This window comes from Lagenorhynchus albirostris, chromosome 4, assembly GCF_949774975.1.
Source record: "Lagenorhynchus albirostris chromosome 4, mLagAlb1.1, whole genome shotgun sequence".
In the NCBI taxonomy this organism is placed as follows: Eukaryota; Metazoa; Chordata; class Mammalia; order Artiodactyla; family Delphinidae; genus Lagenorhynchus; species Lagenorhynchus albirostris.
In genome coordinates, this window is record NC_083098.1 from 102,405,465 (window position 1) to 102,477,553 (window position 72,089).

The window sequence follows — 72,089 nt, forward strand, 5'->3', positions numbered from 1 at the left end:
CCTCAAGTCCAAAAAAAATGTCATGAGGAACCTAGGGGTAAGACAGGAATAAAGACACAGACCTACCAGAGTTTATGTTCTTAAATGCGTGTCTCCCAAAAGCCATATAGAATTCTCAACAGCCCAGTCCTTGCTGGTGAGAAGGGAAGTTACATGCTCTGAGTTATGAAGACTTTGATTAAATTTGAAACTTAACTTTGTCCTGCCAGTGTGTACTAATGTATCCTCTGTGTACTTTGGAAAACTAGAGAACTGAGGAACTGACATTACTTTACTCTCAGGTTTTCTAAAACTTCTGGAGACACAGAAGCAGGAGATTGTGAGAAAAGGACTACCTATGAAATTGAAGAAAAGCTATTGATTTGGATAGGGGCAGTGCTATTAACAATACACCAGTGTGTGTGTATGTGTGTATGTATGATTTTGGCTTTGATGACTGCTCAGTATACTCAGTATATGCAGTGCTCTGTATCTCATTTACCTACATGAGCTCGAGGCCATTGAAGTTCTATATCTACCAACTCATTTGATAGGTGTCAACAGTTCACAGGCCAAGATAAGCAAAAAATAAGAAAAGAAATTTTAAAAAACTGAGGGAGTATATTTTAATATTCTATGATGATGTGCCTTAAGAAGTGGACATGGGATTAAAGAGAGTCTTTCATGGTCCCTGAATTGTTTGGATATTTTATAAAGGTTTATCAAGGGGGAAAATATACTTATTTTGAAATTAAAAAAAGGAAAAATTATTACAATGCACAAATACTTTGTAGCTAGAGTGATAGTAAATTAAATATGCTAAACATTAATTGAGATCTGTGTTATTAATAAAGAAGCAGCAAGATAATAAAATAACTATAAACCAAAACAAAAACTGAGGGAGCAATGCAAGAGACATTTAAACATGTAGAGTGTTTAAAAGAGGTGAAGAAGCATATAGTTAAGAGAACAGACTTTGGGATTAAACCTGGGCTTGAATCCTCCTGAAACTCACAAATTGCACACTGAGTGACCTTGTATAAATAGTTTAGTTTTTCTGCTCTTTAATTTCATTATCTATGGATTATTAGGAGATTGAAGCATGAGCTACTTCTAAATTGGCAAGCATGTAATAAAAGGCAAAAAGACTAAAGGTCATTATTATATCCTAGAGCAGACTTTGTTAGGTCAGGAATTGACTTTTTCCACCTCTGTATCCCCAGTGCCTAATGCAGTGCCTGACACATGATATATGATAAATAAGTACTGAATGAATTAAAAAGCAACTGATCTTCCCTTTCTCTTCTAAGTAGAAGCTTATCGCTCTCTCTTGCCTACCTCCCCCACCCTCCAATGCAGTGTAAAATAGTCATTATTGTGTGGTTGATAAAGCTCTGTTCTTGAAATATGACTACTTGATGTCTTACTTTACAAGCTCAGCTTCCAATCTGTTAAATGGAATTAATACTGTGTGTTTTCTTATATCTCAGAATAATTGTAGGAATTCAATTAACTGTGTAGAATGACTTTAGGGAGAAGATATTATATAAACACTAAAAATGTAGCATTATTCTTTGTTAGTACATATAAGTGTTTCTGATTTTACTTCCCTATGTTTCATCCTTTATCCAGTAGAGAGATACACAATGGAGAAAAGACAGTCTCTTCAATTAGTGCTGCTGGGAAAACTGAACAGCTACATGGCAGAAGAATGAAAGTAGAGAATAATTATTTTCAAGAACGAAAGCCACAACGTGCCACAGACTGAATTCAAACTATCAAATGGTTTTCCAACAGATTCAAATAAATCTGAAATTATCTCCATGACCTCCAGAGCTCCCTCTCCAATCTAGTCTCCTCCCTACTCCTCACCCCTGACTCATTGCATTCTAGACCCTCTACCCTTTTGGCTGCTCTTAAGTGTGCCCAAAACACACCTAACTGAGGACATTTGCATCAGTTATTCATTATGCCTTAAATATTCTCCCCACAACTCATTCTCTTATCCCATTCAAGTTTCTCCTCAAATACTTCTGCTTCTGAAATGCCTTCCTTTGCAACCTTATCAAAAAGTTACATGCCTTGTTACCTTTTCCATTTTTCTTACTGTGTTATAAAGCATCAACATTATATTGCATAATGATGTATTTATTGCTTGTTTCTTTTACTAAAATGTAAACTGTATGAAGGTAAGAATTTTCTATTGAAAATTTTCATATCCTTGGCCCCTAGAATAGTGTCTAATACATAAAAGATGCATATTAAATTTTGGGTTGAATAAATAAAAGAAATTGTGACAGCATAAAAGTTTCCTGACCTGTTCTACTGAAAATACTAATAGATTAGAAGTTAGGAGATCTGATTTCCAGTTCTAGTTCTGCTAGTTAAAGTACATATCAGGCAACTCAACATTCTCTAGTCACAAATTTCTCACTTATGGAATTCGGAGTTTTAAAATTCTGCATGATATAGAGACCATGGAAGAACTTGGTTGGACACAGGGCATGTTTGTGAGTTGGGCTTAGAACATAGTCCTTACTACAGCTAAAGTTTTTCTGTTTTTACCTATTTTACGTATTGGGCTTCCATAGACACTAGTGTTAATGCTTGAAGAGCAGATTTCATGACTAAGGGAAAAAGAATAAAAACATAATATAGTTCTAATTTGTTTATGTGTTTTCTTCCTTGCTTGGAATGGCTGTCTCTGTTTGGTAAATAAATGTATCATGATTCATTACGATAAAATAAAACCTAACTGTAAATATGATTGTTGACATAGTCTTAGCATTGACAAGGATTAATCTGGGGCCACTCTTTGTGCCTTTGACTTTATTAGCTTTGTTTATGTGATGTGTGGTTGCTTGGAAATTGAGGTACAAAACTAACATTTTATGCAATAATTAAAGACATGATATCAGTTTTGCTTTGGGGTTCTTAAGACCCACATGCAAGTGATCAATTAGAAGGATAGAAGGAGCGTTATTTCAAGCACAGGTATTAACCATTTTAATTTCCATAAATCATTCAAGATATTCTAAATATGTGAGAATTTAATTGAGGATCTAAGAAATAGACCAATGATTGCTCCATTTTAATAGCGCTTGTGTAAATAATACTTTGCTGAACTGAGATGAAATTTCAGTGTCAGTTCCTTTGGGTTTTCTTCAAACATTCTATAAAATGTAAATTAAAATAACTATCCATTCCTAAATATACGGTCTGGGTATATCCCATCTTTATCCTAGATAGCTTTAAATAAAGGTACTAGACTTGCTGGAAGAAGATTGGATAACTCCACTGTTCTAAAATAGTCCAGTGAAGTGGAGAGAGTGGCTTAGCATTATATAGTATTGTGAAACTTGGAGGAAATGTTTGCTTGCAAGCCATCCTTTTTGATCTTTACATAAACCTGTCTTTGAACACCTATGGGATGACTCAGCCCTCCAAATCCCCTTTAGTCCCAAATCCTTAGCATTCAGGTCCAAGAGTTTCAAATAAGAATTCTTGGATACTTGTCCACTTTTCTCAGTCAAAGCCTGTGGGGAGTGGGGAAAGTGAATAACATTAAATTTTTTTTAAAAAAGACAGAAATGATTGAGTTTAAGTCTCAGCTGCCCACATCCTAGAGAAATTATAACTCTGGTCGCTCTGTTCTAGGAGATTAGGTAAAACTGACAAGAATGTCACTTTGTCTCCCACACACTATTCTGACCTAATTTTCTTTCACCCGTCTTCATTTTCTGTCAACAAATTCTTAGCGACAACATGCACACACAGATGAAGGCTGCTCTGCGTGAGACAGGCCAGAACAATGTGTAGGTGCCTTAGCAGCAGCATGTTAATGACTCCTGACAGGGGTACCCCTCCGTTCGTCCTCAAACTATGGGCCTTGGGGAGGTAAATTCACTGACAGCCTGTTAAAATAGGTGGTGGGTGGAAGTGAAAATAAATAAATAACCAATGGATCATCTAAGTGGGTTGAAACCCTTCTCCAAGGCAGAGGAGAGACCTGCATCCATCACACAGTGACATTATAAATCTGTATGCTTTGCAAGGCAATGACATGAAAAATTAGACTGAACAAGCCACAGATGCACAATTTGTCAGCCTCAAAGGAAAGGTTAATGCAAGTTAAATATTGACATGTCAGCAATAAGGATTACGCCAATTATAAATTTACACCAACACTGCCTGCACTTTAATGACTGTGTGACACTGACAGGTCAACATAGGAGGGAAGAATGACAACTGAAGGGAACATCATAGAAATTAGCACACTTGGACTTTTTTAAAACCTCAGCATTTTTTCCCCCTCTATTTTACCCTTTAAGAGATTTATTCTGAGAAATGTGCTCACATGATTATGGAGGCTGAAAAGTACCAAGATTGACAGAGTAAGTCTGCAAGATGGAGACCCAGGAGAGCTGATGGTGCAGATTCAGTCTGAGTCCAAAGGGCTGCAACCAGGAGAGTGGATGGTATAGTTCTTGTCCAAAAGCAGACAGGCTAGAGACCCAGGAAAGGCTGATGTTTCAGTTAGGGTTCAAATGCAGGATGTACCAAGTAGGAAGAATTTTATTTTACTTGGGGGGAGGGTCAAGCATTTTGTCTTACTCAGGCTCTCAACTGACTGGATGAGGCCCAGTCACATTGGGGAGGGCAACCTATTTTACTACCTATTTAAATGTTAGTCTCATCCAAAATCAGAGATACTTAGAAAAATATTTGACTAAATATCTGAGCACCTGGCGGCCCAGTAAAATTGACATATAAAATTAATCATCGGGCTTTCCTGGTGGCGCAGTGGTTGAGAGTCCGTCTGCCGATGCAGGGGACACGGGTTCGTGCCCTGGTCCGGGAAGATCCCACATGCCGCGGAGCGACTAGGCCCGTGAGCCATGGCCGCTGAGCCTGCGTGTCCGGAGCCTGTGCTCCGCAACGGGAGAGACCACAACAGTGAGAGGCCCGCGTACCGCAAAAAAAAAAAAAATTAATTAATCATCATACCTCATCTGAACTGAACATTTTCTATGTACTGGCACTGTGGTAAATGTTTTTCATTTAAGCTCCTATAAAGGATAACACAATCCTATGAAACTACTTGCATTTGCATTGGTTCCATTTGCTAGATGAGAGGTTAAGTAACTTGCACAAAGTCACAAAGCTGGTAAGTGAAGGGGACTGGATTGGGAATCTGAATTGGAATCTGAACTCATGGTACTAACCACCGTTTGTATTCAAACAACTTAGTGAGAAACTTCTTTATAATTTTGGAAGAGATGAAATCTTCATTTCATCACCTTATGTTTTCTGCTTCTGTACATTCTTCCTATGGGCCACTACAGGCACTATGTAAAATATATCTATTGAAATGTAACCAGAGTTCATCATTGTGGTTACCCGAGAGGAGGAGGAAAATACCAAAGACCCAGCAAATAAAAGTAAATTATCTCTTTTAAAATTGAGTTATGACTATTATTTGAAATGTCTAATTTATTAAATAAGGAACTAGATTATATCATTGAATTTTGAATATCTTGACCTAATTTCAGCAATGGCACTTAACTGAAGTATGCCCTTCTGTGAGACAACCACTGTACATGTCATATGTGTATGGTCACCTTTCTTTTCACTAAAGTTGACTGATTTAGGCAAAATCAATATACCTCTTTTTAGAAAAGAAAAGAAAAAAATTTGGAACAAAATGATGGCTAATAAATATATTCAAGGGGAAAGTCTTAAGTGACTTTGAAAAATTTTGTTACTGCAGCTTCTTAAACTATAGAGAATTCCAGGTAAATAATCTTATGGTAAAGGATAGGATGCATTAATTTTTTCATTATGTGAACCAAAAAGACAACTGAGAGCTGCCCTGTTCTGATAGCCATCCACAAAAACATTAGCTGTGTCCTTTAATACTTCATGAAACTTCTCAAAGGGCATGCTGGTAATAATTTAATCCTTGAATGAATTTTAAGTTTCCATTGGGCATCATCACTCTTATTGGATGTATTTAATTTTTTAAATCTACTGACTATAATTCATATGAAGTTATAACAGAAGAAAAGTAAACGAAAAATTTTAAGAGCATTATCAACTAACCTATTATTTTGATTTGCTGCTTCAAATTTTGTTTCAACCTTTAGAAAACACTATTATTCAGAGAACTTCCCATGCCTAGAGAAACAACTAGTGCATAGATCTATAATTCCTATAAATTGGGTCAAAGCTATCAGTAAGGACTTTCTTAATGGTTGTGTTTGCAGAATAACTTTATCTGTGTATCTTTTCCAAAATCCTCTACCTGTAGCCAGGCCCCATAATGATGACATTACTGCTTGTTACTGTACAGAAGGGCTCTAACTTGAAGCTGTTGGAACTCAGTCATAATTTGGACTTATAGAGAAGACAAATGAACTGAGGAAAAAAATGGATGAAACTCAGGAAGATATAGTCAAGAATGGGGAAGCCAGCCTAGTTTTGTTGGTACGGCTCAGCATAGGCAGTGGTGTAGGGCAAGAAATAGGGCACTGACATTATATCCAGTTCAGGTTTTGGCTATAGTAGTGCCATTAAATCACATACAAAGAACAAAGCACAAATACAGTCCTAGGCAGGAGTGAAAAATGTAATAAGTGGAAAGAAGTTTGATGTGGTATCGACATGGCTGGCTATCCAACTCAGGAAACAAAACATGAGACAAAATCAGAGTACCTTGATCTTGGTTTCTTATATAATTCTCCAGAAAAGGAGCCAGAGCTCTTTGGAGAAATGACTGGTCCAAGGGCTAGGTCAGGAATTACACAGTATTAATCTGGAGCATCTTCCATTGCCAGAAAGTGAGAAAATAATCAAAGAAACAGAAGGATGAGGCCATATCAGTGGGACATGGAAACCAACCTGAAAGGGCTTCAGATTCCAAACCTGGAATAATTTGAGCAAAAAATAATAATAATAAATAATGTACTCTTAGATTATACTTCAAAATATAAAATAAATATCCATAAGTCCATACTGAAGTAAATAAATTACTGAAAAAATAAATAAGGGAGAACAGACAAATTCTACATACAGAAGAATTCCAAATAGTTTAAGTAGTTATTCTTCCTCAAGGAAGTGGACTTAAAACTCCCAACCCTTTTAGTGTGGGCTGTATTTAATGACTTTGTTCCAATTATTAAAATATGGGAAGTAGATAAAAGTGACTTACAGTGGAGAAACTCTACAAACACTGCCTCAGCCAGTGCAACATCGCTATTAGAGAAGAACAAATCAAAACCACAATGAGGTATCACCTCACGCCAGTCAGAATGTCTATCATTAAAAAGTCGACAAAAACAAATGCTGGAGAGGATGCGGAGAAAACAGAACCCTCCTACACTTTTGTTGGGAATGTAAATCGGTGCAGACACTATGGAAAACAGTAAGAAGGTTCCTTAAAACATTAAAAATAGAGCTACCATAAGATCTCACCCCTGGACACATATCCAGAAAAGACGAAACCTCTAATTTGAAAAGATACATGCACCCCAATGTTCATAACAGCACTATTTGCAATAGCTAAGACATAGAAACAACTCAAGTACCCATCAACAGATGATTGGCTTAAGAAATGTGGTATACACACACACACACACACACACACACACACACACACACACAAGATGGGATATTACTCAGCCATAAAAAAATGAAATATTGTCATTTGCAGCAACATAAATGGACCTAGAGAATATTATACTTAGTGAAGTAAATCAGAGAAAGACAAATGTCATATGATATCACTCATATGTGGAATCTAAAAAATAATACAGATTAATCAATATACAAAACAGAAATGGACTCACAGACATAGAAAACAATTTTATGGTTACCAAAGGGGGAAGGAAGAAAGGAAGGGATAAGTTAGGAGTATGGGATTTGAGATACAAACTACTATACATAAATTAGACAAGAAACAAGAATTTACTGTATAGCACAGGGAACTATATTCAATATCTTATAATAACCTTAATAAAAGATAATCTGAAAATTATATATATATATATAAAACAGAATCATTTTGCTGTACACATGAAACTAACACAATATTATAAATCAACTACCCTCAATAAAAAGAAAAAAAGAATAGGATTTAGGAAAATAGCTTCAGTCACTTGCAAAGGAAGAGTGTTGAAGCATGATGAGCTCCATCACTAATCAAGTAAATGAAAATAATAATTTGATACAACAAACATTGATGTAACAAAACAACATATATTTTAAATAATTATATTGATAACCAGTACTGGTAAATGGAAGGGAAATGGTATGCTTATCACAACTATTATGAGAATAAATTAGTATGGTAGTGTGAATTTTAAAACTTAGAAGTAGTCTATCCAAGTAATTTTATTTCTAGGAATATTCTATCCAAAGGAAATTATTAAGAAACAATGTAAAATGCTATATATGAAAAAGATGGTTCATTGCAGTATTAGTTATCATTTTAAAAAATTAAGAGAAAGAGAATTGGACATAGCCCAAGTATATAAAATGTGATTTCTCAGGCCAATTATGGTATACGTATAATTAACTATTAAAACTTACATTAAAGAATCTGTATGGACTGCATTATGTCTCCCACAAAATTCATATGCTGAAACCCTAACCCCCAATGTGACTAAATTGAAGGTAAGACCTTTAGAGAAGACCCTATGGTGGGTTCCAAATCTGATAGATTTGTAGTGCTCCTACAGGAAGCAAAAGAAACACGAGATCTCTCTCTCTCTCTCTCTCTCTCTGCACAGAAGAAAGGCCATATGAGAACACAGCTAGACAGTGACCATGCACATGCCAAGAAGAGAAGACTCACTAGAAACCAACCCTGATGTCACCTTCATTTTGGACTTCTAGTCTCCAGAATTGTGAAAAAAATAAATTTCTATTGTTTTTAAATGAATCGGTCTGTGGTATTTTGTTATGGTAGTACAAGATAATAGAGAGGTCATTCATTAATTCAAGAAGACATTCATGATATATTGTTAAAAGCACAAAAGCAGTTAACTAAAAAAAAATAGGTGCAATATAAACTGAATTTAAAAAATAGTTATTCTTCTGTAGCATAAAATTTTTTAAAAGAGATAATATATTCAAAATGTTAAGCAGTGCTTCTCTCCTATGTTGAAATTATTAGTGATTTTAATTATTTTATTTTTCCGTCCTTCATAGTTTATTTTTATTAACCATGACCACAAATTACTTTTTATTTATTAAAAATAACTTTAAAATAATAATAGAGAGTTGGAGATGAATGGGCAGAAGCTATTTTGAAATGTAAACAAGGAAATATCAAAGTTCTAGTCCTGTAAGATGGGGCACTGGGGTGGAAGCAATACATATCCTGAAGTCAATTGTGGGGTCATATACCTTCAACAGAAGTGAAAATAAAGGAAATGAGGAGGAAATTTAGGGGACATCATTATCTCCTAGGTATAGTAGGATGATCCCCTATAACATCCCCTTGAATCTGGAGAAGGTCAAGCCCATAGTGAAGCAGTTTCTGTCATTCTTGCCTTGGTCAAGATTGGCTCAGGAATCAAAGCCCCACTCAGCATGCAGATGGGAATATCAGAGGGTCAGGTCATGAGACCCTTCTGCATAGGAGGGAAATGGTTGGAGCACTGAGGGACATTGTAAAAGCCAATGAAGCATGCCTTGCCAGGCAGCCTTTGAGTTCACATGACCGAAGCAAAATAAACATAAAAATGATAAATGTAAGAATCATACCTGAACAAGAAAAGGATTGAAAAAAGTGAAAACAAATGTGAGTAAACAAAAGAAAAAAATGAAATTGTCAGTTAAAATTGATTAGGAAATTCAGGGTTGAGAAATGAAAATGCCAACGAATAATAAGCCTTCCAGGATCAATCTATCTCTTCTATCTATCTATCATCTGTCTATCTATCTATCTATCCTGTGGTGTGTATGTGTTTGTATACATATACAGTACAAAGAATCAACGCAGACAATCAACATATATTTACTTTTTTCCTAGTGGCTTGTGGGAAACAAAAAATAGGAAAAAGACTCAAATATAAAGAGTCCTGTTGCACTCAATGGCATCCAGATCCACCAAATCTACATACATGATTTTGGTTGTCGTATTCAGTCCCATTTAATTTCCATTTTAATTGGAAAGGTGAACTGAAGAACAAAAAAGATGATAAGTCATCACAGAAGTTATTAATTCCAGGAGTAAGGAAGATAATGTTTGTATTTGCCTGAGAAGAGGCAATTAAAGTGAGATTATGATTGAAGGGGATAAGAGGCAAAGCATACAAAGCAGAGGCACTAAAATGTTCAATGAAATAATAGCAGCAAGAGAGGCCTGTGGCATCGTGATTGGTTATGATAAAACTTTCCAGAAATACAATGGTTTCTCAAAAAATTTGTCCTATATGATGATAATATTCACATTAATAAATGATGTTACAATAAAAATATTGTGACGTCAGACACACTGAGCAATACGTCATAAGCTCTAATAGGAAGAAGCATGAAGAATAATAAACTTGTGACATTACAATAGAAGTGATATTAATAAAAATTATAACTACAATGAGTAATAATAATAATTATTATTATTATAATTATATTATTATTATTATAATTATATTATTATTATTCTTTACAGTTTACCAAATGCTTATACTACATCACTTTATCACCTTGGCTTTGATTTATATTTGTGTTTGAAAAGTTTTTAGAATTATAAACTAACATTTGAGAACATACTACTGAGAGCCAATTTGATCCCTTTAAAATTTTTCTGTTTACAAGTATGGAATCTAAGTATCATGTTAAATATTCTGTTTAATGGCATAAATGGCTCATCCATGGGGATGGATAGAAAGTGTATTCTTCTGGCTTTATCCATTCTAAATGTCAGAAAATGAACTGTATATTTAAGTAAAAAGGAAACATTGCTTCTTATGTCAGGGAAAAGCAGAAGTGGATTCTGGGCTCAACTGTATTATCAAACTGAGTTTCTTTATATGGCTTTCTTCTCTGAAAGGCTCTTGCCAGTTGGTAAGCATATTGACTACCAAGAGCTTTTTATTCTCACATTTCTGAAAACCTGTTAGAAGGGGACCTTTCTCCTAATTTTAGCACACCAGCAAGATTGGTCTTGTTGGGTTATGTACCCATTCCTAAACCTGATGTATAGGAACACTGCTTTATCAGCCAGCCAGAATCATTCCCCTGTCCTATCCCAAAGGTCATGACAGAATTTTGTCATCAATAGCCCACTTGGGACCACATAGAGTCAGGAAAAATGTCTTCAAATTTCTTGAAGAAACATAAACATGGGAGACAGGACTCCCTGCAGAGCACACACACACAAAATGCCAATTATATTCTGCTACTGGAGAAAAGAGGTAACTTGAAAGAAATATATTTTCTTTTCACGACACTTAGAAGCTCTGCTAGCTTGTGTTATTTACATCTAACAGCTCTATAAGTTTCTGCCTTAGTCTACTCGGATTTACAATGTCACAGTTTTTCAGTGATATTACACCTTCAATTTACCTGCACACACACACACGCCATATAAAAAGTTTCCAGAATAAAAATGATGTCAGATTTCTCAACAGCAGCACTGAAAAAGAAAAATTAAGCAAAGTTTTTAAAATTCTGACAGATAATAATTTCTAACCTATAAATCTATAACTAGCCAAACTAACAATCAAACATGTATATAAAATAATGATACATTCATACAAGAATTCATTTTAGAGAAGCTACTAGAGGATGTACTTCTGTAAAATGAATGTGAAAGATATGAAAGAGCAAGAAACAGAGTCTGGGAAACAGAAAATCCAATCCAGGAGAGATGCGAGGAAAAATTCTGAATGTTGTGAGCAAAGAGCCATGATAGAGGTCTATAAAGTACAAGCAGTTGGAATGACATAGATTTTTTCAAAACAGAGGATGGCAGAAAAAAATGTTTCTAAAATTAAATAAATTGATATGTTACTGAATGTCTCTGACCAGGAAAAAAATATTTGTTCTATTGGAAATTTTGGAAAAAAGAGTATGAAAAAGTATTATTGATAACTCCAGGATAAGAAAATGTTGCACAATAATAGAAATATAATTATAGTACACTAAGTGGCACGGATCTAATATTTAGGTCATGAAAATGAAAAAGCAAATTTTAACTTTACAAATAATAATACTATAAAATTCAGTGGTTTTCAAAATATGTCCTAGACCATGAGTTTCAGGATCACCTGAGAAATTGTTAGAAATGCAAATTATGAGGTGCCATATCAGAAGTACTGAGTCAAAAACTCTGACAATGAGGCCCAACAATCTGTTTCATCAAGCCTTTCAGCTAATTCTGATGCATGCTAACATTTGAAAACTACTACTCTAATTATATTAGAAGTGTAGGATTTTGAGGAAGAGATTATGTAAGCCAAATACTCATCTTCCAGTGTAGAATATCAGTGGAAAACCAAATAATCAGAACAATAACATAAGAATATTCTTATGAAATATGAATATAAGTACCACATGGAACAGGTAAATTTACTAAAAGCATTTTCCTTGGGCAACCAAAAATTAGGAGTGGAAAGCTTAGGACAAGGAATTTTTTTCTTTTCTTTAAATTTATGAAGTATATTTCATTTACAGTACCATGTTACTTTCAGGTATACAACATAGTTATTCAATAGTTTGTAGATTCCACACCCTACAAAGTTATAACACATTGGCTGTGCTGTACCTTGCATCCTCGAGATTTATTTATTTTATAACGGGTGGTTTCTAACTCTTAATCACTTTCAACTATTTCTTTCCTTCCCACACCCACCTACCCTTTGGTAACCACTACTTTCTTCTCTGTATCTGTGAGTCTGTTCCTGTTTTGCTATATTTGCTCACTTGTTTTGTTTTTTAGATTCCACATATAAATGATATACAATATTTGTTTTTCTCTGTCCTACTTACTTCACTAAGCATAATCCCTGACAGGACCATCCATGTTGTTGCAAATGGAAAGATTTCATTCTTATTTATGGCTAAGTAATATTCCATTGTATATATTTATCAATTCTTGTTTATCCATTCATCTGCCAATGGGCACTTATGTTGCTTCCATATCTTGGATATTGTAAATAATGCTGGTATAAATATTGGAGTGTGTATATATTTCCAAAAATAGTGGTTTTCTTTTCTTCCAGTAAGTATACATGAGTGGAATTGCTGGATCATACCATAGTTCTATTTTTAATTATTTTAGGAACCACACAAAATGGCTGTACCAATTTACATTCCTACCAACTGTGTGCTAGGGTTCCCTTTTCTTTACATCCTCACCAGTATTTCATATTTCTTATCTTTTTGATGATAGTCCTCCTGACAAGTGTGAGGTGATATCTCATTATGGTTTTGATTTGCACTTCTATAATGGTTAGTGATGTTGAGCATCTTTTCATGTGCCTATTGTCCATCTGTATGTCTTTTCAGGAAGAATGCCTATTCAGGTCTTCTACCCATTTTTAATTGAATTGTTTGTTTTTTTTAACATTAAGATGTTTGAGCTTTTGATATATTTTGGATATTAACCCCATATTGGACATATCATTTGCAAATATCTTCTCCAATTCAGTAGGTTGCCTTTTCATTTTGTTTATGGTTTCCTTCCCTTTGCAAAATATTTTTAGTTTGATTTGGTCCTGTTTATTTTTGCTTTTGTTGACCTTACCTGAGGAGACAGATCTAAAAAATATTGATAAGACCAATGTTGAAGAATATGCTGCCTATGTTTTCTTCTACAAATTTTATAGTTCTAGGTATTACATTTAAGTCTTTAATCCATTATGAGTTTATTTTTGTATATGGTGTGAGAAATTTTTCTACTTTCATTCTATTACATGTAATCATTCAGTTTTTCCAACACCACTTATTGAAGAGACTATATTTACCCCATGTTATAGTCTTTCTTCATTTCTTGAAAATTAATTAACCTTATGTGTGTGGGTTTATTTGAGGGCTCTCTACACTCCTCCATTGATATATGTGTCTCTTTTGTGCCAGTAGCATACTATTTTAATTATTATACTTTTGAAATATAGTTTGAAATCAGGGAGCATAATACTTCCAGCATTGTTCTTCTTTCTCTAGGTTGATTTGGCAATTTGGGGTCTTTTACGTTTCCATACAAATTTTTAAATAATTTTTTTCTAGTTCTGTGAAAAATGCATGGGTATTTTGATAGGGATTTCATAAAATCTGTAGATTGGTGTAGTATGAACATTTTAACAATATTAAATATTCCTATCCATGAATACGGAATAACTTTCTGTTGATTTCTATCATCTTCAATTTCTTTCACCAATGTCTTATTGTTTTTTGAGTTAAATTTATTCCAAGGTATTATATTCTTCTTGATGAAATTATAAATGAGATTTTTTTTCTTGATTTCTCTTTTTGAAAGTTCATTATGACTATGTAGAAATACAACAGATTCATTTTATTTTATTTTATTTTATTTTATTTATTTATTTATGGCTGCATTGGGTCTTTGTTGCTGCACGGGCTTTCTCTAGTTGCGGTGAGCAGGGGCTACTCTTCATTGTGGTGCACAGGTTTCTCATTGCAGTCACTTCTCTTGTTGTGAAGCATGGGCTCTAGGTGCATGGGTTTCAGTAGTTGTGGAATGCAGGCTCAGTAGTTGTGGCTCGTGGTGTCTAGAGTGCAGGCTCAGTAGTTTGGTGCACGGGCTTAGTTGCTCCATGGCATGTGGGATCTTCCTGCACCAAGGCTCAAACCTGTGTCCCCTGCATTGGCAGGAATGTTCTTAAACACTGCACCACCAGAGAAGTCCCACAACAGATTTCTTTATGTTAATTTTGTATCCTGCAACTTTAATGAATTTATTTATTAGTTCTAATAATTTTTGGTGGTGTCTCTAAGGTTTTCTAAATACCATATCATGTCATTTGCAAATACTGGTAGTTTAACTTCTTCCCTTCCAATTTTGATGAATTTTATTTCTCTGTCTTGTCTGACTACTGTGGTTAGGTCTTCCAATACTGTGTTAAATAGTGACAAGAATGGAGATCCTCATCTTGTTTCTGCTCTTAGAGGAAAAGCAGAAAGCTTTTCACCATTGAGTATGATGTTAGCTGTGGGTTTGTGATAAATGACCTTTACAGTGTTGAGTTATATTCCCTCTACTCCCATTTTGTTTATTTTTTGTTATGAATGGATGTTGAATTTTATCAAATGCTTTTTCTGCATCTATTGAGATGACCATATGATTTTATAATCTGATTTGTTAACATGGTTTATCACATTTATTTAATTGCAGATATTGAACCATCCTTGTATCCCTGCAGTAAATCCCACTTGACCATTTTTCTGGTGCCAGATCCTAGGGCTGGTGTGGCCAATGTGGGGTTCAAACTCCTCACTCCCCAGGAATGATCCTCCAGTTTGTGATATGCATTTCCTTTTCTGAATCACCCACCAGGAATGTGGGTCCAAACTAAAGGTCCTCTTTTCCCCTCCTACACACCTCAGTGTGATCTTTTCTCTATATCCTTGGAGGTAGAAGATCCTTTCTGAGAATCCTCAGGTTGTTCTCAGAGAGAGTTGTTTTACATATAATTGTAATTATGGTGTGTTTGTGTGAGGTTGTGAGATCAGAGTCTTCATACTCTGTTATCTTGATCCTGCCCATATTGTTTTTCTTTATGACACTTTTAGTGGCATTTGACTTTTTAGACTATGTAATTTAATAAAAACAAAACATAATCAGCAAGTAATAAATTAAAATTTGCAAAAGCATAGATTCTCAAGAAAAATAGGAGACTATGTATTTGTGCAAGTGAATAATATCCTTTTGCACAATATGCAAAATGTGCTTGTATCCATCACTGATGTCACACGTTTCACTATTTGCCTGGCCCTAGAGGCATTTGAGTTTGCTACACGTATACATATTTTCTGAAAATAAGGTGTCATAGCTACAGATTATATGACTATCTCAAAATAATTGTGTTACAGTGTTAAAGAACTTACTGAGGAACTTAATGGAGGCAATAAAGAAGTAGTATGATCAATGTTTAGAAGAAGGAATTACCAAGGGTGATGGCTAATTGTTATGAAGAAGAAGAAAATCAAAGTCAAATATATATATGAGGGCTTCCCTGGTGGTGCAGTGGTTGATAGTCTGCCTGCCGATGCAGGGGACACGGGTTCGTGCTCCGGTCCGGGAAGATCCCACATGCCACGGAGCGGCTCGGCCCGTGAGCCATGGCCACTGAGCCTGTGCTCCGCAACGGGAGAAGCCACAACAGTGAGAGGCCCGCACACCACACACACACACACACACACACACACACACACACACAAATATATATATATGAAACTAGAGTTTGGGGACTAGAGGGATAACAACCCTGGAAACTGAAAGCAGAAGATCAGGAAGATGATTTAACTTCTTAGAACCTCCAGGTGCAGAACTAAAAAAGCAAATGCACACTCAGACCTGCTGTATAGAAAGAATAAAAAACTGGGGCTAAGGAGTTGTCAACTGTCTCTCCCTATTGGAATAGAGGTTAAAACAATGTCCTTGATCAATTGAAAAAAGAGGACAGAACTTTCTTGAGGCTCTTGACATTATTGGCATGGTGGGTTCTTTATTTTCCTATTCAGATTGTGACAGTTCAGTAAATATTGTTGGTGATGATCTATTGCTTTCCTAGTCCCAGGGTTGTGTAGTGTCTGATAATATGAAACTAACCTGAAATGGTGATTTATATTTCCATGATTGCTTGATGGATAACTAAATAGAAAGTCTAAATATATATGCAAATGAATTGATTAACCATTCTCACTTTTCAAGTGACTTCTCTTTTGTAATAAGCTTTCACATAGACTTTTTTGATTTATCAGAAGATTTAACTGTGTACAGTATTTGGGTTTACATAGAGTAGGGTGAATTTTAATGAAAATCGTTTATCATCTTCACGACTTAGCCAATACATGTGCACGCCTGTTACTCCCTTGCAAAGTTCAGTATATTGCAGTCAGATTACATCAACTCCTGGAACAAGGACTTTGGGTTTTGAACTCAGTATTTAGAAAATATCAGAAACTCAATATAATTTTGTTTATAATGAAAATGAAGAACCAATCTTAAAAAAGTGATTATTCTTAAGATTTTGTAATTTACTCCAAAAATAATAGTGATAATAATGATAATAAAAATCATTTATTGAGTACCTACTATGCACCAGGTTCTATGTTAGACATTTTTATACATTTGCTTTAATTCTTTTTAAACCTTATTCAGGTTTGTCTAATTATAGTATGAAAATTGAAGTTAGGAGACTATATGAGAGTAACTATATGAAAATGTGATCATTGGGCTGCAATGATAGGGGCGTAAAACTCCAACCCAAGATTTACTCCAAAGTTATTATTTGTCTCCACTCTCTGAAACAAAAGAGGTATCAGTAAAGAATATAAACTGATCTTGTGTTTATCTGTCTTTAAAGCTCACGTTTCTTGTGGCAATGCCATAGTATATCAGAAATAAATTAAGGAAATTAAGCAACCTTCTCCAAAATCAACTTTCATAATATTGAATAATTGATAAATGACTCAATGAGTATGCATTGTCATGTACTAAAATCCTGACATATATGAATGCTATAGAAGAGCTAAACATAATAGCTATGTGTCATTTTTTACACATGAAACAGAGGTTAAGAGACATTAAAGCCAAAGAATAAACAGTTGTGGGAGTGGAGAGATGTGAGGGAGTGGATCCCGGTATAATAAACTTCAAAGCTCATATTTTAAATACTATGTCAAGTTACCTCAAAAATAGAAGACAATGTTCCCTGTCAAATTAGGGAGACAAAACTAGTATCCTAGTTTAAACTTACATTGTGCAGTGCAAAATAGAATGTTGGAGGAATTAAGAAATAAGGCACTGGTTAACTATTAATTGTTAAGTAACTACTAAATCCCATGTGCTATGTATAGTTTTTTACATAATATTTTATTTAATCTTTATTATAACTTTAAACATGAAGATATTATTTAGAGTATAATAACTGCTATACAAATAGACTCCAGAAGTTACATGGCACAAAAGGATTGGAAGTTTACTTCTTGCTCACACAATATTTTGAAGTCAGTTAATAGTTATACAGATCAGCTGTCTTCCATGCAGTCATTCAGGAACCCCAAAACCAAGGGTTTCTATCTTCACTATGTGTCATTCAAGAATACTGTTTAGGTCATCTCCATTACATCCAGCCAGAAGAAAAAAATCCCTGGAGGAGAACCATGGGGCAGGTTGATAAGGACAAGCATGGACATGCTGCTTATCATGTCAGCTCACATCCCAATAGTGAGTCATAGCTATACCAGCTATAAAGAATGCAGGAAGGGTAGTTTTGGCAGGGCAACTATTTCCCAGGTACAACTTCCATTATGGAAAGGGAAACATGAATTTTTGAGGACAGCTCTTCATTTCTGACACAAGTGAGTATAAGTGACTCCACTGGTCATATAAGAAAACCAAGGCATAAATACATTGAATAACTTGCCCAAGATTCAAGGTTCTGGAAGAAACTTCACTAGCATTCAGCAAAAGTCAAATCTGGCCTGTCACATGTTTTTACTGATAAAGTTTTATTGGAACACAGGCATGGCCCTTTTCTTATGTATTATCTGTGATTGCTTTCATACTACAATGACAGATTTGAGTAGTCGTGATAAAAAAAATTTGGATGGCCTGCAAAATCTCAAATATGTTCTATCTGGCCCTTTACAGAAAACATCCACTGGCTATATTGGTTTTCTATTTTCTAAAAAATTGCCACAAACTTGGTGGCTTAAAATAACACAAAAACATTATATTATAGAACTTTTATAGCTGAATGTCAGATGTCACAAATGGTTCTTACTGGGCTAAAGTCAAGGTGTTAGCAGGACTACATCCCTTAGTGGAAACTCTAGGACAGAATCAGTTTCCTAGAATTTTTTAGCTTCTAGAAGTCTCCTGCACTCCTTGATTCGTGGTTCCCTTCAGTCTACAAAAGCAGCAGTGGTTGGTGGAGTCTTTCTCATGATGTATCATTCTGACACTGACTCTTCTGCCTTCTTCTACACTTAAGGGTTCTTGTGATTATATTGGGCCCACCTAGATAAACCAGTATAATCTCCCTCTCCTAAAGTCAGCTGATTAATCACCTTATTTTCTCCTGAAACCTTAATTTCCCTTTGCCATTTAATCTATTGTAAAATAGTCACAGTTTCCATGGGTTAGAATATGAACATTTTCAGAATGTTATTATTCTGCCTATAATACTAATCCCTACTCTATATCCTAAATAATCTATTCTTTTCATTCTACTACCTTCTTTCTCTAAAGGAGAAATAAGGCTTTGCTACAGTAAAAAAAAATGAATCAGAGTGTCAAAGGATGTGTAAAATATTGATGGGTAGAAAGAATGGAGAAGATTACTAAAATGGGAAAACATTTAGAGAAGTTGCAAGGAAAAGGTCATTGAGTCAGAAATATGCAGAGCATGGAATGGATGAGAGTTTAGAGATCTGAATAAAAGTAATACACAAAGACTTTCGAAGTTGTATTTAATTGAGTAGAGAAAGATTATGTAAGGTTTTAAGAAAATCACCATTCCACATCACAAGATTACGAAAGAGAACCTTATTCTACTATAGGGAAAGGCAAGAGGTATACAATATAAAATAATTTGCTCCTTCGTTTTTCAAATTTGGGAGGGCTAGTAATAACAACTCTAATAATCGCATATGTTTTTAAAAAAAACTGATCCTATCATGTTTCAACCTCCAATTGTGTCTTCAGGAAGGAAGTGAAATGCTGGTTTCTAGCCTCTCCCTATGATTTAGTCAGGATAGGATAGACCATGCTGCTGTATTGAATATCTATTCTGTATAGAATCTAGTATAGACATTAGTCTTCAAAGAAGACTATTAGAGTCCCCAAGTTACAGATAAGAAAACTGAGACCCAAAGCAGTTGTTAAGTTTGAGGAAACAAAGGTAGTAAATATTGAATCTAAGCTTTCTATCCCAAAGTGTCTGAAACCATGTATTTATATTACAGAGTCAGGGTAAATAATGTGAATTTCCATATGTTTTCTCAATCTCTTGGAGCCTGAAATCTAGATCTATTGTAGAACACGTCAAGCCTAGCTGGAAATACTTAGGCATAGCTGATACCTATGATTTGATTTTTCCTCTTACTTTATTTATTGCCAATATTTAATAATAAATAAACTATATGTTTAAAAATATGGGGATTTTAAAAATGCATAAACAAACCCATTTGCAAAATATCATTTGAAGATTGGTTCTATGAATCTACAATGCTCCCTTTTGTATTTTGAATTGCAAGAGCATTACCACCATTTCTACAGGTCAATGTGAAATTCCTCCACCTGATCTAAATACAGAAAAGAATAAATTGCATTTTCAGTATCATTGAAATAATTAATTTTCAATGTCACAATCAATCATCATAAACTCAGTACCTTCCTCTTGGGAGAAGAATTATTCTAATTCCTGATGTATCACTTTTGTCATTTTGAAAAGAATGTGCCCACTGATACAGAGAGTTATGAAATAATCTGCATGTTAGAGGTCCATTGTACTCTTTTGAGTCTCTGCTTGAACTTTTGATCCACAAAATAATAGCAATGATGATAATACTATTAATAGGTATAATTATTATTTTTGTAGTACTTTGTTGTTTGTAAAATGTCTTTATATTCAGTGTCTTGTTTAGTTCTGACAATAGTCCTCTGAGTTGGGGAAATGATGATAATCATTTCTATGTTATAGATATAGATGGTCAGGGAGGTTTAGAACATTTTCCAAGGTGAACCAATTGTAGGTAGAAGAGCTGAGAATCAAACCCGGAGCTCTTAAGGAAGGAAAAAACAGATAACTTGTGTACATATTTTTAGAAATTATATAAACAAAGCATGTCCTTTCTCCCCACTAGTCTGTTAACAGAGCTGACCAAAATATAATAGCTAATTTGACTGATTCTGATTTCAGTGCTCATAGCTTCTGGACTCATCTGCTCATGTTCAAGTACTCCTGCCCTTTGATGCAAAGGCTAGCTGTATTCGCTTCTATTTCTGCTATAGTAGAAAACTATAGGGTGGATTTCTCATTTAATTTTCAATGAGGCACTGACCTCCCTCTCCTTCCCAATCCCCGTTTCATTTAATATCAGTTGTTTCTTCTCACAGATTCAGGTTGCTATTTTAGCATTTCTTTAAGCTCCCCTTTGCCCTTTGGTTCTATTCTGAACCTGTATGTTAGCCAACACTCATCTTCTTGATGTCTTAGTTGAAGTTTGGATAAAACATTTCCCTGATCTGAGAAAGATTGTAATGGGGGTAGGGCAGCAAGGAAGAATGAGAAAGAAAGATAATTTAGTAAGGGTACAAATGGACACATGGTATAAATTTGTTTACTTGAAGAGGAGGGGCCAAAAAAAAAACAAAAAACTTGAGAGTCTAAAATAACCGAGAAAAGCAAAAGAGCCCAGGATGTGAAGGAAAACAGGATCGGAAGCCTCTGGTAAGTTGCAAGTGTTTTGAGTTTTTGGGTCCATAGATCCAAGTTGACTTGAGGAGAGAAAGAGATTTAAAATTTGTGAAGGAATATGAAATACATGCATTAGTAATAACTACGCTCAGCAGTGTTCCCCTGAGTCAGCTTGTGAACTCAGCACTTCCATCCCTCCTTGAGCAGCTTGCAAATCAGAAAATGTTTGGGTGAAGTCAGAAGGTTAGAGCTCTTCTGGACAGAAGTCACCTTGTTCAAACTGACAGTAGAATCAGATACAATTATTTTACTAATTTAACAAAAAATGTAAATAAGATGTTTGCTCAAGTTGTAGCTGAATCCAGTGCTCAAAAACTATTGTGAGGAATCTGTTGGTCTCTATCTTTTGGGACTACTTTTCTCTGTGTTGGCTTCTTTCTCAGGAAGGAAATTCCATCTTAGTGAGCACTCCTGGTTTATTTTCCATTCTATCTAGCAATCCCAGTATAAAAAGAGATTCTCTTTCCTTGCAGTTCTGGCAAAAAGCCATAGGATCAAGGTTCGTTGACTTGGAGTAAGTCACAATCCATTCATGAACGAATCACTGATTGGGATTGGCCTGGGTCTAGAACATGTGCTCACACCTGGAGCCAGGGTGTGAAGCCAAGCCATGGACTTAAAGTGGGGAGAAATAATTCTCCAAAGTACACTTCAGTACTATTATTAGAAGTGGCAATGGATGTTGAACAGGCGCAAAACAATGCGTATGCTCCACAGATAACTAGATAAAATAGTTATTGAGTGCTTACTATGTACTAGCTATTTGTAATTGCTTTACATAAAATAATTCAGCTAACCTTTAGAACAACCTAATATGAAAGAACTATTATTATGTTTTATGGGGCACAGAGCAGTTAAGTAACTTTCTCCCAAGTCACAAATGGAATACTGCCTTGCTCACATATTCTGAGCATCTGAGCATGATTGTTGCTCAGCAAGATGAGACCAGAAAGACTTACCAGGTGAGAATGCAAACCTATTATTCAGGGACACACCAGGCTGGCTGTTGAGCAGCCAGAGGGCAGCTCAGGAATGAAGAGCGAGAATAACACTGTAGGTAAGAAAAGCAGATATATGAAAGCTGACTAGCATAAAGAGAGCGAGACCTCAGGTAAAACACCTTTTTAAGATAGGGTACAAATGAGGATGAACAAAAAGTCTCCTCCTCTCCCCAGAAGTTCGTCATATTTAGGCTGGAACAACGAAGATAGCCACTGAGTCCACACCCTTTATCATGGCTCACCCTCATCCCATAGCACTCCCCTCATTCTTTATGCAATGGAACTTCTTTCTGTTCCTCCACTCAAAGTTCTTCCTTGCTTCCTGACTTTTATGTAGACTGTGTGTGTCCTGAGCTTCTTTCCCTAGCAAGCTTCTACCCATTCTTCAGATCTCAGCCGCAATGTCTCTTGGGGACCCTAAAATAAGTCCCCTTTCTCTAAGCTCCCAAGCCTCTGGTATTTTCCCATCAAAGCACTAATCACATGTTACTATAAAAACTTGGTTAATGTTTGCCCTTGCTGATATACAAAAAGTCCTCTGAGAGGTGTTTTCCAGCATCTAGCTGCAAGACCATAGGTTTTATTTCTAGAATTTTATATTAAACTCCCTTTCCCTTCTATTTACAATTTATTTTTTTTATTTGTGGCTAAACAAGTAACAAATAATCCGTCTTCCCCCTGCACATGCCCATACACACAAACACACACACACACATCTCACCCCAAACAGTGTTTTTCAGTTAAAAAGAAACAGTAGTTTAGGCTTAAGGTAAGTGGAGCCTTTTTTCTCCTTCCTATTGATTTTCCCCTTAGTTTGGAGGGTGTGACTTTATGACAACAGTCCTAGCAAAGGTCCTCCACAACTGCATAAAGCAGAATGGGCTAATTAACTAATACTCAGACTAAGTAAATGCTTATGGGAAGAACTGAGTAGTGGCAAAAACAAACAAAAGGAAACAGTAATATTTTTAAAAGCTTTCCAGCTCTAAAGATCTTAATCTGGTCCTGCCCACCAAAGACAGACAAAAAAGGGCAAGGCAGATGGAAAGAAACTACCAACTCATATGATTCAGAATGTTGTTCTGTTCTTGAAAATTATTCACTTTTTTTTTTTCCTGATCAACTTCTTCACTGAGGGAGCTTTACCATGGAGCACAGTAATCTCATAGAAAACCATTTATAACTTTGATTTATAGCTAGGCAAGGACCCAGAATCCCCCAATACAGAGCTGCTATAACATTTGGAGAATGTGGTGTGGCTTGAGGAACACATAGTGAAAGCTCACCAGGAACATCTCTCCAGTCAAAAGAATGGTTAGGTTATTTAGCTTGCTGCAGAGAGAAATGGTTTACCCAAAGGGAACCTAGGTGGGAAGAGTGAATCAGGAGTAGCTTACTATAGGATTTGTGTTTGTGTTAGAGAATTCTAAGCAGGAACCAGTTTGGGTTCCGATGTTATCAAAAAGTGAGGGCGGGGACTTCCCCAGTGGTCCAGTTGTTAAGAGTCCGCCTTCCAATGCAGGGGGCATGGGTTCAGTCCCTGGTCAGGGAACTAAGATCCCACGTGCAGTGCAGTGCGGCGAAAAATTTAAAACATAAATAAATAAATAAATAAAATATAGTAAATAGCAATTAAAAAACAAAATTTAAAATGTGAGGGCAGGGCTTCCCTGGTGGCACAGTGGTTGGGAGTCCGCCTGCCAATGCAGGGGACATGGGTTCATGCCCCGGTCTGGGAAGATCCCATGTGCCGTGGCCGTGAGCCGTGGTCACTGAGCCTGCGCATCCGGAGCCTGTGCTCCGTAACGGGAGAGGCCACAACAGTGAGAAGCCCGTGTACCGCAAAAAAACAAACAAACCAACCAAAAAAAAATGTGAGGGCAACTAGATATTATAATAAATTTAAACTTGGAGGCAAGTAGAATAGTGTTAGAATTGCCATAGTAAAGACACAGCAATCACTCAAAGAAAGGTGGTGTATATCAGGAGATGAGGATGGTTAGTCATTTCTTTGGTCATGAGGAGTCTTGTCTACATCTATCCAAACATGGGCAGAGTGGCCTAAGTGTTGTCCTTGTTTGAGCATTATTTATATTCTATTGGGAAAACTGCACTCTGATTGTTAACAGGGTTGTTTTCCACTTTCTCACTGGTTTAAATTAGAAGACAAAAGGGAAGTCCTTTCTTTCTTGTTTTCTGTCTTCTCTCTGACCTCAGGGTACAATCTTCCTATGGTAGTGTGATAAGAACATACTCACCAGTACCAGAGGGAAAGGAGTAAGGTGGAGCAAACCCAAGTGAAGCATTACCCTTGACAGACCACTAAGGCCTGAGCATGCCTCAGGAGAAGCAGAGGGAAGATGTGGTTCTTCCTTTCTTACAGAAATGAATCTAGGCCTCTCACTGATCTATGACCACAAAGGTGAAGAGTGGAGGAAATCTCACTGCTCTACTACCTTTAAGACACAGGAACTCAGCCCACTTATTCAATATGTTCCCACAGATGTCTCTGGTTTAGATCAACCAGTCTGGCAATACTGTCTCCCTTAAGAAGCTTGGTAAGAAAGTAGATACAGATCCAGTTCAGAAACAGGGAAAAGCATCTTTCAATACTACTTTAAGACAGAAGAGTATCATGTATAAAGACATGGGCTTTGGAGCCAGAAAATGTAGAATCGCTAGCTAATCCCATCATTACCTTTCATGTCATGTTAGACAAGTCAATAAGACTCATTTCTGAAAGCCTTATTCTGAAAGTCTATTCAATGAGGTTGTTGTAAAGATTAAATTAAGTAATATATAAGGGTTTTTGCATAGTCCTTGACACACATTGTACATGCAGTAAAAGGTAGCTGAGTTATGGAAGAGACCACTAGGTTGACATACTCCAGAAAAAACAATGCTGGAATAAAAGGAGAAATTTCTTGATAGTGATGACCTATTTTGCCAAAAGGTTTCTTTATTCTGTCTGAGATTGTAGTCAGTTCTTCAGGTGATGACTTAATATGCAAAAATTAGAGAAGTACAGATAGTACTATCTGCCTATCTAAATAGTAGTAAGATTGAGGTAATTAATTCATATATCCCTCCATTCTTTCATTTACCATGTATATTTTGAAAGCCTTCTATCTCTCAAACAATATGAGGAAAACTGGGGATTAAAAATGAAAAGATGGGGCTTCCCTGGTGGCGCGGTGGTTGAGGGTCCGCCTGCCGATGCAGGGGACACGGGTTCGTGCCCCGGTCCGGGAAGATCCCACATGCCGCGGAGCGGCTGGGCCCGTGAGCCATGGGCACTGAGCCTGCGCGTCCAGAGCCTGTGCGACAGGAGAGGCCACAACGGTGAGAGGCCTGCATACCGCACAAAAAAAAAAAAAAAAAAGAAAAGATGGTCCTTGTCATTATGAAACTCTCAGCTATTTTTGAAATTGATATTTCATATTGATAATATAAATCCTAAAGTTCTGTTATTAATTTAAATTGCCTAAATTGCAGATGTAGGAAGTGTCAGATGTTGTCTGTAGCACAGTCAGGAGGTGTGGTGAAGTGACAAAGTTGGCACTGGACAAGAGCAGTGGACAAGGACTCTGAACTTCTATTCCTTCATTTTCAGAATAAGAAAAGTGGAAAAGATGGATGAGAAAGTGTTTTCTGGGTAAAGGATCAGATGCTTTATTATCTATGTTGTGAACAGAGCTAAGAGAAATTTGGGGCTGGCAATTTTAAGAAGGGAAAGGTCCATTCTTGTTGCATTGAAGTGTATTTGGGTCTTGCTTAGCAATAGGTGGCTGAATTCATTGACCTCTAAATATCTTGGGCAGCTTGAAGTCATAAGGAACACTGAATTATTGGAAATTCATTTTGTTATAATTCTAAAAATGAATCATCTTCAGGGGTCAGTGTTTCTGATTTTAATCAGAACACACTCTTGCCATTTGTTTTCTCAAACAAAGGTTTTTACTTTTGTTTCTCTAATCAAAATATAACACCTTGACAGTCCAAGTAGAATAATGCTTTGCAAGGCAGTCTTTTTTTACTTTTGGTAGCATCTGGTAGGGAGCCAGTACAGCAGTTTGTACTTAGTAACAATGCCACAGACTCAGAGTTAGAGACACAACACCAATCCTCTCTCCATCATGAACTTATGGAATGGATTTGGTCATGTCACTTAACCCCTCTGCCTGACTTTCCTAAAAAAATAAAGGAAGAAGTTGGAATAGCAATATTTTCTCATAAGGAAATTGTGAAAATTGATAGGTTTGCGTGTTCTTGATATGCAGGTTACTTTCATTAGTTAGAAAAAGATATTTAATTTAATAATAGGCCAAGTATTTTGGAACACTGTGTTATCAACAATTCTTCTGGGTAAAAGAATATTTACAAGCTTTGGACTACACACGGTCGTTGGGAGATTTAAATCAATAGAGCATTTAAATGTTATTGATTTCATTTCAAATTTAAGGGTGACCTGTATATAAAATACACCGAAACTGAGCTGAAAATATATAATCTTATATTGTTTAATGACATTCAGAATGGGGTTGATTTAGAGATTTTTTTTAGAGGAAAAAACATAAATCTTGTACTTTATCTCTTTCAAATGTTTAACAAATACATATTTATTAAATTATCAAAATAATATTAACAACAGCTACCACTTACTAAGTGCCTACTTTACAGCAGAAGTTGTGCCCATATTTTCTTACTTCTCACAATAACCCTATAATATAGGTATGATATTTTTTAGTTCCCTTTCATAGATAATATCAGGTGCCTGGTAAATGATGGATTTGGGCTTTGAAACCAAGTGTAGCAGATCTAAACGTTTCTGCAGTGTTCATGATAACATATTTATTCATAATTTATCTGAGGAGGCAGAAAAAGATCAGGCTTGCCTTGAAAGAACTTCAGCCTTCCAATTGATGAATCAAGTCCCCCACAGAAATGCATGTTCTTGTTAGTCCTCTTTCCTCGAATCTGAGAAGACCCCTACCATTAGCCTGTGACTAAGAAAACACAACAGAATTGGGTTGGGTGACTTCTGAGACCAGCTTAGGAGAAGGCTTGCAGCGTCAAAAGGGCTTTATGGAATGGTTCCTCTGAGGGTTCCTCAGCCTGATCATTCTCTTTCTTGCTGGCCAGTCTTGCCCCTAACAGGTTCAATGCCAAGTTTCTCCTAAGATAATCATAACCTAGGTTGATGTCCATGAAGATGATTGAGAGGAGAACATAAGCAAATGGAAGAATCTTATGCTGTCGTGTTCTGGGTTCCTTTCTTTTTTCAGTGGGAGTGTGTTTGATGCCCAGTGTCAGGCCCTGGTGATGTAAGGACGAATGAGACAAGGTTCCTCACCACTAGATACTCACTGAACAGAGGGAGACAGAGATCCATTGACAAACTATTTTGAATAGAGATGGCGAAGGTTTCGAGAAACTTTTCAGGCAGAAAGTGCAGCAGGTGTGGTAACTCCTAGCTAAAAGAGTTTTGGTCCTTGGTAAAACAGGTAAATCATGTGTCCAGACCCAGAGCTGAGCAAGAGACCGGGGAAAATAAGAGTAGATGAAGGTAGGAGTCAAGCAGAAGACTATGGAGGGCCTTTTATGAGAAAAGGAGAAGGAAAAACAAAAGCAACAAGATAAAGGGGTGCAAGCCAGTCTTTTATGAGGAAAGTTTTGCTAAAGTCCAGAAACTTTCTGGGTTTGAAGAGTCCACACACTTTTCTCAATCCTAAAATATTAAATTTAATTTCCTATGAGACAGTAAGTTGTTAACCATTATTCTTTTGCCATTGGTTCTAATAAGGAAACAGCGGGCAGTTAAATTAACTCAAATTTTAAAAATTATTCAGAGTACAATATCGTAGGCACTGGGCAAAGAGGTGAGCAAATTAACATAATCTTCACATTCATGGAGCTGAGAAATCAAAACAAAGGCAATACTATGAAATAGTGGGGGAATTTGGGAAAACCCTTATGAGTTAAGATCATTTCTATACCTAGTAACCTCTAAAATAATATTAACATTGGAGCTTAGCATTTCTCTAAGCTGTTTACACTATCAATTTATTTAATTGTAACAATGTATATGTAATTTAGGTATTGTTATATAATATGTATCTGTGCCTATTTTAAAGATGAAGAAATTGAAGTACAAGGAAGATAAGTAACTTGCTCAGTGTTTCACAACTGATAACTAGCTGGTGGAAAATAAATTTGAAACCAGGCAATTGGGTTCTAATATCTTCCCTTAGTCACTGCAGTATACTACTTTGTGTTGTTTATGGTAGGGGTTTTCAAATTGCAAATTTCCCACTGCACATTCTTCCAGTGCCCTACCAGAAATGACATGGGTTTATGGTGGGGCTCAGGAAACACAATTTAAACAGACACTCCAAGTGATAGTGAAGAGGGCTGTCCTGGGATTATACTTGAAGAAACACTCTGCTAAAGCATAGAATGGCCACTTGTGGGAATGCAAAGCTACTGTGATGAGTTTTAGTGACACTTATTGCTGTTGAAGGGAGAATCACATGTATATATATAAGTGCTGAACCTGGGGTCCTACAAAGCCCCTGGACTCCTCCCAACTCTTCAAAAAGCATATACACACACACACACGCATACATAAACTTCCAGAAAGCAAAGGAATGCATCAAGACTTGGCCTGCCACTTCAGGAAGGAAGTTCTTTATTCTTCCTTTATGTCAATTATAAGAAGTGAAATGTGGCCAATTCTTGCCTATCCCAGGCTGCTGGTTAAAAATCTTCTAAATTAACTCCACTCTATTAAAATCCTAGTTTTATTTTTAATTGTATATTTCCAATTCCAAGACCAGTTATTTTAAGAGCACAATTGAGACATGTATACTTTGCAATATTACAACTGTTCTGTGAAAAATAATTTATAAATATGGGTTGCCAGCAGAAAATGATGAAACCAGGTTGTTGCAGAAATTTTCACACAAAGTAACTCCCCAAGTGCAATATTTTCTATAAATGTATCACAAACCTGTGTATATGTTAATCAGGGTGACATCTTATTTGATACCTATGGTAACCTTTTCCATTTTGGCACTTTCCTTCTGATCTTGTCAGTCTGTACCCTGTATAATTTGCTATGCGGCACAGCAATCACTCCCTTGGAGAATAGTGATGGTGCATACAGATGAATTCTTTTGACAAAATATCATATCAACTTCCCTTATGGCAAAGGATATGAATCCTACTCATATCATAAAGTGGTTTCTTTTCTGAATACTACCTATAGAAACCAATGCCCAGAGGTAGTCAGTGACTGAAGATAAAGTGGGTAAAAGGCATTTCTAGAAGGTTGTTAAACCCAATGTAAGGGTTATATGCAAACCTCTTTCAGAAATTTAGTTAAATTGCAAAGGATTTACTTCTCTCTCTCTCTCCTTCTCTCTCTCTCTCTCTCTCTCTCCCCTCCCTTCCTCCCTCTCTTCTTTCTTTCTTTTTCTATTTCTCCCCTTCTCTCTTTCTCTTTCGTTCTCTCTCTTTTTTCCTTTAAGTTTGTCCTGGATATGTTCATTTTTATTCAATTTTATCACTAAGAAGTAGCGAAGGGAAGCTATTGTAGATTTTGTATTGTGCTCAGGAATTGCACGGAACTTAACATTTAGATTTCAATGCAACATTATAGCCCCATAGCCTTTTTTCTACAAGAGACTTAGGTAACCTTGCCAAGTTTATTCACCCACTTATTTATTAGTTTATTCAATATAATTAATTAAGCACCTTCTATGTGCTGCTAGACTCTGAGCTGGACTGCATAGCCTGTAAGTAATGGATTTAAGATTTGCACACAGTTTTGTTTGACCCCAAATTCCAAAGTGTAATGGGTTTCAGCATGAGAACATTGTTGGTAAAATCTCTTCATATCAGTTATTATCTGTTTCACTTTGGAATATTTCCCTGTCTCAAACAAATGCATTCCAGTTTCATCTCAGTTTTCCAGTCTTTTCCAAGAAATTGAGATTCCTTAAAATGCAAATTAAAGAATATCAAACAGCCTTAATAAAACAAGAAAGTCAATGACACTTATAAATGAAAAGCCTAGGAGATATAGCTTCCTTTGGGAATGGGGGTATCTAGATGCCAAAAGTATATAATCATGTATTACTCAATATCATCCCATCTAGCCCTTTCTTTCCCTCCCTCCCTTCCTCCCTCCCTCTCTTCCTTTTTCTCTCTACTTTTCTCAGTTATGCTTTCTAGTAGGTTGGTTAGAGTTTTCAGATTTCTTATGCTGAACTCCAGCAACTCCTTTCAAATTACCTTCAAATTTACAAGAAGAGTTTTATATCTTAATAGTGCTAAGAAAATCATAAAATTGAACTTCATTTGGCCAACTTAGGTTATATACATATTCCTTTTAACAACAAAAATAAAACCAACATGGTCCTTTTTTATCAGCTAGGCTTGGGTCACTAGCATCAGCTTCATAGACTGAATTGTGTTTCAAGGTGTTATTTTTATAGCTTCTGAAAAAGTTTAATAAACTCATTGGAAGAGTCATGCATAATGCACAACCAATGATCATTGCAGTGAATAGGTCTCTATAAAAGAAATTAAAAAGGAAAGGTTCATACCAGGCTTCAACTCCCACAATCGCAGTCACTATGTAGACAAAAGAAATAGTCACCTGGCTAACGTCATATCCCCACGGCAGGAAAAGAATCCCTGTGTTATACTTTTCCCAGTGGGACAGGATGAAAGAAAATAAAACTACCCAGAGCAGGAGATAAAGAACAAAAACACTGACACCAGATGATCCTTGTCCAAAAATGGAATACACAGTTACAACAAAGTAAACACATGACCAACTATCCAGGCCATGGTCAAAAAGCTCCCCTAATGGGGTGCTGGAATTGGTTCTACAGGCTTGCTTTCCATCCACACCATCTAGAGTGCAGGCTATGAAGTTGAGGATGCCCACTACAATCCAAACCCAATCAGGTACATGCTTGTGACCTGGTACTGAAGCATAAAAGTCGGGATCAAAGTATGCCATAAGCAGAAAATTGAACACAACCAGCAGAAAGCCAGAAAATTTATCAAATTTGGAGTCAGCCAAGTAGGGAACTTCAGAGCCACAGAGGAGAATGCAGCAATAGGGGTGCAGAGGGCAAAGTGAAGAGAGTCCCGCACAGAGGATCAGCACTGACCAGCACTCACCAGCCTGAGACACTTGTCTGCTCACCCACCGGGGCGGGTGGGGGCTGGGAGCTGAGGCTCAGGTTTCAGAGGTCAGACCCCAGGGAGGGGACTCGGGTTGGCTGCATGAAGAGAGCCTGAAGGGGGCTAGTGCGCCACAGCTAGACGGGAGGGAGTCCGGGAAAATGTCTGAACCTGCCGAGAGGCAAGAGACCATCGTTTCAGGTGCTCAAGGAGAGGGGCTTCCTGCTCCATGTGCTCACAAATGGCAGAGCACTGCCTAAGTGAGCTCCAGAGATGGACGTGAGCTGCAGCTATCATCTTGGACCCCAGAGGTGGGCAAAGGAGAGCTACTACTGCCGCCGCTGCCACCAAGAGTCTTGTGTGCAAACGCAGGTCACTACCCACACCCTACCAAGAACCTGTGCAGCATGCCACTGCCAGGGTCTCATGATCTAAGGCCAAATTCCGTGGGAGAAAACAGGGCATAGCTCAGGCTGTTGCAACTACACGCTGACATCTGCCACCGCAGGCTGTCCCCGCATCAAAATTATGACTACCCTACCCCTCCTTCTCCCTGGGCTGAGTGAGCAAGAGAGCCCTAATCAGCTGCTGCTTTAACCCACTCCTCTCTGGGTGAGTAACAGATGCCTGAGGGTTACCTATAGGCAGAGGTAGGGGCAAAACCAAAGCTGAACTCCAGGAGCCGTGTGAATAAAGAAGAAAAAGGGAAGTTTCTCTGTGCAGCCTCAGGAACAGTGGACTAAATCCCACAATCTGCTTGATAAACCCTGCATGCGTGGAATACCTGAATACAACGAGTGTTCCCAAAATTGAGGCAGTGGACTTTGGGAGTAACTGTAGACTTGGGGTTTACCTTCTGTGTTTGATTTGGTTTTTGATTCATGTTTATATTAGTTTAGCTTTTAGTGATTGTTTTCATTTGTGGTTTGTTTATTGGTTTCGTTGCTCTCTTCCTTTCTTTTTTTCCTCTTTTTGTGACTGTGTGTGTATATTTTTCTTTTTGTGATTTTGTCTGCTTAGTGTTGCTTTTACCATTTGTCTTGGGGTTCTGTCTGTTCATTATTTTTTCTTCCTTTTCTTCTTAGCCATGTGGCTGGTAGGGTTTAGGTGCTCTGACCAGGTGTCGGGCCTGAGCCTCTGAGGTGGGAGAGCTGAGTCCAGGACGCTGGACCACCAGAAACCTCCCAGCCCTAGGTAATATTAATTGCTGGGAGCTCTCCCAAAGAGCTCCATCTCAACACTAAGAACCAGCTCCACCCAAAGGCCACCAAACACCAGTGCTGGATGCCCCATGCCAAACAACTAGCAAGACAGGAACACAACCTCACTCATTAGCAGATGGGCAGTCTAAAGTCATACTAAGTTCACAGACTCCCCCAAACAAACCACTGGATGCACCCTGCCCACCACAGGGACAATGTCCAGCCCCATCCACCACAACACAGGCACCAGTCCCGCCCCCCCCCCCACCAGGAAGCTTTAACAACTCACTGAACCAAACTTACCCACTGGGGGCAGAAACCAGAAATAAGAGGAACTATGAACCTGCAGCCTGCGAAAAGGAGACCCCAAACACAGTAAGTTAAACAAAATGAGAAGAGAGAGAAATATGCAGCAGATAAAGGAGCAAAGTAAAAACCCACCAGACCAAACAAATGAAGAGGAAATAGGCAGTCTACCTGAAAAGGAATTCAGAGTAATGATAGTAAAGATGATCCAAATCTTGGAAATAGAATGGAGAAAATACAAGAAACATTTAACAACGACCTAGAAGAACTAAAGTAAACAAACAGTGATGAACAACACAATAAATGAAATTAAAAATTCTCTAGAAGGAATCAATAGCAGAAGAACGGTTAAGTGACCCAGAAGAGAGAAAACTGGAAATAACTGCCACAGAGCAGAATAAAGAAAAAAGATGAAAACAATTGAGGACAGTCTCAGAGACCTCTGGGACAATATTAAATGCACCAATATTCAAATTATAGGGTTCCCAGAAGATGAAGAGAAAAAGGAAGGGACTGAGAAAATATTTGAAGAGATTATAGACAAAAACTCCCTTAACATGGGAAAGGAAATAGTCAAGCAAGTACAGGAGCACAGAGAGTCCCATCCAGGTTAAATCCAGTGAGAAACATGCCAAGACACATATTAATCAAGCTATCAAAAATTAAATACAAAGAAAAAATATTAAAAGCAACAAGGGCAAAACAACAAATAACACACAAGGGAATCCCCATAAGGTTAACAGCTGAACTTTCAGCAGAAACTCTGCAAGCCAGAAGGGAGTGGCAGGACATATTTAAAGCGATGAAGGAGAAAAATCTACAACCAAGATTACTCTTCACAGCAAGGATCTCATTCAGATTTGACAGAGAAATTAAAACTTTTACAGGCAAGCAAAAGCTAAGAGAATGCAGCACCACCAAAGCAACTTTACAACAAATGCTAAAGGAACTTCTCTAGGAAGGAAACACAAGAGAAGGAAAAGACCTACAATAAAAAAAACCCAAAATTAAGAAAATGATAATAGAAACTTACATATCGATAATTATCTTAAAGGTAAATGGATTAAATTCTCCAACCAAAAGACACAGACTGGCTGAATGGACACAAAAACAAGACCCATATATATGCTCTCTATAAGAGACCCACTGCAGACCTAGGGACACATACAGACTGAAAGTGAGGGAATGGAAAAAGATATTCCATACAAATGGAAATCAAAGAGAGCTGGAGTAGCAATTCTCATATCAGACAAAATAGACTTTAAAATAAAGACTATTACAAGAGACAAAGAGGGACACTACAAAAAGATAAAGGGATCAATCCAAGAAGAAGCTATAACAATTGTAAATATTTATGCAACTAACATAGGAGCAACTCAATACATAAGGCAAATTTTAACAGCCGTAAAAGGGGAAATCAACAGTAACACAATCATAGTAAGGGGCTTAAACACCACACTTACACCAATGGACAGATTATTCAAAATGCAAATAAATAAGGAAACACAAACTTTAAATGACACATTAGAGCAGATGGACTTAATTGATATTTATAGGACAATCCACCCCAAAACAACAGAATATACTTTCATCTCACGTGCACATGGAACATTCTCCAGGATAGATCATATCATGTGTCACAAATCAAGCCTTGGTAAATATAAGAAAATTGATATCATATCAAATATTTTTTCTGACCACAATGCTATGAGACTAGATATCAATTATAGGGGAAAAAAAAACTGTAAAAAACACAAACACATGGAGGCTAAACAATATGCTACTAGGTAACCAAGAGATCACTGAAGAAATCAAATAGGAAATCAAAAAATGCCTAGAAACAAATGACAATGAAAACACAATGACCCAAAACCTATGGGATGCAGCAAAAGCAGTTCTAAGAGGGTAGTTAATAGCAATACAATCCTACCTCAAGAAACAAGAAAAATCTCAAATAAACAACCTAAACTTACACCTAAAGCAATTAGAGAAAGAAGAACAAAAAAAACCTAAAGTTAGCAGAAGGGAAGAAATCATAAAGATCAGATCAGAAATAAATGAATAAGAAATGAAGGAAACAATGGCAAAGATCAATAAAACTAAAAGCTGGGGGCTTCCCTGGTGGTGCAGTGGTTGAGAGTTTGCCTGCTGATGCAGGGGACATGGGTTCATGCCTCGGTCTGGGAAGATCCCACATGCTGCGGAGTGGCTGGGTCCATGAGCCATGGCCGCTGAGCCTGCGCGTGCGGAGCCTGTGTTCCACAATGGGAGAGGTCACAACAGTGAGAGGCCCACGTACTGAAAAAAAAAAAACAAAAAAAACTAAAAGCTGGTTATTTGAGAAGATAAACAAAATTGATAAACCATTAGCCAGAGTCATCAGGAAAAAAGAGGGAGAAGACTCAAATCAACAGAATTAGAAATGAAAAAGGAGAAGTAACAGCTGACACAGCAGAAATACAAAAGATTATGAGAGACTACTACAAGCAACTCTATGCCAGTAAAATGGACAACCTGGAAGAAATGGACAAGTTCTTAAAAAAGCACAACCTTCCGGGCTTCCCTGGTGGCACAGTGGTTGAGAGTCCGCCTGCCGATGCAGGGGACACGGGTTCGTGCCCCAGTCCGGGAAGATTCCACATGCCGCAGAGCGGCTATGCCCGTGAGCCATGGCCTCGGAGCCTGTGCTCCACAACGGGAGAGGACACAACAGTGAGAGGCCCACGTACCGGAAAAAAAAAAAAAAAAAAAAAAAAAAAAAAAAAAGCACAACCTTCCAAGACTGAACCAGGAAGAAATAGAAAATATAAACAGACCAATCACAAGCACTGAAATTGAAACTGTGATTAAAAATCTTCCAGCAAACAAAAGCCCAGGACCAGATGGCTTCACAGGTGAATTCTATCAAACACTTAGAGAAGACCTGACACCTATCCTTCTCAAACTCTTCCAAAATATAACAGAGGGAGGAACACTCCCAAACTCATCCTATGAGGTCACCATCACCCCTATACCAAAAGCAGACAAAGATGTCACAAAAAAAGAAAGCTGTAGACCAATTTCCCTGATGAACATAGATGCAAAAATCCTCAACAAAATACTAGCAGACACAATCCAACAGCACATTAAAAGGATCATACACCATGACCAAGTGGGGTTTATCCCAGGAATGCAAGGATTCTTCAATATACACAAATCAATCAATGTGATATATCAGAGTAACAATTTGAAGGATAAAAACCATATGATCTTCTCAATAGATGCAGAAAATGCTTTCAACAAAATTCAACACCTGTCTATGATAAAAACCCTCCAGAAAGTAGGCATAGAGGGAAACTATCTCAACCTAGTAAAGACCATATATGATAAACCCAGAGCCAACAACATTGCCAGTGGTGAAAAACTGAAACCATTTCCTCTAAGATCAGAAACAAGGCCCACTCTCACCACTATTATCCAACATAATTTTGGAAGTTTTAGCCACGGCAATCAGAGAAAAAAAAGAAATAAAAGGAATCTAAATCGGAAAAGAAGAAGTAAAACTGTCACTGTTTGCAGATGACATGATACTATACATAGAGAATCCTAGAGATGTTACCAGGAAAATACCAGAGCTAATCAATGAATTTGGCAAAGTAGCAGGATACAAAATTAATGCACAGAAATCTCTTGCATTCCTATACACTAATGATGAAAAATCTGAAAGAGAGATTCAGGAAACACTCCCATTTACCATTGCAACAAAAAGAATAAAATATCTAGTAATAAACCTACCTAAGGAGACAAAAGACCTATATGCAGAAAACTATAAGACACTGATGAAAGAAATTAAAGATTATACCAACAGATGGAGAGATATACCATGTTCTTGGATTGGAAGAATCAACTTTGTGAAAATGACTATACTACCCAAAGCAATCTACAGATTAAGTGCAATCCCTATCAAACTACCAATGGCATTTTTCACAGAACTAGAACAAAAATGTTTACAATTTTTGTGGAAACATAAAATACCGCAAATAACCAAAGCAATATTGAGAAAGAAAAACGGAGCTGGAGGAATCACGCTCCCTGACTTCAGACTATCCTGCAAAGCTACAGTAATCAAGACAGTATGGTGCTGGCACAAAAACAGAAATATAGATCAATGGAACAGGATAGAAAGCCCAGAGATAAACCTACGCACATATGGCCACCTTATCTTTGAAAAAGGAGGCAAGAATATGCAATGGAGTAAAGACAGTCTCTTCAGTAAGCGGTGTTGGGAAAACTGTACAGCTACATGTAAAAGAATGAAATTAGAACACTTCCTTACACCATACACAAAAATAAACTCAAAATGAATTAAAGGCCTGAATGCAAGGCCACACATTATAAAACTGTTAGAGCAAAACATAGGCAGAACTCTCTGATATAAATCACAGCCAGATCCTTTTTGACCCACCTCCTAGAGAAATGGAAATAAAAACAAAAATAAAGAAATGGGACCTAATGAAACTTAAAAGCTTTTGCACAGCAAAGGAGAACATAAACAAAATGAAAAGAGAACCCTCAGAATGGTAGAAAATATTTGCCAACGAACCAACGACAAAGGATTAATCTCCAAAATATACAAGCAGCTCATTCAGCTCAATATCAAAAAAGCAAACAACCCATCCAAAAATGGGCAGACGACCTAAGTAGACATTTCTCCAAGGAAAATATACAGATTGCCAACAAACACATGAAATGATGCTTAATATCACTAATTATTGGAGAAATGCAAATCAAAACCACAATGAAGTATCACCTCACACCAGTCAGAATGGTCATCATCAAAAAATCTACAAGCGATAAATTCTGGGGAGGGTGTCGAGAAAAGGGAACCCTCTTGCACTGTTGGTGGAAATGTAAGTTGATACAGCCACTATGGAGAACATTATAGAGTTTCCTTAAAAAACTAAAAATAGAACTATCATATGAACCAGCAATCCCACTACTGGGCATATACCTGATAAAACCATAATTCTAAAAGAGTCATGTACCACAATGTTCATTGCAGCACTATTTACAATAGCCAGACTGGGAAGCAACCTAAGTGTCCATCGACAGATGAATGGATAAAGATGTGCACATATATGCATTAGAATATTACTCAGCCATAAAAAGAAATTGAGTTATTTGTAGTGAGGTGGATTGACCTAGAGAGTTTCAAACAGAGTGAAGTAAGTCAGAAAGAGAAAAACAAGTACCGTATGCTAACACATATATATATGGAATCTAAAAAAAAAAAAAATGGTTCTAATGAACCTAGGGGCAGGACAGGAATAAAGATGTAGATGTAGAGGAGGGACTGAGGACATGGGAGGGGGAGGGGAAGCTGGGACGAAGTGAGAGAGTGGCATGGACATATATACACTACCTAATGTAAAATAGATAGCTAGTGGGAAGTAGCCGCATAGCACAGGGAGATCAGCTCAGTGCTTTGTGTCCACCCAGAGGGGTGGGATAGGGAGGGTGGGAGGGAGGCTCAATAGGGAGGGCATATGGGGATATATGTATATGTATGGCTGATTCACTTTGTTATAAAGCAGAAACTAACACACCATTGTAAAGCAATTATACTCCAATAAAGATGTAAAAAGAAAAAAAAATATTAGGGACCAAGAAAGACTTTTCAAAATAAAACTTGTTTGGAAAAAAGAAACAGAGTTAAAATAAAAGTTAAAAGAGAGAGGGAAAGAGAGCAAACTTAGGCTCTGGAGTATTCAGCCTAAATTCAGATTGTTGCTCTTCTCATTGCAAGCTCTGAGACCATAGATAGATAAACTCTTCTTCCATTTTTAGGGTTGCTAAGAGTATTTAGTCATCTTACTGCTGTAAGCGTTGAAAGAGTCAGTATATCATGGGTAAAATGGTTGGAACAGTTGCCAGCACATAGTAAATTCTCAAAAAGTATCATTACTAATAGTGATTATTTTCTTTTTTTTTTTTTTTCCCCTCTACGCGGGCCTCTCATTGTTGTGGCCTCTCCCGTTGCGGAGCACAGGCTCCGGACGCGCAGGCTCAGTGGCCATGGCTCACGGGCCCAGCCGCTCCGTGGCATGTGGGATCCTCCCAGACCGGGGCACAAACCCGTGTCCCCTGCATCAGCAGGCAGACTCTCAACCACTGCGCCACCAAGGAAGCCCAATAGTGATTATTTTCAACCCAAGGAAAACCATTATGAACCCAGGCAACTGCTCCCTATCTTCCTCTCAGCTTTTCTCTGTGTGTCTACTTTAATCTTCCCCGTCTTTGCAGAATGGTTTGCCCTCCTTCTGAATGCATGTCTTACTTTGCTGCCCTGTCTCTCTTGAGCTTCTGTGTCCTCTGTTCATGCAACCTGTCCAGACGCTTCAGTGTCCCTCAAACCCACTCCCAAATATCAGGAAGAGGTAGTCTGATTATAAATCTTGGGTCATTCAGATACAATCAGATTTAGAAACAGGTTAAACAGGCTCCCGTAGTAGAAACATGGTTGTGAGGCCCAAGATCTTTTACAAAACAGGGTGAAGAAATGGGCTTGGCAGATCCCTCTTAATTAGAAGATAATTTTAACATAAATTGGCCTTGGAAATAAAATTATTTTCATTTTATGTCCATGACAATTAGAGTTGTATCTGGTGTTTATAATCTTAAGAGAATGTAGGAGATGGCCAACTGAGATTGGGAAACCAGGGCTTAAAGGAATGTCTTGCCCTTCTAATTCTGCCATTTTTAAAATCATTTTCCTGCAATAAAATGATTGTGCAATAAGTGTTGCTTATTTTCTCTGAAACCAGTAGCCTGGACCAGAGCAAAAGAGAGTATGTTGGTGACATCATTTAATGTCTTATGAAACAAATGTTGTATTTGTTGTACTTAAGTTATCACAAAAAAAATAATAACTGTTTTATAATCTCTTTAAAAGAAAGAAATGAGATAGGCAAAAAATAAAAATAAAATAAAGATAAATTAATTTCCAATTTCAATCACAGAAAGACAACCCAAGACCATAATGAAATACTATCGATATTTTACTCCTTCTGAATGACTTAGCAAAATTTAAGAAATATGACCCTACCAATGTATTGCTAAAGCATTAAAGAAAGAATAACTCTCATCTGGTGCTGTGAGATGTGGAAAGTGGCACAACCATTTTGGAAAACAATCCAGAGTATGTCACAAAATTGATCATACACATACACTGTAATCTGGCAGTTCTATTCAGCTATAAAGTTAAAATCAGTCCTAGAGAAGCACCTGCTTACAGGACAAGGTCACATGTCAAGGTTGATCCCAGAAGTGTTTGTACCACTAGATTACCTAAGTTACAAGGTGAGTTCAGGGGCTTCTGTCCTATTGCTGTATCTTGACTTATGTTTATGTTACATATTTTCTACTAAGTTATCAAATACTGAATAATATAACACATTAAAACATTAAAAAACATGACATACAAGGGGTATAAATAACATTCTATGAGCATTCAGAAGAGAGCATCATTACAATATTATTTTAAGATCGTGAAAGCAGGGAAATTCTTGCGTGTGGTAGCATTTTAAGACACGCTGAAGGCTGTATTATTCATAATTTATACCTTGCCCTGTTTTTCAAAAGATATAAAATTCTTATAAACATGTTATAAAACAAAATTTAAAAATAGCAAGGAGCAGAAAACAGGAGTTAGGGGAAAATGAGTGAAAAAGAAAAAGGAAGTAAGAAAGGTATAACATTAGCAAATTGTAATTCACAGTATTCAGTTAATTTTTGTTTAGGAGGTTGGATGTAAATTTGCCTCTAACCAAATGAAGAGAAAAATACTGTCAGTTATTACATCAATAATTACTAAGTCTGCTAAATGGGAAGGAAAAGGATTGTTTTGTTAGCTGCTTATTGATTTGTGCTTTGTTTTTTTCCTGGCACTATTTTCTTAAAAGGAGATGCTGTGAAACATGACAATAAAGGCCATTCTGAGAAAAATAAAAACAGAATTAAAGTACCTGTGTAAAAATGAGCAAATAAATAAAGAAATAAGCGGCATATGTAAGAGGAATCAAAGAGGATTTCCACCTCATTTTGCTGCAAATGCTTGACTGGAGACAGTTAATAAGGTTCCAAAGACAGACTGGGACCAGACAGACAGAGAGTGACACACAGTGGTACTCAAAGGGTGGTCCCTGGACCAGAAGCATCAGCACTTCCAGGGAGCATGTAAGAAATGCAAATTACTGGCAACACTGCAGACCTACTCAATTGGAACCTCTGGGGATGAGGCTAAGAAATCTGGGTTTTAATGATCCTCTAGGCAGTTCTGATGTGTGCTAATGATTTTGAATCACAAGGCCAAACAGTTTGGATTATACACTCTATGTAATTAAGTACCACTGTAGGTATTTTCCAATCCTAGACCCCCCTTAAGTTCCCATGCTCCTGTGCCCCAGGAGCCAGGATAAATTTCTGCTGCTGTCACTTAGAAGTGGAATTATGAGCCGAAGTGGAACTATGATCCAAAGTAAATATTCTTGGCATTTAGTGCATTACAATCTGAGAGAAAATTCTAAAGCAGGATGTCTCAAGCACAACAATTTTGACATTTCAAGGCTTGATAATTCTTTGCTTTGGGAAGCTTTCCTCTGTGTGTTAGGATGTTTAACAGCATCCCTGTAGGATATTCAACAGTATCCCTGGCCTCTCTACTCACCAAATGCCACTAACATCACTTACATAATATAAGACAATCAAAAATATCTCCAGACATTGCCAAATGTTTTCTGAGGGACAACAGTGTCCCCGGTTGAGAACCACTGTACTAAAATATTTCTAAACTAAAATATATACTCTGTCATTTGATCCCTGGGGTTGTTCTCACCTATGTCCTTGGTGCTCAGGTTGTATAGGGAATTCTTCTAAAGTACTGAGTGTGCCAACTCAGAGTACATGTTATGATAAAGATGATGATGAAATTGATAATGGTAATCATGATGCAAATAAAATGATTTATAATAATTTACCTAAAAGACCTTGAAATGCTCTTACACCAGAGAGCCCAGAAATATGTTAATTCCAGAGTCTTTCCAACATAACAGACTACTCATGCCTAATGTCAGCCCAGAAGAATCAATTTTCTAAAGTTTTGGGGATGACAGCAGTCTTTAAATTTATGTACGATTATCTTAGGAATTTATTAAACATTCATATTCCTGGGCCTTAATCTCAGTTATTTTGATTTAGTAGGCCCAGTTAAGAGCCAAGGAAATAGCATTTTAATAAGCATTCCAGGTACTTTTGATGCAGTTATGTGCTGCCCCATGGGAAATACTGCTCTTAAGAATGGATAATATAGCAGGAACTCTGCTCAACATTGTTATAATCTAAATGGGAAAAGAATTTGAAAAAGAATAGGTACATGTATACGTATAGCTGTATCATTTTACTGTACACTGTAACAATGTAACACATTGTTAATCAACTATACTCCAATATTGAATAAAAATATAAAAAAAGAATGGATAATGGGAGCACTGAATCTGAAGAAAGCTGAGTTACCTTACTAATTAAGAAACATTTCCTTTCCAAAAACAGGTTTTAGTCTGGACTATTCACTGTCACCTTCTATTGAGAGGAGCAAGCAGATAAGTGATGATGTAAACAAATGAAACACACCTGATATAAAACCATAGGCACTGATGAGGAATGTAGCTAATTAAAACACAGCAGTCCCTACTAAGCTATAGGTGATTCTTGTCAAGCAACAATAAAGCTCATGAGTACCAGGTCTCCTGATATCTAAACATAGACTAGAATTTCAGATCTTTATGTCAGCTCTTCTAATCTTAAAAGGAATAGTTATCAGTAATTCAATTTTTGTTCAAGCTCTTTATTTTTCAGACTGGATTTGGACTACAAATCTCTTGTTATGACATCTGTAATAATGGAACCAGTTCATTTGAGAACCAGTGAACAAAAAATCATAGTGGAGGAATCTATGCCTAAGCTGGAAGTTTTCCTGAATTCCATCTCCACTGTACACAAAATCCTTCACTGTTTTTTGTTTTGGTTTCGGGTTTTTTGAATACCATAGCCCGAACTTTCAGTATGTAATTCTGTCTATACTTTGTACAGCTGGTGTTTTGGCTTGGGGAGAAGGAACGGAAAAGATGCCAGGGGGAAGGAAGACATTTCCAGCTTTGTCTCCTGGTGGTTTCTGTGGAGACTCTGCTGTCATTGCATGCATTAGATATATTTGTCTGAGTTCCCCGTGGTGCTGAATGGTCCAAGAGAATAGGTAGAGTCAGAGCTAGGAGAGGAGCAGAAAGACACAGCACTGGGGAAGCTCTCCAAAGTGTCAATTGGTCTAAACCCTCTGCTTACATACATAAGTATGCTTGACAGAAGGAGGATGCGAGGCCAAAACCCGGATACACTTAATAATAGTTATCAAGTATGGAGTACTTAATATATAGCAGGTACTGAGCTAACCCTTGGACACACACATACATATTGTACATACATACACATGTACATACTTGCATATATACATACATGTCAGATATGTGGTGACACATGACTGGTAAATCTTGGAGCTGGAAATTAGAACCTAAGTCTGTCTGTCTACAAAATCAATGCTCATAAAATTATCACGTGGGGTTTACACTCAAAAATATTTAAAACAGCAAAGTCTCTGCAAATACTAAGTGCACAGTTTGTTTTGTTTTGTTTTGTTTTGGTTTGGGTTTTTTTGTGGTATGTGGGCCTCTCACTGTTGTGGCCTCTCCCATTGTGGAGCACAGGATCCAGATGCGCAGGCTCAGCGGCCATGGCTCACGGGCCCAGCCGCTCCGCGGCATGTGGGATCTTCCCGGACTGGGGCACGAACCCGTGTCCCCTGCATCAGCAGGCAGACTCTCAACCACTGCGCCACCAGGGAAGCCCAAGTGCACAGTTTTGAATCATATCTGCTATAGATACATTCAAGGCACTACATCCGAAGTCCTAAGGTTAAAAGGAATGTTCTTATAAGCAGTGCTCGATCCTGATGTAGTGAAGTTCTCTAATTCTCAAATGCAACCCATTTTATGACAAATACAAATTCAGTGATAACTTTTTAAAATATTTTGGCAAGGGAAAGAAATACTACTCCATAAGTGTAAATACAAAATACTGAAAGAAATATTTTAAAATATATATTTAAAATATATCTTAAAATTAAAATTCAGTAGTTCTCTTTCTTGCCAAAATCTCTGGAGCGCTATAAAACCTTAGCAATGCTGCAGCTCTGTAAGAAAGAAATGCACAGAAATTCCTAAGTGGCATACCCACAGAACTGGGTAACTTGGGTAATTCCAGCATCTTCACAAGTTTCTGAAATAACAAAGAACAGAAGTTGAACACTCCCATCAGAGAGAGTGTATTTTAGAGATGTTCAAATGCAGAGCTCCTAATGATAAATAGGCATTCACTACATGAACAGTCAAGGGGATGTTTTTCTAAGCTAGTGATTAGCATATGGAAAGACTAAAGGCCTTTAACCAAAACAGTCAGTTCATGGGAAAAAAATAATATAGTATTCCTACAAAGAAGAGCAGAGAGTAGTAGAAAACTAGCCTAGCAATAGGATTAGATTTAGCTCATTTTGAATTCAATGCATGTAAAATGACAATTTCATCCAATTGCTTAAAACTCACAAATGGGTCTACAGTACTACAGAACACTACTCAGTAGTTAAAGGAACATGTACCACCATGGATGAAGCTCAAACAATTACGCTGAATGGAAGAAGCCAGAAAAAAAAAGAATATATGTTGTATGTTCATTTATATAAAACTCTGGAAAATACAAACTAATCTATAATGAAAGTAGATCAGTGGTTGCCTGGGGATAGAGGTAGGGGTGGCAGGGATTGGGGGAAAGAGAAATAACAGAGGGCTGCAATGAAGCTTTTGAAGGTGATAAATATTTTCTCTCCCTTGATTTGAAGATGGTTTCGTGGGTGTGTCTATAAGTTATGAAATTATGCATGTTAAACACTTGTCATTTACTATATGCCAATTATACCTTAATAAAGCTGGCAAAAAATCAAACAGATCAAAAAGCATTATACTTTGCATTTGGCTACCTAAAAGTTCTGTGAGGATATACATAGAACCCAAAATAGTTTCCCATTGGAGTGGTATAAGAACTAGGTAAATAGAGCCTACAAAGAAAGAGGACATTTCTTCATATATCTCTCAATTAAATTAATCAGATATTTATTAAGCACCCTCTCTGTGCCAATTACTCTTTTTGACGTTAAAGATGCATTGGTACACAATATAAAAAAATCACTATCATTGAGAAGAATATGGTGTGAGCATACCTACCATATAATTTAATTAAAATATTGAATAGCAAAAATACTGTTCGAGTTTTATTTGTAAAATACCTATTTTTAAAATCACTATCATTGCATTTGTTTATATATGTAGAGGTAATATACATATATGTGTGTGTGTTTGTGTATGTGTGTGTGTGTGTACACTTTTCATATTATTTCTCTTTCCCAGAATGCCTTTCCTGGTCTCTTAACTTATTCATCTTTTAAACTTCCATTTACTCTCAAGGCAGATATAAAGTACTTCTTCCATTGTGAGTTTTTTGCTAATCTCAGTTGTACACTGATCACCCCTTCTTATGTGCCTTTACAAGGCCTCAACCATACTTCAGTCACATCATCTGTTAAATTTCCTGCCACTTATTTATTGGCATTGGTGTTTCCTCCACTAGACTATCATCTCTGTGAAAACATTACCTGTGTATTCTCAGCAATTATCAAAGTACCCAACATATAAGTATATACTTATTGAAAGAATTAATGCAGTACTTCTCATTCCTGCCTTGGTACAGATGTTCTAAGGTATGGATGGAAAAGAGGTACAATCTATAGAGTACCAGAGTTGGTCAGAAGCTCTCTATTCACAAGAATTCTAATGTCATTTCTGAATTCTAGACAGAAGGTCATGTTTGTTTAGGAACATCTGCCATGGGTTTAGTAAAGAGGAAATGAGGACATATGCACCACATACTTGTGATTTTTAGACTTGGGAATATAAAATATGAAAATAAAATAAAACATTATATAAAACAGTTCTTTAAATCAGTTTTCCTATCCAAAATGGACTGTCACCATTTCTTTCTAGAACGCATGGTCTTTTTTCTATTTGCTGTGTTGGGTGCTAAAATTGAGATGTCCTTCATCTTCTCACATGTCTTTATTTAGATGAGATAAGAAATCAGTGGCAGATATATGGCTCTTTAAAAATAAACATGAACTTGGGAGTTGTTGAAAGATGAGAAAAGAGAAAAGGGAAAGAGAGGGGGAATGGAAGATGACTTAGTGGAGATGGACAAAGAAATATGAAGTGTGAGAACTGTCCCTGACAGAGAAGGTCAAAGGATGTACAGACACTGAATGTCAACTTCTGTGGCAAACCTGCCCTGTGTGACTGCTGTTTCATGAACTCAAGGGATTTCAACTAAAATCTAAGTCAGGTGAGAGAAGAGAATGGTCACAAGATAAAATGGCTCCCGTAGGTTAGAGAGCTTAGTATAGTTGTGAGGAAAACAGAGCTGAAAGTGACCATAAAAATGTAAAAGTTACACAATTCTTGGAGAGGCAATGGATTCTTCTGAAACATGATAGGAAAGCCAAGAAGACTTTATGAAAATATCACAGCACAGGGTGATATGGGTTACAAAGAGCATAATATGATTATATACATCTTTATAGATTACAGTAGATCTTTGATCATGATTTTGTTGGATTCTTATGACTATTCTGGAAGACAAGCAGGTCAGGAACTATTATCCATTCTGAAGTAACTGAGGCTCCTAGAAGTTAAAAATCACCCTGGAGCCATAGAGTCTGGGAAGGAGAATGTGCTGCAAGACCTTTCCTTTTCCGTTTCCCCTCCCCCTCCCTTCTCCTCTTCCTCTTCTCTTTTTCCTTTTATTTCCTTTCCTTTCCTTCCTTCCTCCCTTCCTTCCTTCCTTCCTTCCTTCCTTCCTTCCTTCCTTCCTTCCTTCCTTCCTTCCTTCCTCTCTCTCCTCCATCCCTCCCTCTTTCTCTTTCTTTCTTTCCTACCAGACTGAACATACGTGAACCTTCATTTAATAGTTCAAATCTTATACATTGGAGGTCATGGCTGTGAACACAAGCAATAAACATACACAGTTATACATGAGACTACAGGAAATAAAGAAGATGGAACCATATTTTTATGGCAAGGATGCCTTGATATATGATCTACTTTTGAAATGAATATGTAATATAAATGTATATTTTGTCATTGATTTTTTTTGACCCAGGAGTTAAGCACAATAAAAGGCTCTGACTATGTGATTCTGCTTATTTGGCCTTGATCACTAAACATTTTATTAAAATGTAGCTTCTTGAGGTTTTCTGTGTATGTGTCAGTATACCATATATGTACAGCATACTGTATATGTGTACACATACACCCATACACACACACACACACATATATATAACTTTAAATAAATAATTTTTAACCAAAACCAAGGAGTTTTTATTTCTATGATTGTTTGACTGGGTTAGGAAATTGTATTTATAAAGACCCCTCTGGCCACAAACAGTGTTATACTCTGGATAAGAAATTTCTTTCTTCCTTGATGAAGACAACTTTTTTTTTCTTTTTATGGGAACTAAACTATTCTCCAATTCCCCTGGTGGGATATGAATTAATATAGTAGAACAGAGTTTACCCTCAACAGCTGCAACTTGCACCTGTGCAGTATATTCTTAATCCTTTTTCACTGCAGTATGATAGGGAAAAAAAGGAGGGGAAAATGTTTTATGGAAACTTCCAACTGAGATGCTTAATGCATTATTAGGAACAGAAATTCTCAGTGGGATTTAACCATGCCTATTAAGAATTAGGCTTAGGAAACCAAATATAAAAAGTATATAACATTTCCCCAACCTGCACCGAGATCGACAGTGGTATCCACACTGCTCATTTTCTGGTTTTTCTCCAGTATGTCATACTAAGGTTCCCCGGATAATTTCATCTCCTGGCTTCTTTGATCCCTAGCCAACAGAGCAGAGACATTTATAATAGCACACTGGCATTATGTGAGAATCATTGGCCAAGACAGAACACAAATCAGCTCTGCTGTATGCCTGCTCTGCATCATTAAGCATTAATAAAGTGATGTCTAATTGTTTCTCATTCCTGGGCTCCAAGCTCTTTATTGCTTGGTACTACTGTGCAGCTTCCCTTGGAAGTCAAGTTAATTCTTCCAACTGTTGAGATGGCAGGCTCATGCTTCCCTATGGAGGCAATGTCATTAACCTGCTATGATTTGGAAGGTAAAAGAAGGGAGAAAATGTTCCTAATCATGGGCATCGAAGAAAACATCCTCTGTGTTGCTTTTAGAGGCAATTCTTTTACCTCTGAATCCCAAATGCTTCCATCCCCTCTCAGCTTCTTGTGAAGATCTATGCCAACAATCAAAAATATCCTAGCATCGTCCATTGTTATTTGGAGAAATTTTCAGCAATAGATGTGTATAAATGTGTACAACATCTGAAGAATCTTCTCTAGAGAAACTTTGTAAATAATGTATAATAAGAGAAAATTGGAAAATACAGACGATTAAACAGTCAGCCAATTTATACCATCACATAGAGATATGCCTTTTCATATGCCTTGTGTGTGTGTGTGTGTGTGTATATATATATTTATTTTTAAAAGGCTTTATGTGTCTAAGCAAAACAAATCCCTCTCATCAGAAAATAATGGTCAACTTATGTGTGTGTTGGGCGTAGGAGAAAATATTTATTGCTCACTGCTAAAAAAATAAAAGGAGAAAATGCTATTAAAGACTGTCACTACACTTGACAATTTACTACATGGAGACTATGAGAGTATTATTATCTTTGCAAAATATTTCATTTCACCTAGAATCTCCCCATAAAGCCCATGTGGCAAATCTAGTTTAGGATTCAGTGCCAACTTTTACACTGGACAAATAAGACCTAAAATCTCCAAACGCAGCAAACAGTTCCTGTTGACCAAGTAGTAAAATAAAATTCAGGAAGGGGTAAGGGTGAGTTTGGGAAATTCAATGACCTCAGGAGTTATAAGACAGAAGACTTTTCATTTTTAATGAGGGCTGTAGGGGATTTAGGGTACACGAATGTGGTTTTGATTAAAAATATCAGTCACATATTGCATGCAAACATTTAAAGGAAGGCTAAGTTGCAATAAAGTTTCTATGGAGGCAGGTTATATCAAAATGCATTCTGATGAATTTATCTGATTAATATTAATCCACTGAATGACAAAGGAAGTAAATACCAATTATATTCCTCTTATTTGGAAATATTAGTGTCCTACAGTGAAACCAAAAGTATCCAAAGATTATATGATCTTTTAGGTATCCATTTTGCCATCATTTTAGATCACTGAATTTCTCTTTTCCTTTCAAGATACACTATGAAGTGTCAGCCAGCCATATTTTTAAGTAGATGCATTTGCCTCCTTTGACTTAGTTTATTGCCCTTGTGGCTCCAAGGGTTGAATGCTTATGGCAACGCCCTGCAAGACACGTGTTGGTGGCTGAGACCTCTGCATGACTGTCACTTCTCTTTGGTTTATGTTGCACAGTTGAGTGGGTCTGTCCTTTGAGTGGCTGCAGGGACAGGGACTGGGAGACTGGGAGACAGAAATCAGAGTGACAGCTTAGCTCAAAACAGACACATCATCACAGACTGATGTGCTTCAGAGGACAAGTGCCTGTAGCTGGCATTTCCACCATATCCATGGGCTTAAAAGTACATATTTACTTAAAGTTATAGGATTTTCAGATCTGCATAGGAGCTTAGAATCCTTCTTACTTTACACTCGAAGAAAATGGCACCTACAGAAATGAAGGGGCACTTTTGCCTGGTAAATGTCATGACTTGGACAACTTATATCTGCTGGCTCTCAGTACCGATAGAAACAAGGCTCTCTCCATAGTCCCTTAATGTTACATTTTTTACAGCTCTGGACCAGGACAGCTGGAATCTTAGGTACATCCTTGGTATGAGTAGAGGTTGTTTTCGTTTTAGATTACAGTCTCCCTCTTACATCACTCAAGCTGCCTTGCAAGTATGAACAGGTGATGTATAAGGAGAACTTTAAAAGAAAATGTGACTCAGTATAATCCCATTATCTTTCTGGAAAGCTGTTCAAAATCTACTCCCTGTGTTTGTTTAATCTCTCAATATGTTTCTGATAAAAGATCTCTCATTTTATCTATAAAACAGGGACTCAATGTATTTTATCTGATTCAGTTGTCCCATTGAATTATTTGGGGATACATGCAGCAAAGGAGAGTGGGCTGACAATTAAGTAGATGAAACTGTCCACAGAAGCAGAAATCAATTCTATCCATAGTATAGAATAATTCTTCCCATCAAGAAGGTTATAAATACAGTAGACAAGTACTTCCAGCTGTACAGTCTTACCTGTCCACCAATTTACCCCTTCCTGGGCTAGGCAGTATCAAAAGAAACGTGTAAAGAGGGTGTTAACAATAGGGGTAGAAGGCAGGTTCAATCCATTCCAAATGTGGTAGTTGACACCTTGTCTTAACTTTGTTCTCAGTCTAACACCCCATGTATCGTTGACAATGGGGCAATCAGGAAACATAGTCAAAGACTGAAGTACCACGATTAGGTGTTAATAATTAGGACAGGAACTCCTCTGACTGAAACAAACATTTTGGTAATCTATTTCTCAAAGTTTTACACAAGATCTTTTTTTATCAGAATTTTTTTAAAACATCCTTATTGGAGTATAATTGCTTTACAATGGTGTGTTAGTTTCTGCTTTATAATAAAGTGAATCAGTTTTACATATACATATGTCCCCATGTCGCTTCCCTCTTGCGTCTCCCTCCCTCCCACCCCTCTAGCTGGTCACAAAGCACCAAGCTGATCTCCCTGTGCTATGTGGCTGCTTCCCACTAGCTATCTATTTTACATTTGGTAGTGTATATATGTCCATGCCACTCTCTCACTTTCTCCCAGCTTACCTTTCCCCTCCTTGTATCCTCAAGTCCATTCTCTAGTAGGTCTGTGTCTTTATTCCTGTCTTGCCCCTAGGTTCTTCATGACCCTTTTTTTTTTTCTTAGATTCCATATATATGTGTTAGCATACGGTATTTGTTTTTCTCTTTCTGACTTACTTCACTCTGTATGACAGACTCTAGGTCCATCCACCTCACTACAGATAACTCAGTTTCATTTCTTTTTATGGCTGAGTAATATTCCATTGTATATATGTGCCACATCTTCTTTATCCATTCCCCTGTTGATGCACACTTAGGTTGCTTCCATGTCCTGGCTATTGTAAATAAAGCTACAATGAACATTGTGGTACATGATTCTTTTTGAATTATGGTTTTCTCAGCGTATATGCCCAGTAGTGGGATTGCTGGGTCATATGGTAGTTCTATTTTTAGTTTTTTAAGGAACCTCCATACTGTTCTCCATAGTGGCTGTATCAATTTACATTTTTATCTGACTTTGAAATTACACTTTTTTAAACCAGTTTTACAAGTATACTTTTTCTTCTTCTGCTCATTCTATTTGGAAAACATGGATGTGTGGTTTTTCTCTTTTTTCCACCCCATTTAAAGCCACAGGATATGATATTCTGAGCTGTATTGCAGAACTTAATTCATCAGTTGGTATGGGTTTAATGCTGCCTTATTGCAGAGCAAGAGGGTGAAACAGACAAATAAGATTTTAGTTTTATTTTGAAGTGTTTTGATCCAAAAGACCTCTTGAAAGAGCTTCAGAAACCACCAGGGACCATGCTTTGAAAACCATCGAATTAAAAGGTATTCTCCTGAAACTAACTATGTTTACAATAAGAGTTTGGAGCATGGATATATATGGAAGAGTTAAAGCAGGGTTAGAAGCTGATATTTGAAAATGGGTAAGTTGATGAAAATGGTCAAAGACATTTCTTATACCAGGAAAAGAAAGAGAAAATGAATGGAGAAAAGAAAGTACTTGACTAAGGTAGAAAGAAAGTACTTGACTAAAATACTTGTTCTAGAAGACCCTGGCCTCTTCAAGTGTGGTAATGCTGATGCAGCACGTCTAAGACATGTATAGATACTTGAGGATACATACGAGGTATATATACTTCCAAATAAGAAAAATGTTCTCCAAAACTAATTTCCTATAGATTGTATAGAAGTAAGAGTGCACCAAACTGTTTAACAAATCAAGATACCTATCAAAACAGAAATTAGTGAAGACGCTTACTTTACTGAGGAGCCCTAAACTGGGATGGAGTTGTAATTCTAAATTAGATATTCACTTTGACCTCACTGAGAAACTGAGGTTTAAATAAAGATTGGAAACACATGAGGGATGTAACCATGTAGGTATATAAGTGAAGAATATTTTAGGCAGTGGGAATAGCCAGTGCAAATGCCCTAACTCAGGAAAATGCCTGGAGTGTTTAAGAAAAACTATAAGGAAACCAGTGTGACTAAAGAAAAGTAGCAATTGAATGGTTGTAGAATCTAAGTTTAAAGAGGTAACAGAGAGCCAGTGTGTAGGGTTTTGTTGGTCATTATAAGGACTTTGGCTTTTACTTTGACTTATATTGAGAACCATTACAGGGTTTTGAGCAGAGGACTAATATGTTCTGACAAACATTTAGAACTACTCTTGATGAGTCAGCAACCATTAAGTGAAGGGCAGCAAAGATGGAAACAAAGACAAGTAAGAAGCTATGATCAGGAGTCCCCAAGGTAATCTAGATTAATTCCTTCCCTCCCTGATTTATGCACTTGCTGCTTCTCAACTTTAAGAGCTGGGGGCTCACTCATCCCCCTTCTCTTGAATCTGGGGCAGACTTAATAACTTGTCTGAGTAATTAAATGATATGGGAGAAATAGAAGGTCTTCATAAGTCCCACAGCTTTGAAATAATTTTCTTAAATCTCACTGTCGAGAAGCTCCAGCTTAGAGCTTAGTCTCCATCCTGTGAGAAACAGAGACTACATGGGAAATCCATATGTAGATCATCCAGTTGACAGACCCAGATGAGCTCTAGTCAATAGCCAGGATCAACGGCATGGCAAGTGAATAAACCGTCTTGGACATCCAGTCTTCCTGTGTTATCAGGCTGTGAATGCATGAAAGACCTCAAGTGAGAATCACTCTGCTGAGCCCACTCAACCCAGAGAACAATGGAGAAAAGTAAAATATTGCTTTAAATCACAAAAAAAGTTTTGAAGTAATTTGGAGCAATCTATGAAGCTATAGATAAATAAAGTATAAGCTATTGCTTAATCCATAGGGAAGTAGCAGTAGAGGAGAGAGAATAGTTTGGAGTCTCAATACAATTGACGTAGAGCATAATGGATCATCTCAGTGACTGATGTGCAAGTGAACTTGAGAAAAGGCAAAAATTAAGTATGACTACACAATGTTTGACCCAAACAATAGAGAGGTGGGTGAGAATTGCTATCAAATGAATTGTTGGATGACTATAGTTTGAGGAAGCATGGGGAAGGAATAAGCTTTTGAACAGAGAGGTGAGAAAGGAGAGATTTAGGAATGTATTTGGGGCTGTAAGTAGGATAAGCAAACAGGAGACATTAAAAACAGGAAGATTACTGAAAGACTATGATTAGAATCCATTTATAAGATAAATCTGGCCTTCTTAAGAGTAGTTTCAGAATGGATGGCAGAAAAATAACATGTGTAAATCAAAGAAAACTTCAAAGAAGACACAAGTCAAATGTCAAAGAGTCATATTATTTGGAAAACATGGTTATAGTTTATGAAGTTAGGCATAAAGACAATGTCAAGTGTTCTATAGTCAGGGACAGATAAATGGAGATTTTTTTCAGAAATGAGGAATTTGTGAAAGTATATGAAAAGTGCTGTGTAAATGGTTTTAGTAATTAATGGATAAAGGAGAAAAGAACATATATACATTTTCCTTTATGGGGAAGAACCAGCATGGATTATGATTTTTGTGTTGTAAGCTTGTGTCACTCTATTTTTTGTCAGTATTTTCTTTATTTATGGATATGATGAAAGATAGTTTTGGTTTTGTTTGTTTTCAGGAGGAAAGTAAATATGTCATGTTCTGTCCTAGTCCAAAAGTATTCAGGTTAAATGTTTTGGCTTTATTTGTAAACCAGAGGCACTTGAACATTCAAGGAAAATCCATATTTTAACAGATTTTCAATGTAATTATGATATATTAGTGATCCAAATAGATTTATATAAGCTTTAGTTAAATACAAAAAGTGAATATTCTTTGTATACAGAACACAAGCCCACCTTTAGCTTTCTGAATTAGGAAGAAAGGAAATATAAACACTTTTAAAAGATCAATGCCAAAAAAATTTTTTTTACAACAAAGAACAAAGAAAAAGGAGGTCTTTGCTTTTACAATCTTCTCTCTTTGCTATTCTCTTTTAAGAAATTAAGGAATGGGGATAACATAAGAAATGGAAGTAGAGTCAATGCCATTTTGTCAACCTGCAGCAAAGAACAGCACATTTATTTTGCTGCTTGAAATGCAATTGAATTTAGAAACATAATTCCATCATAAAATCTGATCCATTTCTCACTGTCAGTTTTCAGAGCTGTTCTCCAAAAGACATAGGTAGTGTTGATGAATTTTCATATACTCTATCTACTCTAAAAGCTTGTTATATGGTATCATGTCTAATTTTTTAGCCTCATGGTCAGTACTTAACATTGGAAATTCAACTTAAACCTATTAATTCCCTATATGCATACACATATAAAAAACTTTTAAAATTTGTTGGTGTAATATTTTCACTACACCCAAGTATAGGTGTCTGGAGACAGCTGACATTTTACAGTAATAACTTTGTGGCAGGCAGTTTTCAAAGAATTTTGTGTGTATCATTTCTTTTAATCTTAACAAGACCCTGATGACATAGGCATTATTATTCCTAAATTACAGATAGAGAAACTGAGGCCCATAAAGATTAATTAACTTACCAATGTTGCATAGCAAGTAAATTGCAGAGCACATATTTAAACCTGAGAATTCTGGCTAGAGAATATATACTTCCAACCATTACACTATTACTGACTTACGTACGTAAGATGAGAAAGAAGAGATAGAGTGCTATCAAAGGAAGTAAGATTAAGAAAAATCAACATTCTGAATTATTAATGAGATATAAAACTTTCCTAAGGGCTTATAGAAAAGTCCCCTTAGATTTGTGATAGAAAATATCAAATAAATCTGAATTCATCCTGCTCAGTGAGTGACTGGATTAAAAAAAAAAAACAAAAAAAGCCAGTGGTATATCCATACTTTGGAATACCATTCAGTAACAAAAAAGGACAAACTATTGATACACACAACAATTTGTATGAGTCACAAGGGAATTGTATGTAGTAAAAGAAACCAGTGTCAAACAGTTATTTACTGTATGATTTTGTACCAGAGGTTAAGTGTAGGACTAGTGGATTACTATAAGGATGTAGGTCAAGTGAATTTTTGAGGGTGATGGAATTGTTCTGAATCTTGATTATAGTGGTAGTCACACAAATCTGTACATCTTTAAAAATGTAAAGTCAATTAATTTTATAAAAGTGAAAAAGTCAATTTTACTGTACTATCATACTTAAAAAATAAAATTTTAGTACTCGTGGGAGAAAAAAGAGTCATGATTCAAGATTTGGTCACTCCACTTACAACTGTGGATCCTTGATCAAGTTGCTTAAACTCTTATAGCTTCAGTTTTCTCTCTTTAATTAACAATTAATTAAAAATGTAAGAATTAATGGTAAATTCTGTGAGGTGCTCAGTACCATGGCTGAAAAATAGAAACACTCAATAAATGGTTACGAATACTGTTCATTGTCTTAAAAGGAAAATTAACATAGCTTCCTTTGCCCTTTTTCCAGATTCCCCAATTATAGATGTCATGATCTGGTCCCAGGAAGAAAGCCTCCTGCAGGAGCTATCAACAATGGCATTGTTTTCCTAGGTTCGTATTTGGCGATTTTACTGCATCAGAGGAGCATTGTCTTCTCTTCTTCATCTTTCCTAGCTGCCTCTGATTTCATTGCCCTGCTTAAACACCAATCTCCCTTTCTGCAAAGACTCCCCCCTTTTCCTTTCAGCCACCAACCCCAGTCCCTTCTGGTCCCTGAGGCTCCAGCATGGTCCTTTTCCTAAATTCTCTGCATACCTTACTGAGTGGCTTATCTTGCTCCATAACCACATACAACCTGGTAGTGGATTAAAAGTATCAGATACTCATGCTGTATCACATCAAGGAAAATCCAAGTTTCTTAAAGGCAGGCAGACAGAAAACTAAAATATATTACAAATCTGGTGTGTATTTGGTCTTCTCAGTACTTCAAATACATTGTTTGACTTTTCTTTAAAACAAGTCTTTAAAATAGAATACTTTACCTCCATTATGTACAAGAAGAAACAGACACTTTCCCAAGGGAAAGTCACATGCGTTGGAGCTGGGATTTGAACCTAAATGTGACTCAAAACCCACTTTAATTTTACAATAAACAAAAATACAATTTTTCTTTAAATCTCACAGGAAATTGAATACATATGTTTCATTAATTATCTTTAGAATGGAATTTAATTGAATCTTTTCTACTTATATAAGCATTTTTAACATAATAGCTTCCTGAAGATGATGATTCCAGGTGAGAGGAAAAGATGTTTAAACATATTCTTACTTTTAACTTCCAAGTATCAGACTTGGGGCACTTCTCTTCTCTTATCTCTCTTCCCCTCCTTTTCTCTTCCTCTTTCTTATTGTTCTTCTTCCCCTGCTCCTCCACCTCTTCTCCCTTGTTTTCTTCTTCTTCTTTTCCACCCCTTCCTCCTTTTCTTCCACTCTCTGTCTGCTTCTCTCTCTCATTATTATTACAAATTGTTGGGCACCATTTTTTAAGTCAAAAGCACATCTCACTTAGATACTATTAAGATGTCATCAATAGTATTGAGCACATCTGTGAATAATTTGACAATAATTAACAAGAACTAATTTTTTTGTTTCCTTTTCAAGCAGCTATCTATATGTAAGATTGGTAAAGGAAAAAAGAGCAAATAGAAAATATGCCAAGTAATTTTTCTTGTAAATTAGTGAAAATGAAAAATGGAATGAAATCTGTGGAAAAGCGTATCTCCCCTGCTTTTCTGTGCTGTGGCTGTTCAAGTATTGCTCAACCGTAATGCCCCTGGGGGAAATTTCCATTCATGGCAATAACATATGAATGAAGTAAAACTTAGGACTCTTGTAATAAGACTCAGGATAACGTGAAACTTGGTGTTCAATACAAAGAGTTCGGAATATTACTTGACCTCTGTGATATATTTCAGATCTGCTAGAAAACTGCATTTTACAATGCATTACAGGATAAGATTTAAACTTAATATTTACTGAGAACTCAATATACGCTGTTCACTGTGGCTAAGACATTTAAATCCATTTTCATATTTAAGTCTCATTACGATCATGCATGATTTTCATCATCTGCATTCATTAGGAAAGTAAACTGAGTCAGAAAGAGGTTAAGAAAACTTGTCCCACCCCACCCAAAAAATAGCAGAAGCAGGATTGTGAGAGAAACCACTGAGCTACCTATGCTTATAACAACTATACTATATTGCTTCTCCTGGGGAACGACAGCTATTATAACCACCGTTACTGACATTTGATGAAAGAGTCCATATTTGTAGTCTACCCTACTATATAAACATTTGCATTTAGTTGCTGAAATGGGCTATTTACTTTACATTCCCTGAAATTTATTCTGAGAGTACAAAAACCTTTGTTTGATCATTGCGCGCATGCACTCTCAATTATTCTTCAAGCTAGTTTCCTTGGATGGATATTGATGGGTTTTACGCTCACAGAGAAATCCCACTGACATACAAACAAAGACAAGGAGGAGGCTTAGCTCTAAGCTAGTATCATCCATAATGATTGACCTTATACTGTGAATTTTAACTGTTGAGCAACTGAATTTCAGATTCCAAGCAAGAGTAAGATTGTTACATGGGTATAAGCATAGTGTTATGAGGCTACATATACCTGGACAAGAAAGAAATCCGACTTCATACCATCATTACTTTTCTAGGCATGTGGGTCATCTGCAAAAGTTCATTTACCCAGAAAGAATGCAATTAGAACTCAGATAATAAACTGTTTCAACAGACACCAAGACAAAAGCACCAAGGACTCATTTCCATATATCAATATACAGCAATGACTTCATACATTTTGGAGCCTCTAGCATAAAAATATCGTTCCTTTCAAAGATAATAATGCTACGGCATCATCAAGGATATTACATGTTTTTGTGTGTGGGAGCTAAATAAAGTCTGAAACGTCACGTCAATTTCTTTTTTTTTTTAACATCTTTATTGGAGTATAATTGCTTTACAATGGTGTGTTAGTTTCTGCTTTATAGCAAAGTGAATCATATACATATGTTCCCATATCTCTCCCCTCTTGCATCTCCCTCCCTCCCACCCTCTCTATCCCACCCCTCTAGGTGGTCACAAAGCACCGAGCTGATCTCCCTGTGCTATGTGGCTGCTTCCCACTAGCTATTTTACATTTGGTAGTGTATATATGTCCATGCCACTCTCTCACTTTCTCCCAACTTACTCTTCCCGCCCCCCCATATCCTCAAGTCCATTCTCTAGTAGGTCTGTGTCTTTATTCCCATCTTGCCTCTAGGTTCTTCATGACACTTTTTTATTTATTCTTAGATTCCATATATATGTGTTAGCATACGGTATTTGTTTTTCTCTTTCTGACTTACTTCACTCTGTATGACAGACTCTAGGTCCATCCACCTCACTACAAATAACTCAATTTCATTTCTTTTTATGGCTGGGTAATATTTCATTGTATATATGTGCCACATCTTCTTTATCTATTCATCTATTGATGGACACTTAGGTTGCTTCCATGTCCCGGCTATTGTAAATAAAGTTGCAATGAACATTGTGGTACATGACTCTTTTTGAATTATGGTTTTCTCAGGGTATATGCCCAGTAGTGGGATTGCTGGGTCGTATGGTAGTTCTATTTTTTAAGGAACCTCCATACTGTTCTCCTTAGTGGCTATATCAATTTGCATTCCCACCAACAGTGCAAGAGTGTTCCCTTTTCTTTCTTTTTCAGAAAAAATGTCATGTTTATTTAGTAGATGTCATGTGAAAGACTCTTTATGATATCTTTCTTTTCACTTTTTATTTAATATTGGAGTACAGTTGATTAACAATGTTCTGTTAGTTTTAGGTACACAACAAAGTGATTCAGTTATGCATATACATGTACTATTCTTTTTCAAATTCTTTTCGCATTTTGATTATTACAGAGTATTGAGTAGAGTTCCCTGTGCTATATAGTGGGTCCATCTTAGTTATCCATTTTATTTATTTATTTTTTGAATGTTTTTATTGGAGTATAATTGCTTTACAATGGTGTGTTAGTTTCTGCTTTATAACGAAGTGAATCAGTTATATATATATACATATATCCCCATATCTCTTCTCTCTTGCATCTCCCTCCCTCCCAGCCTTCTAGCTGGTCACAAAGCACGAAGCTGATCTCCCTGTGCTATGCAACTGCTTCCCACTAGCTATCTATTTGACATTTGGTAGTGTATATATGTCCATATATACACTACCACTCTCTCACTTTGTCCCAGCTTACCCTTCCCCCTCCCCGTGTTCTCAAGTCCATTCTCTAGTAGATTTGCATCTTTATTCTCGTCTTACCCCTAGGTTCTTCATGACCTTTTTTTTTTTTTTTCTGGATTCCATATATATGTGTTAGCATACGGTATTTGTTTTTCTCTTTCTGACTTACTTCACTCTGTACGACAGACTACAGGTCCATCCACCTAACTACAAATAACTCAATTTTGTTCCTTTTTATGGCAGAGTAATATTTGATTATATATATGTGCCACATCTTCTTTATCCATTCATATGTCGATGGACACTTAGGTTGCTTCCATGCCCTGGCTGTTGTAAATAGAGCTGCAATGAACATTGTGATACATGACTCTTTTTTTTTTTTTTTAACATCTTTATTGGAGTATAATTGCTTTACAATGGTATGTTAGCTTCAGCTTCACAACAAAATGAATCAGTTATATACATACATATATTCCCATATCTCTTCCCGCTTGCGTCTCCCTCCCTCCCACCCTCCCTATCCCACCCCTCCAGGCGGTCACAAAGCACCGAGCTGATCTCCCTGTGCTATGCGGCTGCTTCCCACTAGCTATTTACCTTACGTTTGGTAGTGTATATATGTCCATGCCTCTTTATCGCTTTGTCACCGTTTACCCTTCCCCCTCCCCATAACCTCAAGTCCATTCTCTAGTAAGTCTGTGTCTTTATTCCTGTTTCACCCCTAGGTTTTTCATGACATTTTTTTTTAAATTCCATATATATGTGTTAGCATACGGTATTTGTCTCTCTCTTTCTGACTTACTTCACTCTGTATGACAGACTCTAGATCTATCCACCTCATTACAAATAGCTCAATTTCGTCTCTTTTTATGGCTGAGTAATATTCCATTGTATATATGTGCCACATCTTCTTTATCCATTCATCCGATGATGGACACTTAGGTTGTTTCCATCTCCGGGCTATTGTAAATAGAGCTGCAATGAACATTTTGGTACATGACTCTTTTTGAATTATGGTTTTCTCAGGGTATATGCCCAGTAGTGGGATTGCTGGGTCATATGGTAGCTCTATTTTTAGTTTTTTAAGGAACTTCCATGCTGTTGTCCATAGTGACTGTATCAATTTACATTCCCACCAACAGTGTATGAGGGTTCCCTTTTCTCCACACCCTCTCCAGCATTTATTGTTTGTATATTTTTTGATGATGGCCATTCTCACCGGTGTGAGACGATATCGCATTTTAGTTTTGATTTGCATTGCTCTAATGATTAATGATGTTGAGCATTCTTTGATGTGTTTGTTGGCAATCTATATATCTTCTTTGTAGAAATGTCTATTTAGGGCTTCTGCCCATTTGTGGATTGGGTTTTTTGTTTTCTTGGTACTGAGCTGAATGAGCTGCTTGTAAATTTTGGAGATTAATCCTTTGTCAGTTGCTTCGTTTGCAAATATTTTCTCCCATTCTGAGGGTTGTCTTTTCATCTTGTTTATGGTTTCCTTTTCTGTGCAAAAGCTTTTAAGTTTCATTAGGTCCAATTTATTTATTTTTGTTTTTATTTCCATTTCTCTAGGAGGTGGGTCGAAAAGGATCTTGCTGTGACTTATGTCCTAGAGTGTTCTGCCTATGTTTTCCTCTAAGAGTTTGATAGTGTCTGGCCTTACATTTAGGTCTTTAATCCATTTTGAGCTTATTTTTGTGTATGGTGTTAGAAAGTGTTCTAATTTCATTCTTTTACATGTAGCTGTACAGTTTTCCCAGCACCACTTATTGAAGATGCTGTCTTTTCTCCATTGTATATTCTTGCCTACTTTATCAAAGATAAGGTGACCATATGTGCATGGGTTTATCTCTATTCTTTCTCTCCTGTTCCATTGATCTATATTTCTGTTTTTGTGCCAGTGCCATACTGTCTTGATTACTGTGGCTTTGTAGTATAGTCTGGTGTCCAGGAGTGTTACTCCTCCAGCTCCGTTTTTCTTTCTCAAGATTGCTTTGGCTATTCAGGGTCTTTTGTGTTTCCATACAAATTGTAAAATTTTTTGTTCTAGTTCTGTGAAAAATGCCAGTGGTAGTTTGATAGGGATTGCATTGAATCTATAGATTGCTTTGGGTAGTAGAATCATTTTCACAAGTTGATACTTCCAATCCAAGAACATGGTATATCTCTCCATCTATTTGTATCATCTTTAATTTCTCTCATCAGTGTCATAATTTTCTGCATACAGGTCTGTCTCCTTAGGTAGGTTTATTCCTAGGTGTTTTATTCTCTTTGTTGTAATGGTAAATGGGAGTGCTTTTTTAATTACACTTTCAGATTTTTCTTCATTAGTGTATAAGAATGCAAGAGATTTCTGTGCATTAACTTTGTATCCTGCTAATTTACTGAATTCATTGATTATCTCTAGTAGTTTTCTGGTAGCATCTTTAGGATTCTCTATGTAGAGTATCATGTCATCTGCAAAGAGTGACAGCTTCTTCTTTTCCTATTTGGATTCCTTTTATTTCTTTTTCATCTCTCATTGCTGTGGCTAAAACTTCCAAAACTATGTTGAATTAGAGTGGTGAGAGTGGGCAACCTTGTCTTGTTCCTGATCTTAGTGGAAATGGCTTCAGTTTTTCACCATTGAGGACGATGTTGGCTGTGGGTTTTCATATATGGCCTTTATTATTTTGAGGAAAGTTCCCTCTATGCCTACTTCCTGGAGAGTTTTTATATAAATGGGTGTTGAATTTTGTCCAAACCTTTCTCTGGATCTATTGGGATGATCATATGCTTTTTCTCTTTCAATTTGTAAATATGGTACATCACATTGGTTAATTTGCGTATATTGAAGAATCCTTGCATTCCTGGGATAAACCCCAGTTGATCATAGTGTCTGATCTTTTTAATGTGCTGTTGGATTCTGTTTGCTAGTATTTTGTTGAGGATTTTTGCATCTCTGTTCATCAGTGATATTAACCTGTAGTTTTCTTCCTTTGTGACATCTTTGTCTGGTTTTGCTATCAGGATGAAGGTGGCCTTATAGAATGAGTTTGAGAGTGTTCTTCCCTCTGTTATATATTGGAAGAGTTTGAGAAGGATAGATGTCAGCTCTTCTCTAAATGTATGATAGAATTCACCTGTGAAGCCATCTGGTCCTGGGCTTTTGTTTGTTGGAAGATTTTTAATCACAGTTTCAATTTCAGTCCTTGTGATTGGTCAGTTTATATTTTCTATTTATTCTTGGTTCAGTCTTGGAAGGTTGTGCATTTCTAAGAATTTGTCCATTTCTTCCGGGTTGTCCATTTTATTGGCATATGGTTGCTTGTAGTAATCTCTCATGATCCTTTGTATTTCTGCAGTGACAGTTGTTACTTCCCCTTTTTCATTTTTATTTTATTGTTTTGAGTCTTCTCCCTTTTTTTCTTGATGAGTCTGGCTAATGGTTTATCAATTTTGTTTATCTTCTCAAAGAACCAGCTTTTAGTTTTATTGATGTTTGCTGTCATTTCCTTCATTTCTTTTTAATTTATTTGTGCTCTGATCTTTTTGATTTCTTTCCTTCTGCTAACTTTGGGGGTTTTTTTGTTCTTCTTCCCTAATTGCTTTAGGTGTAAGGTTAGGTTGGTTTTCTTGATTTTGTTTTAATTAATTAATTTATTTATTTATTTATTTTTGGCTGCATTGAGTCTTTGTCTCTGTGTGAGGGCTGTCTCTAGTTGCAGCAAGTGGGGGTCACTCTTTGTCGTGGTTCACGGGCCTCTCACTATCGTGGCCTCTCTTGTTGCAGAGCACAGGCTCCAGATGCGCAGGCTCAGCAATTGTAGCTCACGGGTCCAGCTGCTCCACGGCATGTGGGATCTTCCCAGACCAGGGCTCGAACCCGTGTCCCCTTCATTAGCGGGCAGATTCTCAACCACTGTTGAGAATCTTCCCACCAGGGAAGCCCCCAAGGTTAGGTTGTTTATTTGAGACGTTTCTTTTTTTCTTAAGGTAGGATTTTTTTGCTGTAATCTTCCTTTTCAGAACTGCTTTTGCTCAATAGCATAGGTTTTGGGTCGTCGTGTTTTCATTGTCATTTGTTTCTAGGTATTTTTTGATTTCCTCTTTGATTTCTTCACTGATCTCTTGGTTATTAAGTAGTGTATTGTTTAGCCTCCATGTGTTAGTATTTTTTACAGATATTTTCCTGTAATTGATATCTAGTCTCACAGCGTTGTGGTTAGAAAGGATATTTGATACGATTTCAATTTTCTTAAATTTACCAAGGCTTGACTTGTGTCCCAAGATATGATCTATCCTGGAGAATTCTCCATGAGCGCTTGAGAAGAACACGTATTCTGTTGTTTTTGGCTGGAATGTCCCATAAATATCAATTAAGTCCATCTTATTTAATGTATCATGTAAAGCTTGTGTTTCCTTATTTATTTCCATTTTGGATGATCTGTCCATTGTTGACAGTGGGGTGTTAAAGTCCCCTAGTATGATTGTGTTACTGTCAATTTCCCCTTTTATGGCTGTTAGTATTTGCCTTATGTATTGTGGTGCTTCTATGTTGGGTGCATAAATATTCACATTTGTTATATCTTCTTCTTGGATTGAGCCCTTGATCATTATGTAGTGCCATTCTTTGTCTCTTGTAATAATCTTTATTTTTAAGTCTAGTTTGTCTGATATGAGAATTGCTACTGCAGGTTTCTTTTCATTTCCATTTGCATGGAATATCTTTATCCATCCCCTTACTTTCAGTCTGTATGTGTCCCTAGGTCTGAAGTGGGTCTCTTGTAGACAGCATATAGATGGGTGTTGTTTTTGTATCCATTCAGCCAGTCTATGTCTTTTGGTTGGAGCATTTAATCCATTTATATTTAAGGTAGTTATCGATATGTATGTTTCTATTACCATTTTCTTAATTTTGGGGGGTTTGTTATTGTAGGTATTTTCCTTCTTTTGTGTTTCCTGCCTAGAGAAGTTCCTTTAACATTTGTTGTAAAGCTGGTTTGGTGGTGCTGAATTCTCTTAGCTTTTGCTTCTCTGTAAAGTTTTTAATTTCTCCGTCAAAGCTGAATGAGATCCTTGCTGGATAGAGTAATCTTGGCTGTAGGTTTTTCTCTTTCATCAGTTTAAATAGGTACTGCCACTGCCTTCTGGCTTGCAGATTTTCTGCTGAAACATCAGCTGTTAACCTTATGGGGATTCCCTTGTATGTTGTTTGTTGTTTTTCCCTCATTGCTTTTAATATTTTTTCTTTGTATTTATTTTTTGATAGTTTGATTAATATGTGTCCTGGCCTGTTTCTCCTTGGATTTATCCTGTATGGGACTCTCTGTGCTACCTGGACTTGATTAACTATTTCCTTTCCCATATTAGGGAAGTTTTCAACTATAATCTGTTCAAAGATTTTCTCAGTCACTTTCTTTTTCTCTTCTTCTTCTGGGACCCCTATAATTCAAATATTGGTGTGTTTAATGTTGTCCCAGAGGTCTCTGAGACTGTCTTCAATTCTTTTCATTCTTCTTTCTTATTGTGCTCTGCAGTAGTTATTTCCACTATTTTATGCTCCAGGTCACTTATCTGTCCTTCTGCCAGTTATTCTTCTATTGATTCCATCTAGAGAATTTTTAATTTCATTTATTTTGTTGTTCATCATTGTTTGTTTGCTATTTAGTTCTTTTAGGTCCTTGTTAAAAGCTTCTTGTATTTTCTCCATTCTATTCCCAAGATTTTGGATCATCTTTATTATCATTATTCTGAATTATTTTCCAGGTAGACTGCCTATTTCCTCTTCATTTTTTAGATCTGTTTGTTTTTTACCTTGCTCCTTCATCAGCTGTATTTCTTTGTCTTCTCATTTTGCTTAACTTACTGTGTTTGGCATCTCCTTTTCACAGGCTGCAGGTTCGTTGTTCCCATTCTTTTTGGTGTCTGTCCCCAGTGGCTAACGTTGGTTCAGTTGGTTGTGTAGGCTTCCTGGTGGAGGGGACTCATGCCTGTGTTCTGGCATCTTGTCTGGATCTTGTCTTTCTGGTGGGCAGGTCCAGGTCTGGTGGTATGTTTTGGGATGTTTGTGACCTTATTTTGATTTTAGGCAGCCTCTCTGCTAATGGGTGGGATTGTGTTCCTGTCTTGCCAGTTATTTGGCATAGGGTGTCCAGCACTGTAGTTTGCTGGTCGTTGAGTGGAACTGGGTCTTGCCATTGAGATGGAGATCTCTGGGAAATTTTCCCCATGTGATATTACTTGGAGCTGGGGTGTCTCTGGTGGACCAGTGTCCTGAACTTGGCTCTCCCACCTCAGAGGCACAGCCCTGATGCCTGGCTGGAGCACCAAGAGCCTCTCATCCACACGGCTCAGAATAAAAGGGAGGAAAAAAAGGAAGAAATAAAAATATAAAATAAAATAAGATTTTAAAAAGTTATTAAAATAAAAAGCAAAAATTAATTTTAAAAAAATTTATGCAATTAAAAAAAAAGAAAGAAAGAATGAAGAGAACAACCAAACGAAAAAACAAATCCATCAATGGTAATAAGCGCTGATATTATTATAAAAAATAATAAAAAAATAAAACGGACAGAAGGAACCCTAGGACAAATGGTAAAAGCAAAGCTATACAGACAAAATCACACACAGAAGCATACACATACACACTCACAAAAAGAGAAAAAGGGAAAAAAGTATATATATTGTTGCTCCCAAAGTCCACCTCCTCAATTTGGTATGATTCATTGTCTATTCAGGTATTCCACCAATGCAGGGTACATCAAGTTGATTGTGGAGATTTAATCTTCTGCTCCTGAGGCTGCTGGGTGTGATTTCCCTTTCTCTTCTTTGTTTGCACAGCTCCTGGGATTCAGCTTTGTATTTGGCCCCGCCTCTGCATGTAGGTCACCTGAGGGCATCTGTTCTTCGCTCAGAGAGGACGGGGTTAAAGGAGCCGCTGATTCGGGGTCTCTGGCTCACTCAGGCTTGGGGGAGGGAGCGGTACGGATGCGGAGTGAGCCTGCGGCGGCAGAAGCCAGTGTGATGTTGCACCAACCTGAGGTGCACCGTGCGTTCTCCTGGGGAAGTTGTCCCTGGATCACGAGACACTGGCAGTGGTGGGATGCCACCAGGAGGGGAGGTGTGGAGAGTGACCTGTGGTCTCACACAGGCGGCAGCAGCCGACTTAGCATCTCATGCCTGTCTCTGAGGTCCGCGCTGATAGCTGTGGCTCGCGCACATCTCTGGAGCTCCTTTAAGCGGCGCTCTTAATCCCCTCTCCTCGACCACCAGGAAACAAAGAGGCAAGAAAAAGTCTCTTGCCTCTTCAGCAGTTCCAGACTTTTTCCCGGACTCCCTCTGGGCTAGCTGTGGCGCACTAGCCCCCTTCAGGCTGTGTTCACGCCACCAACCCCAGTCCTCTCCCTGCGATCCAACCTCCAGAGCCCGAGCTTCAACTCCCAGCCCCCACCCATCCCGGCGGGTGAGCAGACAAGCTTCTCGGGCTGGTGAGCACAGGTCAGCACCACTCCTCTGTGCAGGAATCTCTCCGCTTTGCCCTCCGCACCACTGTTGCTGCTGTCTCTTCTGTGGCTCTGAAACTTCCCCCCTCAGCCACCCACAGTCTCTGCCTGCAAACGAGCTTCCTCACGTGTGGAAACCTTTCCTTCTTCACAGCTCCCTCCCACTGTTGCAGGTCCCGTCCCTAGTCTTTTGTCTCTGTTTTTTCTTTTACATCAGGTACATGGGGAGTTTCTTGCCTTTTGGGAGGTCTGAGGTATTCTGCCAGCGTTCAGTAGGTTTTCTGTAGGAGTTGTTCCACATCTCGATGTATTTCTGATGTATTTGTGGGGAGGAAGGTGATATCCGCATCTTAGTCTTTTGCCATCTTGAAGCTCCTCTCCGGTTATCAATTTTAAATATAGCAGTGTGTACATGTCAATCCCAATCTCCCAAACTATCCCTCTCCCCCATCCTTCCCCCCGGTAAACTTAATTTCTTTCTCTAAGTCTGTGAGTCTGTTTCTGTTTTGTAAATAAGTTCATTTGTATCTTTTTTTTGGTTTCCACATATAAGCAATATCATACAATATTTCTCTTTCTCTGTCTGACTTACTTCACTCATTATGACAATCTCTAGGTCCATCCATGTTGCCGCAAATGGCAATATTTCACTCCTTTTAATAGCTGAGTAATATTCCATTGTATATATGTACATTTTTTTAATCCATTCTTCCATGTCTTTGCTATTGAAAACAGTACTGCAGTGAACATTGGGGTGCAGGTGTCCTTTCAGAAGATGTTTTTCTCCAGGTATATGTCCAGGAGTGGGATTACAGGATCATATGGTAGCCCCATTTTTAGTTTCTTAAGGAACCTCCATACTCTTCTCCATAGTGGCTGCACCAATTTATGTTCTCACCAACAGTGTACAAGTGTTCCCTTTTCTCCACACCCTCTCCAGCATTTATATTTTGTGGATTTTTTATGATAGCCATTCTCACTGGTGTGAGGTGATATCTTATTGTAGTTTTAATTTGCATTTCTCTAATAATTGGCAATGTTGAACATCTTTTCATGTGCCTCTTGGCCATCTGTATGTCTTATTTGGAGAAATGTCTATTTAGGTCTTCTGCCCAATTTTTGATTGGGTCATTGTTTTGGTGCTATTAAGCCACATGAGCTGTTTGTAAATTTTGGAGACTAATTTCTTGTCAGTCACATCATTTTCAAATATTTTCTCCCATTCTGTGGGTTGTCTTTTCGTTTTGTTTATGGCTTCCTTTGCTATGCAAAAGCTTTTGAGTTTAATTAGCTTCCATTTGTTATTTTTGTTTTTATTTCCATTACTCTAGGAGATGGATTGAAAAAGATATTGCTGTGATTTATGTCATAGATTGTTCTGCCTATGTTTTCCTCTAAAATTTGTATGGTGTCTGTTCTTGCTTTTAGGTCTTTAATCCATTTTGTGTTTATTTTTGTGTTTGGAGTTAAAGAATGTTCTAATTTCATTTTTTTACATGTAGTTGTCCAGTCTTCCCAGCACCATTTATTAAAGAGACCATCTCTCCTCCATTGTATATTCTTGCCTCCTTTGTCGTAGGTTTATTGACCATAGGTGTGTGAGTTTATTTCTGGGCTTTCTATCCTGTTCCATTGATCTATATTTCTATTTTTGTGCCAGTATCATACTGTTTCAATGATTATAGCTTTATAGTACAGTCTGAAGTCAGGGAGCCTGATTCCTCCAACTCTCTTTTTCTTCCTCAAGATTGCTTTGGCTATTTGTGGTCTTTCGTGTCTCCATACAAATTTTAAGATTTTTTTGTTCTAGTTCTGTGAAAAATACCATTGGTGATTTGATAGGGATTGCATGGAATCTATATATTGCATTGAGTAGTATAGTCATTTTGACAATATTGATTCTTCCAATCCAAGTACATGGTATATCTTTTCATCTGTTTGTGTCATTGTTGATTTCTTTCATCAGCATCTTATAGTTTTTGGAGTACAGGTCTTTTGTCTCCTTAGGTAGGTTTATTCCCAGATATTTTATTCTTTTTGATGAAGTGGAACTGTTTCCTGAATTTCTCTTACTGATCTTTCATTGTTAGTGTTTAGAAGCACCAACACATTTCTGTTTATTAATTTTGTAACCTGCAACTTTACCAAATTCACTGATGAGCTCTAGTACTTTTCTGGTAATGTCTTTAGGATCTTCTATGTATACTACCATGTCATCGGCAAAGAGTGACAGTTTAACTTCTTCTTTGCCCATTTGGATTCCTTTTATTTCTTTCTCTTCTCTGATTGCCATAGATAGGTCTTCCAAATCTATGTTGAATAAAAGTGGCGAGAGTGGACATCCTTGTCTTACTCCTGATCTTAGAGGAAATGTCTTTAGCTTTTCACCATTGAGTATGATGTTAGCTGTAGGTTTGTTAGATATGGCCTTTATTATGACATCTTTATTGATGTTATTCAATACTACTCAGAAACTGTTATGCGATGATTATGACCCTCTCCCAAATTCATATGTTGAACCCTAACTCCCAGTACCTCAGAATGTGACTGTATTTGGAGATAGGACATTTAAAAGGGTGATTAACTTAAAATGAGAAGATTAGGGCGTGTCTTAATCCAACATGACCAGTGCCATATAAAAAGAGGAAATTTGGACTCACAAAAAGACACCACAGATGCACACACACAGAAAAAGGACTATTTGAGGACATAGTGAAAAGAGGGTCAGTGATCTGCAAACCAAGAAGAGCTCAGGCCTCAGAAGAAACTAAACTGCCAACACTTTGATCATGCATGGCTAGCTTCCAAAAATGTGAGAAAATAAAATGTTATAGTTTAAGCCATCCAGTCTGTAGCATTCTGTTATGGCAGCACTAACAAACCAATACAGCAACTATCCTCTAACTTACCCTGTCACATTGGCCAGAAATTTCTCCCTATTCATAAGACATCTGGCAATTTGGCGTCCTTAATATTGAACTGGAAAAGTTAAATTTTTTAATTAATTGTAAAGAGATTGTGTTTTTTAGACTGTTCTTTACCATAAGAGCTTAATATATTCTAAGAATAAAAAATCCTCAGTGTAAAGCAATAGGAAAAGATAGCTTTTCCTTCATTTAAAAGGAGTAAATGTGGTTAATTTTATTGTATAGTGAACTAGAATTGAAGAGTCCAGTGTTCAAATCCCTGATCTGTACTTGGAGAAATTATTTAACCTCTTTATCTAGGACTGTAAATTATCTCCAACAGTGACTGTGGAGAGAGGGCTAGATCATTGGTAAAGAGCATCTGTTTCTTCTTCTAAAGTAGCCAAACAGCTAACACCATTGCAATTCAATTTCCTGTCAAATCTCAGTGGACTGAAAGGTAATACTATCTTCTCTTAACAGTTAACCAAATTATGATAGCCAGCAAGCCAAGTCCACTGATCTCACTAACCATACTCTTGATGGGACAAAAACCAATCTGATAATTCTTTTAATTCAGAAAGAGTGCTGGTTTGGGGGTAGAAAAACCTGGTCCACAATCCAGCACTACTCTGTTGTGTGTCTAACCATGTGACTTTAAACCTTCAGACCAATAGGGATCTGTGTTTCTTAAAAGCATTCTCAGTGACATTGAAGATAAAACATTTGGAAATAAATACACTACACTAGCTATAGTCTTTAAAGAACAAAAAACAAGTCTCTTTTCGCAGTATTGTCTCTAGTTCCTTGCAAAATTTATGGTACAGAATCAGGAATCAACATATACTCACTGAATGAATAAAAGCTTATGATTTTCTGGAAAAAATAGATATTAATACTTATAATACAGTTGTAGAGTAAAGGAGATAAATATATTTATCTATAATTAAATTATAGATTATATAATTAAATTATAGATTATAATTTTTATAATTAAAAATTAATGAATTCCAAATTTCAATGCAGCTGTTCTATATGGCAGAAAGTGGTTTTATTCCATGTGTTATTCAGCCACCTTTTTCCTCAGTCATCCTCTAGGGTCTTTAAATCTCTGTATTCATCTTCAGGATGTGGGAAGAGAGCCAGAAGAGGACACAACCACTTCTTAAACATCTTAACTTGAAAGTGATCCATACCATTTCTGTCCATAGACCACAGCAAAAGATAGATAAAGGATTTTACCTAGATGATAGGGAATCTGGAAAATGGAAACCCTGCCTGAGAAGGTGCTTCTCAGAGACAGCTTCTTGCTAGGGAAATTTCATGGACTGTTATAACCATTTGTGCCACAGATGCCCACAATGGGCCATATAGAACAGCTGCATTGAAATTTGGAATTCATTAATTTTACCAGCTAAGATTTCCCTTAATAATGACTTATCCAGGGATAGTTTAATATGTTGACACTGTGCTGTAGAACTTACATTTAAAAACTAATTAGCATAGGATGTAATCACTGTTTGTTTGCACATCTCCTTTACAAGTGGACTTTGGAAAAATGTCTTGTCACCTTTCTAG

The 72,089-nt window shown here is 37.0% G+C and overlaps 1 pseudogene; it reads right to left on the reverse strand.

Annotated features, from left to right (window-relative positions):
- Nucleotides 1-31,046: 31,046 nt before the first annotated feature.
- On the reverse strand, nucleotides 31,047-48,896 carry LOC132519114 (ethanolaminephosphotransferase 1-like; annotated as a pseudogene).
- Nucleotides 48,897-72,089: the final 23,193 nt, after the last annotated feature.